The following is a 72,089-nucleotide window of genomic DNA, read 5'->3' as shown; positions in this document are numbered from 1 at the left end:
CATTTTTGGGACTGAGAATACATGCACTGATTTTATAACTGCTCTATTAAATGCTTTTGAAATATATTTTGAACTGAGAATACATGAAATGCTTTTATAAATGTTTGACACAATATGACACAAGCAAAACATTCCTCGAATGAATTATTATGCAGACAGAAGTTCTGTGGATTATTATTGAATTAGTTGGACGTTATAATTGCCACTAATTGTTGTGAATATTTCCCCTGATTATTATTGCTTGGTAACTTAAGAATTAGGTGTGACGACCCGGAAATTTTCGACCAAATTTAAACTTAATCTTTATGTGATCTCGACACGATAAGCAAAGTCTATTAAACCGAGTCTCAAAATGTTTGAACTATTTTTCATGAATGCATTTGACCTTCGATTGCTCTCGACAATTCACGAACAATTAATTGTAAATATATATGTGTGTATGTATATATAAATAATAATTCGAAATATAATTTGAAGTATTATATGTTGTTGTTATTAAAAGTTAATAAAATAAAAATAGGATATTATAATAATTATTATTTAAAATATATCTCTATATATAAATAAAGTATATTAAAAATAAATATCAAATTATTGTAATACTCGTTTGATGTTTCGATTGATATTAAGCAAGTTAAATTTAAACTTATATGATTTTAAAATAAACGGTGATCAAAAAATGAATTTTATAAATTTTAGGCTTATTAATAATATATTTAGAATTTGTTTGTTAAATTTTAAAACTTTTTATATTTTACTTGGGGGTTGGGAGTGAATAATTAATGTAATTTTTATTTAATAATTTATGATTGAATTTTATACCATAATGACCAAAATAAATAAATATAGTTAATTTAAAAATATGGGATTTTTCTGAACACTTTTATCCGCCACTGATTTCGCACGATACACAGTCCGTGGAAACTGTCGGTAATAAGAATCCAATATTCATGGTTGCTACTGTTTCTCATGCACGTTCTTTACAATATATTGATTACTTAATTATTATTATATTATTATTAATTTGTTTTTGCTGACTTTCTAATACAACACACATGCATAATATATTGTACATATAATTGATGACCCACTCTTCTTTTCACATTCAGAATAACCATCGATCAACATTCTTTCTTTTTGATGTTTTCATGAATTCACCCAACCAAGCCAAACTATATTAATGATATTTTTTTTATCCGTTAGTTCATATAACACAAACACACCTAGATCATCAAACTACTTCTACTTCTTTTATGCTTCATGTTACTGTTTTTATGTTGTTAAATTAACCACCACTTTTCACGATTATAAAACATCATTTTAAAACCCAATAAAAAATGCTCGATCAACCCACCCTCCACCACTATACTCGACAATCACCACCAACCGATACCTTCTCCACGCCACCATCTTGTCACCTTTACAAACCACCATGATCAACCACTACTTCATCTTGAATCATCATTTGAATCATTAGTTCTTGTTTGTTACAGTAAATCGAAAACTCACTTGCAGTTACTATTTATCATCATCATCATTCGAGAATTTCTATTTACATGCTCACTATATTCGATTCCTATTTTCATTCAAACCAAGACCTCCGTTAAACCACATCTCCGGTCACCATCTCCAATCACCACTACCACCATCTACGGTGCATCATCACCAACTTTGTACCATCATCACCAACGTAACCTATCACCACTGCATGTTGTTGCTAAACCGTTTATGTTACTATTTTCTTTACAGTTGAACAGACCCACAACCACTTTTGTTCTAGTTTTAAAGTTACAAAACCGCCATCTATTCTGTTTTATGGAGCTTCGGTCAAACACCCAAGAACACCATCTTTATCGGTTGGTTACAGCCCATATATTCCGGTTATCAACACCACAAAACCACCGTAAACATCACTGTAAAACCCTTTTATAACTACTACTGTAGCTACGCTTATGTTTCATTCTGAACTGCTGCAAACTTGCTATTTTTTTCTGTTTTGATTAAACACGCGAAGATGATGAGGCATGATGATGAAGAAGATGAATAGTGAATATTTTTCTCCTTTTCCTGTTTCCGGTTCTAGCTTTAATCGATAACATACATTATAATTTTTGGACTGCTATGTATGGATTAAATGTTGTGGGCTTTTAGGAATTGTGATGCTGCAGCCCATTTAGAATAGTGGACTCTTAATTAGGCTAGTTTTATGATTGGGCCGATGGGTATTGCTTGTTGGGTCTAAAAGATAAAGATAGAAATAGGAAAATGATAAATGAATATGAAGATCAAAATGAAATGGTGTTACAGTGAAGAGAATTGATGGTGAGATTAATGATGATTCCGGTGAGTTAGGATAATAATAAAGGTGTTGATTATGATTACATGGATTTATGATCGAATAAATAAAGAAGAGGAAGAAGATCAGTTAAAAATAGGATATGTATGTATTATTACGTGTAATATTAGAAAGAAAACGGATGGAAGAGTGGTTAAGTGTGTTGCGGGTATGCGAGAGGTCACGGGTTCGAGTCCCGTCGTGGGCAATTCTTTTTAGAAAAGCTTTTAAGGTAGTTTTAATTATTATTACTAATTATTGTTATTAATATGATAATTGTTATTATTTCCTAACATTTAGAAGTATAATTATTATTATTATTAATCTAATTAATAGTATTATCATTAAGTATTATTATTATAGTTATTATTATTATTACCAGTATTAGTATTAGTATTATTATTATTATTATTATTATTATTATTATTATTATTATTATTATTATTATTATTATTATTATTATTATTATTATTATTATTATTATTATTATTATTATTATTATTATTAGTATTATGAATAATAAGATGTTAATAATTTTGTTAAGATTATAATTGTAAAAAAATAAAAATTTTAAATATATATATTAAAATGAGAATGATTAAAATTATAATTAAGTTACTTAGTAAGTATTATTATTATTATCATTAATATTATTACTAATATTAATAAGATTATTAGTATTATCATTTAAATTATTATTAGTATTGTTTTTATTATTAAAATAATAATAATAATTATTATTATTATTATAATTATTATTATTATTATTATTATTTTTAATGTAAGTAGTATTATTATTGAAACTAAATTTTTTTATAAAAATTATCATTTTTATTATTAAAACTATCATTATTATTATTACTATTAGAATTATCATTATGTTTATCATTATTATTTTTATTATCATTTTTATTATTATTTCTACCACTAATATTATTATTTTTATCATTATTATTATTAGTATTATTAATATATCAAATAAAGATTTTCTATATAAAAATATATTGTGTACATAAAACATAACTATATTAATATGTTTGTAATAAATATTAATTATCTATTTAATGTATATAAAAATAAATATAGTTAATTTAGTTATTAATGAAACGTACAGGTTACTAAAATAACAATTAATAATAATACCTAAATTTGTTCGATTACCATTATATGTGTTAATATACATATAAATGATATAGGTTCGTGAATCGGAGGCCAACCTTGCATTGTTCAGTTTCGTCATATGTATTTTTACTACAAAATAAAGTATAATGAGTTTCATTTACTCCCTTTTTAAATGCTTTTGTAATATATATTTTTGGGACTGAGAATACATGCGCTGCTTTATAAATGTTTGATGAAATAGACACAAGTACTTAAAACTACATTCTATGGCTGGATTATTAAACCGAATATGCCCCTTTTTAGTCTGGTAATCTAAGAATTAGGGAACAGACACCCTAATTAACGTGAATCCTAAAGATAGATCTATTAGGCCCAACAAGCCCCATCCAAAGTACCGGATGCTTTAGTACTTCGAATTTATCATGTCCGAAGGGAGTCCCAGAATGATGGGGATATTCTATATGCATCTTGTTAAGGTCGGTTACTAGGTGTTCACCATATGAATGATTTTTATCTCTATGCAGTTTGCGAAATGCCTGATATGAGAATGATGTTTATGAAAATATGAAATCTTGTGGTCTATTAAAAATGATGGAAATGAATATTGATGATAAACCAATGAACTCACCAACCTTTTGGTTGACACTTTAAAGCATGTTTATTCTCTAGTATGAAAGAAATCTTCCGCTGTGCATTTGCTTATTTTAAAGATATTACTTGGAGTCATTCATGACATATTTCAAAAGACGTTGCATTCAAGTCGTTGAGTTCAATTAAGATTATTATTAAGTAAATGACAGATTAGGTCATTTATAGTTTAAATATTATGAAATGGTATGCATGCCTGTCAACTTTCGATGTAATGAAAGTTTGTCTTTTAAAAACGAATGCAATGTTTGTAAAATGTATCATATAGAGGTTAAATACCTCGTGATGTAATCATATGTTATTGTATTAGTCCTTATGGATTAGGACGAGTCGCTTCATGTGGTATCAGAGCGGTGGTCTTAGGGAACCAGATCTTACATTAGTGTGTCTAACTGATAGTTGCTTAGATGCATTAGTGAGTCTGGACTTCGACCGTGTCTGCATGTCAAAAGTTTTGCTTATCATTATTGTCGAAAATCACTTGCTTATCATTCTTAGTCTAGACACATCTTACTGCTTTGATTACATGAATAGTGTATAGACAAAAATTCATATCTTAGCGTATCTGATAATTCATATCTTATCGCATCTGTTACTGTAGACTTTGCTTGACATATTCTACAAATTCCTCTATAATCTACGAAATCTTTTAGAATATCATCTGGAGTCCGAAAATCATTTCATATCGAAAAATCCTTTACTCAATCATACGAAATGGAACTCGCTACTAGTTCAAGTTCTTCGGAATCCGACAGCTATTCCGACATGGATGTTCACCTAAGCTCCAGAAGCAGCGTCAACAGAATGAATCAACCAATCAGCCATCCCCAATTCATCTGATTGGTTCGTAATCGACTTAATCAATGGAGACGAGAAGAAGGCGATTCTTTCCACCAACCGAATTCACCTCTTGGTGATGAACCTGAAGCACTTATCGGCGAACCTATCTGAAACACCATTTTCAGCCTCATTTCCAGGGTAGCTCGACACGATTATATTCTATCCACAATTCTAGACCTTATTCATCCGCTCGTCTGAACCGACAATCATTCCAGAATAATGGAAGAAGTCAACGAACTTCGCGCTCGAGTAATCAATTTGGAGAATATGGTGCAAAACATACCCGCTTCAGCAACATCACCGGTACCAACAGTACCACCAACAACCCAAGTTTCAACATCACATGCCTCAACATCTTATTCTATACCTCAATGTAACGACCCGCACTTTTCCGATCGTTCTATACTTATGAGATTAATATTTACATAAATTAAACCTTACCAACATGATAAGCAATCCAAATTGTTGAGACTTATGTTTTTGAAAAGAGTTTTACACAACGTTTGACCGTCTAGTTTGACCGATGATATCACGAACTATACAATATATGATAATTATACATACATATTTAACATGATCTAAGGATGTTTTAATATCTCATTTTGTATTAATAACAAAAAGTCATAAGTATATTTTGAAACTACTAACTTAAGTTTTCAAAACAATAACCTACGTAACGTTATTTGACATAAATACTGATGATTTATAATGTTTATACATATATCGTATAAGTAATGTATTTAATCATTTTTAAAGGGCTTTTATACATAAAACAATATAAGTATATTTACAAAAGATAGTTATATTTGAATTCTCGTTCCGTTTCCTCAATAATCCTATACGTATATCTAGGGTACTATACACAGCTTCTAGAAGTATTTACTATTGGTATATACCAATAGAAATCTTCAATTATTGGAATAATATGTCATTCATGACATAATAAATTTTAACTTATCTTAGATATTTTCACTAAAAACCAAATTTTCAAGCCTATAAATAAGCACCATTTCTAACTCATTTTTACACATTCATTTTCCAAATTTTACTTCCAATTTTCACACACACTTGCAAGAACTCTCTCAACTTTTATTTTACTACTTCTTTCCAGCAACTTTACATTTTAAACTTGAGGTAAAAACTCTACTTCAACTCTTTTTCAATTCATATATTTAAAGCTATATATATAAGAGTTTATAAACTAGAACATAGTTTGAATGATTTCAAACTTGTTCGCAAACTAAATAGATCCTTCTAACTTAACTTTTAAAATACTTCAAGACCTGTAACATATCTTAATTATATGCTAACTTAACAAGGTATAACTTGGTTTTTCAAAGAACACCTTAAAAACTGAATTTACGACGTCGGAGTGCAACCGGGGGCTGTTTTGGGTTGGATAATTAAAAACCATCTTAAACTTTGAATTGGAGGTTTATTTTCTGGAAAAATGATTTTTACTATGAATATGATAACACATAAAAATTTCATGATTTAACTCAAAGTATAAGTATTTTTAGAAAAATAATCATTTGAGGTTGTTTACATGATGGAAAATGATTAACTTCATAAGTTTCACTAAAGTTTGACCTATGCCGTGTGATTTTGAATACAAACTAAGGTATTTACAGTTCATAGTCTTAAAGAGGGACTCGATCCAAGGAGATGGCAAGTTGAATCAACGAAAACGGAGTTGTAACGAAGAAACTATGACCGAAACAAAATCGGATATCCAAGACTAAGTTTAGCCACGAAAATAATTGGGAAAAAATTAAATAAATCACATCTTTTTAAGTTAACATGACATTTTATATATATGTACTTATAATTCAATTTTATATGGTTCAGGATCACCCGTAAACAACACGAGAAGATTAATCATAAGATCCCATGATTGTACGCAACACGTCATTTGACAACACCGGTACTTTATGTACGCAACACGTCATTTGACAACACCGGTACCATGGGTCAAGATTAATCTCGACCAATACATATACGATGGGGTTTTATTTATTTCGTTGGGGGTTTTATTTATTTCATTGCGGGTATATTAAACATCTAAAAATGAACCATTAAAATTGAATTACTAACAACGAACTGCTAACTACGGACTAAGGAATTATTCAAAGTATTAAAAGTATAACAAGTATATATATGTGACGTTTGTTTAAAAAGAAAAGGTATTGATATATTATATATGGATAGGTTCGTGATATCAACCAGAGACCAAGTCAAATTATATATATATCTTCAAGACGAAAGTGAGTATATAGTCCCACTTTTAAACTCTAAATATTTCGGGATGAGAATACATGTATTTTATGTTTTACGTTATGGACACAAGTAACTGAAAAATATATTCTACGTTGAGTTGTACCACTGGCATACTTCCCTGTAGCTTGGTAACTGTTATTTACAGCAGTATTGTAAACGCGAATCCTGTTGATAGATCTATCGGGCCTGACAACCCCAACCGGACTGGACGACCAGTATTCAACGGTTGCACAGTACTTCGTTTCGTGACTACACTTGGTACGGTGTAGTAAGATTTCATAATAAAGGGAATATGCGACGTGATTAAATGTTAAGTATGGTTACCAAGTGCTCAACCACTTAGAATATTTTTATTAAACTGTTTATATACGAAATCTTGTGGTCTATATATATATATTGCTGCCGGCATTAAACCTATATCTCACCAACTTTATGTTGACCTTTTAAAACATGTCTATTCTCAGGTGATTACTAAAGCTTCCGCTGCATTATGTTGAATTTGAGCAGGATCTTGCGTACGCATATTTGTGTCAAAAATAAAACTGCATACCCAAGGATTTGTGTTGTAAAATATGCTCGAAATCGTGTTGTTATCATTATATGTAAAGTTTGTAAGTCGAAGATTATCGCTAAACGATAATCATCTTTTTATTGTCTAAAGCTTGTAACAAAAATAATGGTTATGGTTTGTAATGTATAATATATGCAGTTTCTCTTTTAAAAATGTCGCATATAGAGGTCAATACCTCGCAATGAAATCATACGTTATCTAACACGTTCTTATGGTTAAGGACGGGTTATGACATGTGGTATCAGAGCGGTGGTCTTAGCGAACCAGGTTTGCATTAGTGTGTCTAACCGATAAGTCGTTAGGATACATTAGTAAGTCTGGACTTTGACCGGGTCTGATTTAAAAACCATTGCTTATCATTGTTGGTTAAAATTTATATGTAAATATTATGTAGTACTAATGGGATTGTTGTTGTATGATAGATGTCGGGCTCAAAACTTGTTATCATATTCAGCGACTCCGAACCAGAATCTTCAGATGGTGTTCCAGTCATTAACCTATCCGATGACGAAAATAATATCTTTGGGGAAGACTCACAAATTCCGGATGAACCGACTATAGAGAACCCGGAAAGTGAACCCGAGGAGGAAAGTGAACCCGAGGAGGAAAGTGAACCCGAGGAGGAAAGTGAACCCGAGGAAGAAATACAGGAAATTACAAAAGACGAGTTCGAACTAGGAAAGAAACGAAAGGCTAATGAATTAGAAAATTCAAATCCCGAGTTTAGTAAGGATGATGTGGCACCAACTCCACTAGACACTACCACCCCTATTCCCGCTATTCCTATTCGTGCTGTCCCGGCATCCAGTTCTTCAGCCCCACAGCCAAAATATAGGCAGACAGCTAGGATAAGCGTTAGGCCATTCCTTGAACCTAAACGTCCTAGAAAATAGACCAAACGATGCGCTGCCGTATTAAACCATGGGATCATATAATGTTTTGTATAATATTATTAGTGTGGTTTGCTTAATGTTCGATGTAAGATAAGCATATGTAAAATAGTGAAGTGTGAAATGCAATAATTTTCCATGGTTAAGTATTATTTAGATGGTAGTAATTGATTCTGTACTAAGCTATTAAGTATGGACATTAACGGGTAGGTACTACCCTAGATATAATTATAAAACGCTAATAAGAAGAAAAGGCTTTTATAATAATACCTGGTTCATATTATTAACAAGCTATAATGTACTATAAATACACACTACATCTATAATAATCCATGTGAATAATTATTTTCTTTCATTAGGAAATGGCGCGATTGAATCGAATGACGGAACAAGAAATCCAGGAACTCATCAATCAGCGAGTGAACGACAGAATGTTATGGGTCGAGGCTGCAAGAGGTGCTGCAGTTAACCCAAATCCTCGTGTGGGGTGCACTTACAAAACTTTTCAAGCTTGCAAGCCCTCATCATTCAGTGGAACAGAAGGACCAATCGGTTTAACCCGGTGGATAGAAAAGATGGAGACTGTGTTTAAAATCAGTGGTTGTGTTGAAAAGGACATGACCAAGTATGCATCGTGCACTTTACAAGATAGTGCACTCACGTGGTGGAAAAATTATGTGAAGGCTGTAGGAGGAGATGTAGCTTATGATACTCCGTGGGAAGAATTCAAAACAATGTTAATCAACGAATATTATCCAAGGAACGAGGTTAGGAAGTTGGAAGATGAGTTACGAAGTCTGAAGGTTATTGGTACTGAAATCACCAACTACAATCAGCGATTCATGGAATTAGTTTTGCTATGTCCTGAATTGGTTCCAACCGAAGAACGGAAGATTGAAATGTACAAAGATGGTTTGCCCAAAAAGGTCAAGGCAAACGTTACAGCATCGAAACCTAAGACAATTCATGAAGCTATAACCATGGCAAACGAGCTAATGGATCAGGTCATCATGGATAAGAAAGCATCCAATACTGATGTGAAGGTATCAGGTAACAAAAGAAAGTGGAATGGAAATTATGATCGAGGTAACCAACAACAATCTTTTAAGAAACAAGAAACCATACAAGGTGCAGGTGGTGGTTCAAGCTTTGGTTACAAAGGACAAAATCCTTTATGCGACCGATGCCACAAACATCACTCTGGTTACTGTAATGTGGTATGCAACAAATGTAATCGAAAGGGTCATCTTGCTGAAGATTGTAGGGCTCTCGTTACAAATACAAATGGTACCAAGACTCCTGCCACCAATGCAAATAGAACTGCTTTGGCTACCATTACTTGTTTTGGGTGTGGAAAACAAGGTCACTATAAGAGCCAGTGCCCGAATCCAGAGAAGAATATCGGACCTGCACGTGGGAGAGCATTTGTTATTAATGCTAGAGAGGCATGTGAAGACCCGGAGCTTGTTACGGGTACGTTTACCATTAATAACTTATCCGCATCTATTATATTTGATACTGGTGCCGATAGAAGTTACGTGAGTAGAGGCTTTTACGCTAAATTGAATTGTTCATCATTACCTCTAGATGCTAAGTACATGATTGAGTTAGCTAATGGTAAACTAATTAAAGCCGATAAAATTTGCCGTGATTGTAAAATAAATTTAGCCGGAGAAACATTTAAAATTGACTTAATACCCGTAGAATTAGGAAGTTTTGATGTAATAGTCGGCATGGACTGGATGTCCAAAGTAGGAGCTGAAGTTGTGTGTGCCAAGAAGGCAATTCGCATTCCTTGTAAGGATAAAATGCCGGTGATGATTTATGGAGAGAAGGGTAACTCAAAGTTAAAACTCATTAGCTATTTGAAAGCCAAGAAGTGTTTAGAAAAGGGATGTTATGCTATTCTAGCACATGTTAATAAAGTCGAAAAGAAAGAAAAAGAGAAGTGCATCAATGACGTGCCTGTGGCAAGAGATTATCCTGAAGTTTTTCCGGAAGAGTTGCCAGGATTACCTCCATTTAGATCTGTAGAATTTCAAATAGATTTAGTACCAGGAGCTGCACCAGTGGCTCGTGCGCCATATAGACTTGCACCGTCCGAATTAAAAGAACTTCAAAGTCAGTTAAAAGAATTACTAGACCGTGGATTCATACGACCAAGTACTTCACCGTGGGGAGCTCCAATTTTGTTCGTCAAGAAGAAAGACGGATCTTTCCGAATGTGTATAGATTATCGTGAATTAAATAAGTTAACTATCAAGAATCGGTATCCACTACCGAGAATTGACGACTTATTTGATCAACTCCAAGGATCATGTGTGTACTCGAAAATTGACCTAAGATCGGGCTATCATCAATTACGTGTCAAAGAAGAAGATATACCGAAAACTGCTTTTCGGACACGCTACGGTCATTACGAATTTTTGGTCATGCCGTTTGGATTGACGAATGCGCCAGCTGTATTCATGGACCTCATGAATCGAGTTTGTAGTCCATATTTAGATAAGTTTGTTATCGTTTTCATTGATGATATTCTTATCTATTCCAAGAGTGAGCAAGAGCATGAGCAGCATTTAAGGTTGATATTAGAGTTGTTGAGAAAAGAACAGCTATATGCTAAATTTTCTAAATGTGCTTTCTGGTTGAAAGAAGTGCAATTTCTTGGCCACGTTGTTAGTAGCAAAGGAATTCAGGTTGATCCAGCAAAAATTGAAGCCATTGAAAAATGGGAGACTCCTAAGACACCAATGCAGATACGCCAATTTTTGGGTTTAGCCGGTTATTATAGAAGGTTTATTCAAGATTTTTCCCGAATAGCTAAGCCGTTGACAGCGTTAACGCAAAAAGGGAAGAAATATGAATGGACTTCTGAGCAGGAGAGTGCATTTCAATTACTGAAAAAGAAGTTGACTACGGCGCCTATTTTATCGTTACCAGAAGGGAACGATGATTTTGAAATATATTGTGACGCTTCGCGACAAGGTTTTGGTTGCGTTCTTATGCAACGGAAGAAAGTTATTGCATACGCATCCCGACAATTAAAGATTCACGAGCGGAATTATACGACGCATGATCTAGAACTGGGAGCAGTCATGTTTGCATTGAAGATATGGAGACACTACTTGTATGGGGTTAAATGCACTGTGTTTACTGATCATAAAAGCCTTCAACATATTTTCGATCAAAAACAGCTGAACATGAGGCAACGTAGGTGGGTTGAGTTAATAAATGACTATGATTGTGAAATTCGTTATCATCCCGGGAAAGCGAACGTGGTGGCCGACGCTCTAAGCAGAAAGGAACGAGAACCAATTCGAGTACGAGCGATGAACATAAAAATTCGCATGAATCTCAACTCACAAATCAAAGAAGTTCAACGAGAAGCACTTACTAAAGAAAATATAGGAAATGAAATAATGAAGAAGTATGAGAAGCAACTCGTTATGCGGGAAGATGGAATTCGATATTTTGCAAATCGTATTTGGGTACCGAAGTTGGGTGGATTAAGGAAGTTGATATTGAACGAGGCACATAAGACAAGATACTCGATACATCCTGGAGTTGGAAAGATGTATCAAGATCTTAAGACGCATTATTGGTGGCCTAATTTGAAGACAGACGTTGCAACATATGTTGGGGAATGTTTAACTTGTTCCAAGGTCAAGGCAGAACACCAGAAACCATCAGGGTTACTTCAACAACCAGAAATCCCAGAATGGAAATGGGATGGTATTACCATGGATTTCATCACGAAGTTACCAAAGACTGCCTGGGGATACGACACCATTTGGGTGATTGTTGATCGTCTTACCAAATCTGCCCATTTCTTGCCTATAAAGGAAACGGATAGAATGGAGAAACTATTACGATTGTATATAAAGGAAATTGTTTCAAGGCATGGAATACCTATTTCCATTATATCCGATCGTGATAGTAGATTTACCTCAAAGTTCTGGCAATCACTGCAGGAGGCACTAGGAACTCGTTTAGATATGAGTACCGCATATCATCCGCAAACCGACGGGCAGAGTGAAAGAACGATTCAGACTCTTGAAGACATGCTCAGGGCATGTGTGATCGATTTTGGAAACGGATGGGATAAGTATCTACCGTTAGCAGAATTTTCGTATAATAATAGTTATCATGCAAGCATTAAAGCTGCACCATTCGAAGCATTGTATGGAAGGAAGTGTAGATCTCCTATCTGTTGGAATGAAGTAGGAGATCGACAATTAACTGGTCCCGAGATCATACACGAAACGACTGAGAAGATAGTACAAATCAAGGAGAGATTGAAAACAGCCCGAAGTCGCCAAAAGAGCTACGCCGATGTCCGAAGGAAACCATTAGAGTTTCAGATTGGGGACATGGTTATGCTAAAGGTGTCACCTTGGAAAGGTGTAATACGTTTCGGTAAAAGAGGTAAACTGAACCCAAGATATGTAGGCCCGTTCAAGATCATCGAACGCATTGGACCGGTAGCTTATCGACTCGAGTTACCGCAACAACTCGCCGGAGTACACAATACCTTTCACGTCTCAAACCTTAAGAAGTGTCTTGCAAAGGAAGACCTCACCATTCCTCTTGAAGAAATCCATGTCGATGAGAAACTACAATTCATCGAAGAACCAATCGAAATCATGGATCGTGAAGTTAAACAGCTCAAGCAGAGCAACATACCAATCGTTAAGGTTCGTTGGAATGCTCGAAGAGGTCCTGAGTTTACTTGGGAACGAGAGGATCAGATGAAACAAAAGTATCCACACTTGTTTCTCGATGACGCAAAATAGGTACAATTTTAAAATTTCGGGACGAAATTTATTTAACGGGTAGGTACTGTAACGACCCGCACTTTTCCGATCGTTCTATACTTATGAGATTAATATTTACATAAATTAAACCTTACCAACATGATAAGCAATCCAAATTGTTGAGACTTATGTTTTTGAAAAGAGTTTTACACAACGTTTGACCGTCTAGTTTGACCGATGATATCACGAACTATACAATATATGATAATTATACATACATATTTAACATGATCTAAGGATGTTTTAATATCTCATTTTGTATTAATAACAAAAAGTCATAAGTATATTTTGAAACTACTAACTTAAGTTTTCAAAACAATAACCTACGTAACGTTATTTGACATAAATACTGATGATTTATAATGTTTATACATATATCGTATAAGTAATGTATTTAATCATTTTTAAAGGGCTTTTATACATAAAACAATATAAGTATATTTACAAAAGATAGTTATATTTGAATTCTCGTTCCGTTTCCTCAATAATCCTATACGTATATCTAGGGTACTATACACAGCTTCTAGAAGTATTTACTATTGGTATATACCAATAGAAATCTTCAATTATTGGAATAATATGTCATTCATGACATAATAAATTTTAACTTATCTTAGATATTTTCACTAAAAACCAAATTTTCAAGCCTATAAATAAGCACCATTTCTAACTCATTTTTACACATTCATTTTCCAAATTTTACTTCCAATTTTCACACACACTTGCAAGAACTCTCTCAACTTTTATTTTACTACTTCTTTCCAGCAACTTTACATTTTAAACTTGAGGTAAAAACTCTACTTCAACTCTTTTTCAATTCATATATTTAAAGCTATATATATAAGAGTTTATAAACTAGAACATAGTTTGAATGATTTCAAACTTGTTCGCAAACTAAATAGATCCTTCTAACTTAACTTTTAAAATACTTCAAGACCTGTAACATATCTTAATTATATGCTAACTTAACAAGGTATAACTTGGTTTTTCAAAGAACACCTTAAAAACTGAATTTACGACGTCGGAGTGCAACCGGGGGCTGTTTTGGGTTGGATAATTAAAAACCATCTTAAACTTTGAATTGGAGGTTTATTTTCTGGAAAAATGATTTTTACTATGAATATGATAACACATAAAAATTTCATGATTTAACTCAAAGTATAAGTATTTTTAGAAAAATAATCATTTGAGGTTGTTTACATGATGGAAAATGATTAACTTCATAAGTTTCACTAAAGTTTGACCTATGCCGTGTGATTTTGAATACAAACTAAGGTATTTACAGTTCATAGTCTTAAAGAGGGACTCGATCCAAGGAGATGGCAAGTTGAATCAACGAAAACGGAGTTGTAACGAAGAAACTATGACCGAAACAAAATCGGATATCCAAGACTAAGTTTAGCCACGAAAATAATTGGGAAAAAATTAAATAAATCACATCTTTTTAAGTTAACATGACATTTTATATATATGTACTTATAATTCAATTTTATATGGTTCAGGATCACCCGTAAACAACACGAGAAGATTAATCATAAGATCCCATGATTGTACGCAACACGTCATTTGACAACACCGGTACTTTATGTACGCAACACGTCATTTGACAACACCGGTACCATGGGTCAAGATTAATCTCGACCAATACATATACGATGGGGTTTTATTTATTTCGTTGGGGGTTTTATTTATTTCATTGCGGGTATATTAAACATCTAAAAATGAACCATTAAAATTGAATTACTAACAACGAACTGCTAACTACGGACTAAGGAATTATTCAAAGTATTAAAAGTATAACAAGTATATATATGTGACGTTTGTTTAAAAAGAAAAGGTATTGATATATTATATATGGATAGGTTCGTGATATCAACCAGAGACCAAGTCAAATTATATATATATCTTCAAGACGAAAGTGAGTATATAGTCCCACTTTTAAACTCTAAATATTTCGGGATGAGAATACATGTATTTTATGTTTTACGTTATGGACACAAGTAACTGAAAAATATATTCTACGTTGAGTTGTACCACTGGCATACTTCCCTGTAGCTTGGTAACTGTTATTTACAGCAGTATTGTAAACGCGAATCCTGTTGATAGATCTATCGGGCCTGACAACCCCAACCGGACTGGACGACCAGTATTCAACGGTTGCACAGTACTTCGTTTCGTGACTACACTTGGTACGGTGTAGTAAGATTTCATAATAAAGGGAATATGCGACGTGATTAAATGTTAAGTATGGTTACCAAGTGCTCAACCACTTAGAATATTTTTATTAAACTGTTTATATACGAAATCTTGTGGTCTATATATATATATTGCTGCCGGCATTAAACCTATATCTCACCAACTTTATGTTGACCTTTTAAAACATGTCTATTCTCAGGTGATTACTAAAGCTTCCGCTGCATTATGTTGAATTTGAGCAGGATCTTGCGTACGCATATTTGTGTCAAAAATAAAACTGCATACCCAAGGATTTGTGTTGTAAAATATGCTCGAAATCGTGTTGTTATCATTATATGTAAAGTTTGTAAGTCGAAGATTATCGCTAAACGATAATCATCTTTTTATTGTCTAAAGCTTGTAACAAAAATAATGGTTATGGTTTGTAATGTATAATATATGCAGTTTCTCTTTTAAAAATGTCGCATATAGAGGTCAATACCTCGCAATGAAATCATACGTTATCTAACACGTTCTTATGGTTAAGGACGGGTTATGACACTCAAGTATAATCATTGTTCTACATAATCATTCTATATCATTTATCTTCAGTGAACATGGCAATTATTTAATCTCTAAAGTCGTAGAGACTATTTATTCTTGCTCAAACCAAAAAGCAAATGAGATTAATATCACATTAACTCATTAAATCCATGATTACCTCTGAAGAAAATATATATGTTTATATGTTTTCATAAAGATTGTAATTAAAAATTCTTTTGTACAAACTGTTAATGGTGAAAATATTTTAACGGGTAGGTAATATTTTAGGAATATTTATATTTCTCATTAATAAGTTACACTGTACATTATTCGAATCTGATTCAACGGACATTTACTATCCTACTTACATCCACAGATATACGAATCCGATCGCCGCAGAATAACCATTTTCATTCAATTTCATATTTGGAGTTTAACTTATCAGAATCCAACAAGTGGCATAATGAAGAAAACATTGGACAAAAAATAAAATTTGTTAGAAACAAACAAATTAACTATGAGAAATTTTGTTAAGAATCCACGCTAACAAAAACCTACCTAACTGTTCCTAGCTAACTGTTAATTCCTTATTGCAATTTAATTATCGCAATTTAATTATCGCAATTTATTTGTCGCAATTTTAATTTTCATAATTTTATTTATCGTCATTTAATTTCTGTTATTTATTTTACGCACTTTATTTATCGACATTTAATTACTGTTATTTATGCATTTTAAATATTGGGACACGTATACAATGTTTTGACATATCATATCGACGCATCTATATATATTATTTGGAATAACCATAGACACTCTATATGCAGTAATACTTGAGTTAGCTATACAGGGTTGAGGTTGATTCTCAAATAATATATATACTTTGAGTTGTGATCGAGTCTGAGACATGTATATAATGGGTCACGACACGTATTAATTAATTCGAATATTAATTTATTAAACTATATATGAATTGTTGAACTCCTAATTGTGGACTGCTAACTGCGGACTAATAACATTGGACAATTAAAATGAATTAAAATATTGATCATAACATATGAAACTAAACATTTCTTCAAGTTGCCACTTGATTTCATCCTAAACCTCATTTGTATCTTGACGATTATAATCTGCGTTCAAACCTTTCATGATTCTTAAAAACATCTCGATCGAGAGGATGAAGCAACTGTACTTTATCTACGAAAGAAAAGATTGATGCATATAGTTATGCATCTGAAAACACTCGGAACCTGAGTAAACGTTTAAAACGTATATGTGCTAGCTCCTTTGGTGTTGTTATTATCGAAAATAACTTTGCAATCCCTTTCCAAAGTAGCCAATTTTGTCACAGCTCCAGCAAGTCAACTTCGACTTTTTATTCGGATTAGCCTTATTATAACCTTGATATATAAGTTTGCTTTTCGTCATCATTAACAGGGAACCGTTTATATTCCACCACATTAGCAGTAAACTTACCAGCAACTTCATTACTCATCGATTTAAGTCTCTCCGAAGAACCATTGTATTTGTTCATTTAAAACCCTATCATATACTCATCCGAATCTTGTAATGAGAATTGCCATACCAATTACCGGGAATTAGCAATCAGTATTTTGAAATCTCGCAGCATGTCTACATCAACTGTTATATGTATACATATAACATTTATCTCTTAAAATTATGATCTTCCATTCTGAATTTCTGAACAGCACCCAATCTACGAATCAATACTCCAAATTTTGAAAATTTCTGATGAAGCAGCAAAAACTGTAAACGACCTTAACAGCAAAAAATTTGATGATAAAGAATTGTATGTTGGCAAAACTCAGAAATGTTGGGAACTGAAGCATGCGTTAGTATAATATAATGACACTTGATCAACGTGATTGAAATTTCCTGTTCATATTGATTATAAATGTTCCATACTAATTGATTTCGTTGCGAGGTTTTGACCTCTATATGAGATGTTTTTCAAAGACTACATTCATTTTTAAAACAACCATAACCTTTATTTTATCAATAAAGGTTTTAAAACATTACGTAGATTATCAAATAATGATAATCTAAAATATACTGTTTACACACGACCATTACATAATGGTTTACAATAGAAATATATTACATCGACATATATTTCTTGAATGCAGTTTTTACACAATATCATACAAACATGGACTCCAAATCTTGTCCTTATTTTAGTATACAACAGCGGAAGCTCTTAGTATTCACCTGAGAATAAACATACTTTAAACGTCAACAAAAATGTTAGTGAGTTATAGGTTTAACCTATATATATCAAATCGTAACAATAGACCACAAGATTTCATATTTCAATACACATCCCATACATAGAGATAAAAATCATTCATATGGTGAACACCTGGTAACCGACATTAACAAGATGCATATATAAGAATATCCCCATCATTCCGGGATACCCTTCGGATATGATATAAATTTCGAAGTACTAAAGCATCCGGTACTTTGGATGGGGTTTGTTAGGCCCAATAGATCTATCTTTAGGATTCGCGTCAATTAGGGTGTCTGTTCCCTAATTGTTAGATTACCAGACTTAATAAAAGGGGCATATTCAATTTCGATAATTCAACCATAGAATGTAGTTTCACGTACTTGTGTCTATTTTGTAAATCATTTATAAAACCTGCATGTATTCTCATCCCAAAAATATTAGATTTTAAAAGTGGGACTATAACTCACTTTCACAGATATTTCCTTCCTCGGAAATAAGACTTGGCCACGGATCGATTAACGAACCTATACAAATATGTACATATATATATCAAAGTATGATCAAAATATAATTACAACCATTTTTATTATGTTTTAAAGATTTGAGTGTATTAAGTCAGCTGTCCTCGTTAATAACCTACAACTAGTTGTCCACAGTTAGATGTACAGAAATAAATTGATATATATATATATATATATATATATATATATATATATATATATATATATATATATATATATATATATATATATATATATATATATATATATATATATATATATATATATATTATCTTGAATCAATCCACGACCCAGTGTATACACGTCTCAGGCTAGATCACAACTCAAAGTATATATATTTTTGGAATCAACCTCAACCCTGTATAGCTAACTCCAACATTACTGCATATAGAGTGTCTATGGTTGTTCCAAATAATATATATACATGGGTCGATATGATATGTCAAAACATTTGCATACGTGTCTATGGTATCCCAAGATTACATAATATATTAGAATACATGTATAATACAATATAAGTTAGCTAAGATATGATTTGTATAGATTTGTTAAACATTACCTGTAGCTAAAAAGATCAAAAATATCCAATCTTGTTTTACCCATAACTTCTTCATTTTAAATCCATTTTGAGTGAATCAAATTGCTATGGTTTCATATTGAACTCTATTTTATGAATCTAAACAGAAAAAGTATAGGTTTATAGTCAGAAATATAAGTTACAAATCGTTTTTGTAAAGGTAGTCATTTCAGTCGAAAGAACGACGTCTAGATGACCATTTTAGAAAACATACTTCCACTTTGAGTTTAACCTTCATTTTTGGATATAGTTTCATGTTCATATGAAAAATTATTTTCCCAGAAGAACAACTTTTAAATCATAGTTTATCATAGTTTTTAATTATCCAAACCAAAACATCCTCCGTTTTCACTAGGACGGCGTATATCCGATTTTATGGTGTTCATCGTGTTTCCAGGTTTTAAATCATTAAGTTAGCATATCATATAGATATAGAAAATGTGTTTAGTTGATTTTAAAAGTTAAGTTAGAAGGATTAACTTTTGTTAGCGAACAAGTTTAGAATTAACTAAACTATGTTCTAGTGATTACAAGTTTAAACCTTTGAATAAGATAGCTTTATATGTATGAATCGAATGATGTTATGAACATCATTACTACCTCAAGTTTTCTGAATAAAACTACTAGAAATGAGAAAAATGGATCTAGCTTCAAAGGATGCTTGGATGGCTTGAAAGTTCTTGAAGCAGAATCATGACACGAAAACAGTTCAAGTAAGATTTTCACTCGAAATAAGATTGTTATAGTTGTAGAAATTGAATCAAAGTTTGAATATGAATATTACCTTGAATTAGAAAGATAACCTACTGTAAATAACAAAGGTTCCTTGATCTTAGATGATTACTTGGAATGGATTAGAAAGCTTGGAAGTAGATTTGCAAACTTGGAAGTATTCTTGATTTTTATGAAACTATACTTATGGAATTTATGAAGAACACTTAGAACTTGAAGATAGATCTTGAGAGAGATCATTTAGATGAAGAAAATTGAAGAATGAAAGTGTTTGTAGGTATTTTTGGTCGTTGGTATATGGATTAGATATAAAGGATATGTAATTTTGTTTTCATGTAAATAAGTCATGAATGATTACTCATATTTTTGTAATTTTATGAGATATTTCATCCTAGTTGCCAAATGATGGTTCCCACATGTGTTAGGTGACTCACATGGGCTGCTAAGAGCTAATTATTGGAGTGTATATACCAATAGTACATACATCTAAAAGCTGTATATTGTACGAGTACGAATACGAGTGCATACGAGTAGAATTGTTGATGAAACTGAACGAGGATGTAATTGTAAGAATTTTTGTTAAGTAGAAGTACTTTGATATGTGTCTTGAAGTCTTTCAAAAGTGTAAGAATACATATCAAAACACAACATGTATATACATTTTAACTGAGTCGTTAAGTAATCGTTAGTCGTTACATGTAAATGTTGTTTTGAAACCTTTAGGTTAACGATCTTGTTAAATGTTGTTAACCCAATGTTTATTATATCTATTGAGATGTTAAATTATTATATTATCATGATATTTTGATATATTAATATATCTTAATATGATATATATACATTTAAATGTCGTTACAATGATAATCGTTACATATATGTCTCGTTTCGAAATCCTTAGGTTAGTAGTCTTGTTTTACATATGTAGTTTATTGTTAATATACATAATGACATGTTTACTTATCATTTATCATGATTAAACATAGTGTAACAATATCTTAATATGATTCATATGTAATTAGTAAGACGTTGTTATAACGATAATCGTTATATATATCGTTTCGAGTTTCTTAATTCAATAAACACAATTTTATTATATATAAATCATTGTTAAAATACCTAATGAGATACTTACTTATTATAATATCATGTTAACTATATATATAATCATATATATGTCATCATATAGTTTTTACAAGTTTTAACGTTATTGAATCACCGGTCAACTTGGGTGGTCAATTGTCTATATGAAACCTATTTCAATTAATCAAGTCTTAACAAGTTTGATTGCTTAACACATTGGAAATATTTAGTCATGTAAATATCAATCTCAATTAATATATATAAACATGAAAAAGTTCGGGTCACTACAGTACCTACCCGTTAAATAAATTTCGTCCCGAAATTTTAAGCTGTTGAAGGTGTTGACGAATCTTCTGGAAATAGATGCGGGTATTTCTTCTTCATCTGATCTTCACGCTCCCAGGTGAACTCGGGTCCTCTACGAGCATTCCATCGAACCTTAACAATCGGTATCTTGTTTTGCTTAAGTCTCTTAACCTCACGATCCATTATTTCGACGGGTTCTTCAATGAATTGAAGTTTTTCATTGATTTGGATTTTGTCCAACGGAATAGTGTGATCTTCTTTAGTAAAACATTTCTTCAAATTCGAGACGTGGAAAGTGTTATGTACAGCCTCGAGTTGTTGAGGTAGCTCCAGTTGGTAAGCTACTGGTCCGACACGATCTATAATCTTGAATGGTCCAATGTACCTTGGATTTAGTTTCCCCCATTTACCAAATCGAACAACGCCTTTCCAAGGTGAAACCTTAAGCATGACCATTTCTCCAATTTCAAACTCTATATCTTTTCTTTTACTGTCCGCGTAGCTCTTTTGTCGACTCTGGGCAGTTTTCAATCGTTGTTGAATTTGGATAATTTTCTCGGTAGTTTCTTATATTATCTCCGGACCCGTAATCTGTCTATCCCCCACTTCATTCCAATAAATCGGAGACCTGCACTTTCTACAATAAAGTGCCTCAAAAAGCGTCATCTCAATACTAGAATGATAACTGTTGTTGTAGGAAAATTCTGCTAACGGTAGGTGTCGATCCCAACTGTTTCCGAAATCAATAGCACATTCTCGTAGCATGTCTTCAAGCGTTTGTATCGTTCTTTTGCTCTGCCCATCAGTTTGTGGATGATAGGCAGTACTCATGTCTAGACGAGTCCCCAATGCTTGTTGCAATGTCTGCCAGAACCTTGAAACAAATCTACCATCCCTATCAGAGATAATAGAGATGGGTATTCCATGTCTGGAGAAAACCTCCTTCAAATACAATCGCGCCAACTTCTCCATTTTGTCATCTTCTCTCATTGGCAGGAAGTGTGCTGACTTGGTGAGACGATCAACTATTACCCAAATAGTATCATAACCACTTGCAGTCCTTGGCAATTTAGTAATGAAATCCATGGTAATGTTTTCCCATTTCCATTCCGGGATTTCAGGTTGTTGTAGTAGACCTGATAGTTTCTGATGTTTAGCTTTGACCTTAGAACACGTCAAACATTCTCTTACATATTTAGCAATATCGGCTTTCATACCCGGCCACCAAAAGTGTTTCTTGAGATCTTTATACATCTTCCCCGCTCCGGGTTGTATTGAATATCTGGTTTTATGTGCTTCTTTAAGTACCATTTCTCTCACATCTCCAAACCTTGGTACCCAAATTCTATAAGCCCTATATCGGGTTCCGTCTTCCCGAATATTAAGATGTTTCTCTGATCCTTTGGGTATCTCATTCTTCAACTTTCCTTCTTTTATAACCCCCTGTTGCGCCTCCTTTATTTAGGTAGTAAGGTTAGTACGAATAATTATATTCATAACTTTTACCCGTATAGGTTCTCCGTCCTTTCTACTCAAAGCGTCGGCTACCACATTCGCCTTCCCCAAGTGGTATTAAATCTTAAAATCATAATCATTCAACAGTTCAATCCACCTGCGTTGTCTCATATTCAGTTGCTTCTGATTAAATATGTGTTGGAGACTTTTGTGGTCGGTATATATAATACTTTTGACCCCATATAAATAATGCCTCCAAGTCTTTAATTCAAAAACAACAGCACCCAATTCCAAATCATGAGTTGTATAATTTTGCTCGTGAATCTTCAATTGTCTAGACGCATAAGCAATCACCTTCATTCGTTGCATTAATACACAACCGAGACCTTGCTTTGAGGCGTCACAATAAATCACAAAATCATCATTCCCTTCAGGCAATGACAATATAGGTGCCGTAGTTAGCTTTTTCTTCAATAACTGAAATGCCTTCTCTTGTTCATCCTTCCATTCAAATTTCTTCCCTTTATGTGTTAATGCAGTCATGGGTTTTTCTATATTGGAGAAATCTTGGATGAATCTTCTGTAGTAACCAGCCAATCCTAAAAATTGACGTATATGCTTCGGAGTTTTTAGGGTTTCCCACTTTTCAACGATTTCGATCTTTGCCGGATCCACCTGGATACCTTCTTTGTTTACTATGTGACCGAGGAATTAAACTTCTTCCAACCAAAATGCACACTTTGAAAACTTAGCATACAGTTTTTCTTTCCTCAATACTTCTAGCACTTTTCTCAAATGTTCTTCGTGCTCTTGATCATTCTTTGAGTAAATAAGTATGTCATCGATGAAAACAATGAAAAACTTGTCAAGATATAGCCCACACACTCGGTTCATAAGGTCCATGAACACAGCTGGTGCGTTAGTCAATCCAAACGGCATAACCATAAACTCGTAATGACCATAACGCGTCCTAAAAGCACTTTTTGGAATATCATCCTCCTTTACTTGCATTTGATGATATCCAGAACGTAAATCGATTTTCGAATAAACAGACGAGCCTTGTAGTTGATCAAATAAGTCGTCAATTCTCGTCCGTGGATATCAGTTTTTGATGGTAAGTTTATTCAACTCTCTGTAGTCAATACACAACCTAAATGTACCATCCTTCTTCTTGACAAACAAAACAGGAGCTCCCCATGGTGATATGCTTGGTCGAATGAAACCACGTTCTAATAGTTCTTGCAGTTGGCTTTGCAGTTCTTTCATCTCGCTGGGTGCGAGTCTGTAAGGAGCACGAGCTATTGGTGCAGCTCTTGGTACAAGATCTATTTGAAATTGAACAGATCAATGTGGAGGTAGTCCCGGTAATTCTTTCGGAAATACATCGGGAAATTCTTTTGCGACGGGAACATCATTGATGCTCTTTTCTTCAGTTTGTACTTTCTTGACGTGTGCTAGAATAGCATAGCAACCTTTTCTTATTAGTTTTTATACCTTCAAATTACTAATAAGATGTAGCTTCGTGTTGCCCTTTTCTCCGTACACCATTAAGGGTTCTCCTTCTTCTCGTACAATGCGAATTGCATTTTTGTAATATACGATCTCTGCTTTCATCTCCTTCAGCCAGTCCATGCCAACTATTACATCAAAACTCCCTAACTCTACTGGTATCAAATCAATCTTAAATATTTCGCTACCCAGTTTAATTTCTCAATTTCGGCATATATAATCTGCTGAAATTAATTTACCGTTTGCTAATTCGAGTAAAAATTTACTATCCAACGGCGTCAATGGACAACTTAATTTAGCACAAAAATCTCTATTCATATAGCTTCTTTCCACACCCGAATCAAATAAAACGTAAGCAGATTTATTGTCAATAAGAAACGTACCCGTAACAAGCTCCAGGTCTTCCTGTGCCTCTGCCGCATTAATATTGAAAACTCTTCCGCGGCCTTGTCCATTCGTGTTCTCCTGATTCGGTCAATTTATAATAATGTGGCCCGGTTTTCCACATTTATAACAAACTACATTGGCATAACTTGCCTTGAAACTACTTGCTCCGCCATTACTCGTTTCGACACCATTTGTTCCTTTCGTTCTGTTAACCCCTGGTCCGTAGACCTCACACTTCGCCGCGCTATTACCATTTCTTTTACACTTGTTGAAAAATTTGGTGCAGAACCCCGAGTGATACTTTTCACACCTTTGGCATAGCTGCTTCTGATTGTTGTTGTTGTTGCGGTTGTTATTGTTTTTGGGATGATTGTTGTAGTTGTTGTTGTTGTTGTGCCGTTTGTTGTAGTTGCGATTGATGTTGCGATTGTTGGGATAGTTGTTGTTATTTTGGTGACTCTTATCACCATTTTCCTCCCACTTTCTTTTGACTAACTTCACGTTGGCCTCTTCGGCCGCCTGTTCTTTAATTCTTCCCTCAATCTGGTTCACTAGTTTGTGAGCCATTCTACATGCCTTTTGTATGGAGGCAAGTTCGTGTGAACTTATATCTTCTTGGATTCTCTCCCGTAACCCTTTCACAAATGCGTCGATCTTCTCTTCCTCATCTTCAAACGCTCTCGGACACAATAGGCACAATTCTGTGAATCGTCTTTCGTACGAAGTAATATCGAATCCCTGTGTTCGTAACCCTCTAAGTTCTGACTTGAGCTTATTGACCTCGGTTCTGGGACGGTACTTCTCGTTCATCAAGTACTTGAATGCTGACCACGGTAGCGCGTAAGCAGCATCTTGTCCCACTTGCTCTAGATAGGTATTCCACCATGTTAACGCAATACCTGTGAAGGTATGCGTAGCGTACTTCACTTTGTCTCCTTCAGTACACTTACTTATGGTAAACACCGATTCAACTTTCTTGGTCCACTGTTTCAATCCGATTGGTCCTTCGGTCCCATCAAATTCTGAAGGTTTGCAGGCAGTGAATTCCTTGTAGGAGCATCCTACACGATTTCTTGCGCCGTTAGCTGTATTGCTAGATTCAGAGTTATTGTTGGTATGTAGCGCGACCTGTACTGCGGCTATGTTTGAAGCAAGAAATGCATGAAATTCCTCTTCGCTCATATTCAAGGTGTATCGAGTAGTCGGTGCCATTTCCTTCAAAATAGTCAAATGAAATAATTTAATCATACAGAATATTAAGAGTAGTCAATAGTATCTCGTAGGATAATATGAACTCATTTATAAAAGCTTTTTCTTCATATTAGCATTTTATAAGTTTAAATTCGGGTACTACCTACCCGTTAAGTTCATACTTAGTAGCTAATATATAATTCAACTACTACAATTCCATATGAAAAACTGATTATAATAATATATCACATACAAATATTCTTCAAACTTACAACTTCGCTATATTATATATAACATTAAATATAGTACACTATGATACAGGACAGTTTTGAAGATAAATCTAGTTAATACGCAAGTTGTTCAGCAAAGGAAATAAAGACACGTAATTCATAAGTCCAGAAACAAGTCATGCATTCTGGTTTTACTAAGACGACTTCCCATCCTTGGTCTTGTGGAAAATAACCGTTATGACCATTAGCTAGGTAGCATGTTGTAATGTCGTCAAAAGGACGAGGGTTTCGTAATGTCCAACAGCCCCGTAATAATCTAAAAACCTTGTTTCTCACCCCAACTACTGAATCCGTCACTTGTGGGTAATTTTTATTTAAAAGCTGTAATCCGATGTTCTTTTTCTCACTTTGGTAAGAAGCGAACATCACTAACCCGTAAGCATAACATGCTTCTTTATGTTGCATGTTAGAAGCTCTTTCTAATTCACGAAATCCTATGTTGGGATATGTTGAGTCAAAATAGGTTCTTAACCCGTAGCGTAAAATTGCATTTGGGTTCCCCGCATTTAACGCTTTAAAGAAAACACGGTGTAACTTAAAGTCTCCCCAATGTGATATACCCCACCTATCAAAGGAAAGCCTTTTATAAACTAAGGCATTTCTGGAAAGTCTTTCAAATGTTTGACAAGTTAATTTCGCCATAACTAAATGTGCTGATGAATTCTGACCGACTCTAGACAAGATTTCCTCAATCATATCCTCTGGTAAGTCTTCTAAAATATTCGGTTGTCTACCCTTAACGTCCATTTTTTTTTATACTGTAAAATAGACAAGGATTAGATTCGTAATAACAAACAATACAAGAAATTTTTACATATAACATAAAAGTACAAGCACACTACAATACATTTATTACACAACATGCTCACACCCCTCTAATCTAAATCACTGGCTTCTTCTTCTTCGGACTTGGTTCTGTTTCCTAATCTTCTAGGGATATATGATGTTCCTCTAATACGAGTCGTCGTTTTCAACATTGGTTTAGAAAAACCTGGTGGTTTAGAGGTTCCCGGGTTATTGTCACGATATTGAAAATACGGGTGTTGACGGTACATATAAAGTTCATCAGGGTCGGAATCAGATTTCTCTATTTTGATGCCTTTTCTATTATTATTTTCTTTTGCCTCATTAAATTGGGTCGGGGTAATTTCTATAACATCATCGGAATCCTCATCAGGATCCGATTCATCAGAAAATTGGTAATTTTCCCAATATTTTGCTTCCTTAGCGGAAACACCATTGACCATTATTAACTTTGGTCCATTGGTTGAGGATTTTCTTTTATTTGACCGGTTTTCTGTCATTCCTACTATTCCCCCCTCGGGAACCTCATCTTCTTCCGGTTCCTCTTCTTCTGGTTCCTCTTCTTCCAGTTCCTCTTCTTCCGGTTCCGTTTCCTCTTCTTCCGGTTCTTCGGGAACTTGTGAATCTTGCCAATATATATTCGACTCTTCGTTATTATTAGGTGAGTCAATGGGATTTGTGCTAGAGGTAGATATCTATCACACAATATCAAACATATTAAGAGATTAATATATCACATAATATTTACATGTTAATCATATATAGTTTCCAACAAAAATATTAAGCAATCATTTTTAAAGAAAACACGGTCGAAAACCAGACTCATTAATGCATCCTAACAAACTCGATAAGACACACTAATGCAAATTTTCTGGTTCTCTAAGACCAACGCTCGGATACCAACTGAAATGTCCCGTTCATATTGATTATAAACGTTCCATATTAATTGATTTCGTTGCGAGGTTTTGACCTCTATATGAGACGTTTTTCAAAGACTGCATTCATTTTTAAAACAACCATAACCTTTATTTTATCAATAAAGGTTTTAAAACATTACGTAGATTATCAAATAATGATAATCTAAAATATACTATTTACACACGACCAATACATAATGGTTTACAATAGAAATATATTACATCGACATATGTTTCTTGAATGCAGTTTTTACACAATATCATATAAACATGGACTCCAAATCTTGTCCTTATTTTAGTATGCAACAGCGGAAGCTCTTAGTATTCACCTGAGAATAAACATGCTTTAAACGTCAACAAAAATGTTGGTGAGTTATAGGTTTAACCTATATATATCAAATCGTAACAATAGACCACAAGATTTCATATTTCAATACACATCCCAAACATAGAGATAAAAATCATTCATATGGTGAACACCTGGTAACCGACATTAACAAGATGCATATATAAGAATATCCCCATCATTCCGGGATACCCTTCGGATATGATATAAATTTCGAAGTACTAAAGCATCCGGTACTTTGGATGGGGTTTGTTAGGCCCAATAGATCTATCTTTAGGATTCGCGTCAATTAGGGTGTCTGTTCCCTAATTGTTAGATTACCAGACTTAATAAAAAGGGGCATATTCAATTTTGATAATTCAACCATAGAATGTAGTTTCACGTACTTGTGTCTATTTTGTAAATCATTTATAAAACCTGCATGTATTCTCATCCCAAAAATATTAGATTTTAAAAGTGGGACTATAACTCACTTTCACAGATATTTCCTTCCTCGAAAATAAGACTTGGCCACGGATCAATTCACGAACCTATACAAATATGTACATATATATATATATCAAAGTATGATCAAAATATAATTACAACCATTTTTATTATGTTTTAAAGATTTGAGTGTATTAAGTCAGCTGTCCTCGTTAATAACCTACAACTAGTTGTCCACAGTTAGATGTACAGAAATAAATTGATATATATATTATCTTGAATCAATCCACGACCCAGTGTATACACGTCTCAGGCTAGATCACAACTCAAAGTATATATAGTTTTGGAATCAACCTCAACCCTGTATAGCTAACTCCAACATTACTGCATATAGAGTGTCTATGGTTGTTCCAAATAATATATATACATGGGTCGATATGATATGTCAAAACATTTGAATATGTGTCTATGGTATCGCAAGATTATATAATATATTAGAATACATGTATAATACAATATAAGTTAGCTAAGATATGATTTGTGTAGATTTGTTAAACATTTTCCGTAGCTAAAAAGATCAAAAATATCCAATCTTGTTTTACCCATAACTTCTTCATTTTAAATCCGTTTTGAGTGAATCAAATTGCTATGGTTTCATATTGAACTCTATTTTATGAATCTAAACAGAAAAAGTATAGGTTTATAGTCGGAAATATAAGTTACAAGTCATTTTTGTAAAGGTAGTCATTTCAGTCGAAAGAATGACGTTTAGATGACCATTTTAGAAAACATACTTCCACTTTGAGTTTAACCTTGATTTTTGGATATAGTTTCATGTTCATATGTAAAATCATTTTCCCAGAAGAAAAACTTTTAAATCAAAGTTTATCATAGTTTTTAATTATCCAAACCAAAACAGCCCCCGGTTTCACTATGACGGCGTATATCCGATTTTATGGTGTTCATCGTGTTTCCAGGATTTAAATCATTAAGTTAGCATATCATATAGATATAGAACATGTGTTTAGTTGATTTTAAAAGTAAAGTTAGAAGGATTAACTTTTGTTTGCGAACAAGTTTAGAATTAACTAAACTATGTTCTAGTGATTACAAGTTTAAACCTTCGAATAAGATAGCTTTATATGTATGAATCGAATGATGTTATGAGCATCATTACTACCTCAAGTTTTCTGGATAAAACTACTGGAAATGAGAAAAATGGATCTAGCTTCAAAGGATCCTTGGATGGCTTGAAAGTTCTTGAAGCAGAATCATGACACGAAAACAGTTCAAGTAAGATTTTCACTCGAAATAAGATTTTTATAGTTGTAGAAATTGAATCAAAGTTTGAATATGAATCTTACCTTGAATTAGAAAGATAACCTACTATAAATAACAAAGATTCCTTGATCTTAGATGATTACTTGGAATGGATTAGAAAGCTTGGAAGTAGATTTGCAAACTTGGAAGTATTCTTGATTTTTATGAAACTATACTTATGGAATTTATGAAGAACACTTAGAACTTCAAGATAGAACTTGAGAGAGATCATTTAGATGAAAAAAGTTGAAGAATGAAAGTGTTTTTAGGTGTTTTTGGTCGTTGGTATATGGATTAGATATAAAGGATATGTAATTTTATTTTCATGTAAATAAGTCATGAATGATTACTCATATTTTTGTAATTTTATGAGATATTTCATGCTAGTTGCCAAATGATGGTTCCCACATGTGTTAGGTGACTCACATGTTCTGCTAAGAGCTGATTATTGGAGTGTATATACCAATAGTACATACATCTAAAAGCTATGTATTGTACGAGTACGAATACGGGTGCATACGAGTAGAATTGTTGATGAAACTGAACGAGGATGTAATTGTAAGCATTTTTGTTAAGTAGAAGTAATTTGATATGTGTCTTGAAGTCTTTCAAAAGTGTAAGAATACATATCAAAACACAACATGTATATACAATTTAACTGGGTCGTTAAGTCATTGTTAGTCGTTACATGTAAATGTTGTTTTGAAACCTTTAGGTTAACGATCTTGTTAAATGTTGTTAACCCAATGTTTATTATATCTAATGAGATGTTAAATTATTATATTATCATGATATTATGATATATTAATATATCTTAATATGATATATATACATTTAAATGTCGTTACAACGATAATCGTTACATATATGTCTCGTTTCGAAATTCTTAAGTTAGTAGTCTTGTTTTTACATATGTAGTTCATTGTTAATATACATAATGACATGTTTACTTATAATTTATCATGATTAAACATAGTGTAACAATATCTTAATATGATTCATATGTAATTAGTAATACGTTGTTATAACGATAATCATTATATATATCGTTTCGAGTTTCTTAATTCAATAAACACAATTTTATGTATATAAATCATTGTTAAAATACCTAATGAGATACTTACTTATCATAATATCATGTTAACTATATATATAATCATATATATGTCATCAAATAGTTTTTACAAGTTTTAACGTTCGTGAATCACCGGTCAACTTGGGTGGTCAATTGTCTATATGAAACCTATTTCAATTAATCAAGTCATAACAAGTTTGATTGCTTAACACGTTAGAAACATTTAGTCATGTAAATATCAATCTCAATTAATATATATAAACATGGAAAAGTTCGGGTCACTACCGTGATTATATTACAGTAAATCATGCTGAGTTTCTAATGAAATGTGATGATTCACAGACCATACCGTCATCATGTGCCATGTTACATGACTCTTACATTCTACCTAATCTCCAAACATATCTCTCTGATAGTTCTATCTTTTCTCTTGAATTTTGGTAACTTAACCAATCAAGATCGTGCTATTACAATCCCTCTTTTAGAATATTAGTCATGTTCATTTGAAACTTCATACCTACGAATTCTGGACCATTATTCGCTTGACTTAAAGTCGGGAAGAGAAAACAAAAGTATGGAACTCCACGCATTTAACCAAAGAAGATCCTATTTCCTTAATTACCGAAGAATCAAATCTTATTACGAAGATTTTCTCTAAATCCCTTGAATTCCGAAAATCAACCATATCTACGTCAAAAGATTTGACGAAACACTATTTACTCATCTCACTCTTTTGTGATAGCTTCATTCGTACTCTTCGAATAATGGAATTAATTTATCCTTATTACTCAATGGTAATAAAACTCTATTTATCAGTTCATATGATTCATGAAAACATACTTATTGTCAATTATGATGATTCCACTTAAATTTCGGGACGAAATTTCTTTAACGGGTAGGTACTGTGACGACCCGGAAAATTTTGACCAAATTTAAACTTAATCTTTATGTGATCTCGACACGATAAGGAAATGTCTATTAAGCCGAGTCCCAAAATGTTTGAACTATTTTTCATGAATGCATTTGACCCTTCGACTGCTCTCGACGATTCACGAACAATTAACTGTAAATAGATATGTGTGTATGTATATATAAATAATAATTCGAAATATAATTTGAAGTATTATATGTTGTTGTTTTTAAAAGTTAATAAAATAAAAATAGGATATTATAATAATTATTATTTAAAATATATCTCTATGTATAAATAAAGTATATTAAAAATAAATATTAAATGATTGTAATACTCGTTAGATATTTCGATTGATATTAAGTAAGTTAAATTTAAAATTATATGATTTTAAAATAAACGGTGATCAAAAAATGAATTTTATAAATTTTAGGCTTATTAATAATATATTTAGAAGTTGTTTGTTAAATTTTAAAACTTTTTACATTTTACTTGGGGGTTGGGAGTGAATAATTAATGTAATTTTAATTTAATAATTTATGATTGAATTTTACACCATAATGACCAAAATAAATAAATATAGTTAATTTAAAAATATGAGATTTTTCTGAACACTTTTATCCGTCACTGATTTCGCACGATACACACTCCGTGGAAACTGTCGGTAGTAAGAATCCAATATTCATGGCTGCTACTGTTTCTCATGCACGTTCTTTACAATATATTGATTACTTAATTATTATTATATTATTATTAATTTGTTTTTGCTAACTTTCTAATACAACACACATGCATAATATATCTATATACATATAAAACTTGACTCCCACTTCCATAAATGAGGTATTTGTGTTTAAGTTTTGCCTCTTAATAATCAATGTAAAAAATAACCCTTTCCCCCATAATACACATTAATTAAATAATATAAGAATAATATAAGAATTTAATAATATAAGAATAATATAAGAAAATTTGCTACCCGTATTATTTTTATTTACAAAAGGTTGTATTTAAAATTTTTATTTATTGTACGGCCCAAAAATTCAAAGGCCTCCTTCCCCTCCAACCCTGTAAGACTTCCATTAACACCAACATCTCTCAAATTCTTCTGCATGTGTACTTAACCGGAGAAGCCCCATCGAATAGCTCGGCACCCGAAGGGGTTGGGTGTATCATCACCCGCCCAAGTCACCCCTTTGTTCACCCCTTTGATTGGGCCCCCGATTGGTTACCTCGTTGATTCCAAATTGGTTCATAGCCATCGATCATTCCTCCATACCCGGTGTCAATTTTGTCAGGTAACAGCTTGATTTCATGGATGTCTTCATTTTTAATTAATTGTTGTGTTTAATTTACAGTTAATAGAGATAATACCCATTAATTTGTTCTATACCAGTTACTACAATTACTATGGAATTCGATTGGTCACCCCTTTCATCTTCTCTCATAATGGTTGTATGGTAAACCCCTATAAATTGCTGCTCTCACCCATTGTATAATGCATTACTACTAAAAACACATATAACAATTACAATGGCACTTGCAATTCAAGACCACCCAGTCCAACCTAACGAAAGAAGTTATTCATACCTTAATGAATTGCAGGTGGGTCAGGAGGCATAGGTTAGAATCATGATATGCTGCATTTGGGATACCCACAACAAATATGGGGAATACCTTAGTACTGAGTTCATAGCAAGTGATGAGCAGGTTTGATATTTATATATGTGATATTTATTATATATGTAATATCTGCCATGTTTGTTGTTTTCAAACAAGAAACCATGTATAAAGATGTCAAGTTAATTTCTGTACATGTTGTTTATATACATTCCTCATTGTATCCATTTATGTTGTTTAGAATTCAATATATATATATATATATATATATATATGTTTATGTATGTGTCTATAAATGTATCCTTATATTTTAATATATAATGTATGTCATGTTTGCTGTTTTCAAACAAGAAATCATGTTTAAATTGTGTCAACTTTAGGTTTTGAATTTATAATATATAATCCTTTTATGAGTGGTCATGTCACACATGATTGTTGTCTTATTGATTAGGAATTTAGTAACAATACGGTAGCCATACTTACCTTTCCATGCCTGTGTTTTGAATTTATAATATATAATCCTTTTATGAGTGGTCATGTAACACATGAATGTTGTCTTATTGATTAGGGATTTAGTAACAATACGGTACCTATACTTAGCTTTCCATGCCTGTATGTACAGATACCTTACATTGTATGCTTATATATACATAGGGGTTCGGGTGTTTTAGTATATCTTTGTATTCATGAAGGTTTAGCCTGATTAATGTTTTTTCAAAGCGAGTTTGTGAATTCATTCAAGATTTTTTCAAACAAGAAACCATGTTTAAATTGTGTCAATTCTAGGTTTTGACTATATAATATATAATCCTTTTGCTGAGTTATCCTTAAATGCAAACTAAGTGTGTGATGAAAGGCTTGCATGAAAACTGAATTCTGTCAAGAACGTGTTTCATAACGCTGCCTTCTTTAATTGTTGTAGATTGTGCTAAAATCACAATAAACTATGTCTTTGCTTCAAAAACTAATGGTTCAACTCATGAATTGGAATGTGTTAAGTATATGCACACAAACCATGTACAATGATAACATGTTTCTATTCTTTTTCAGGGTAACGTGATTCAGTTGACTGCCAGGAGCACGGTAGCTCAACAAATTCGAGGTTATCCCCAATAAGGACGACTACCGCCTCCTCAGGGATAACAAGGTCCTAATTCAGTTGCAAGGTTCCACCTTCCTCAGGAGAATATCAAGTGATGCGCATGAAGGGTTTGTACGTCATCCGTTTGCATGTATACCTTTTGAAGAGTTGCAGCCAAATGGTGGCCAATTCTTAATAGGTACCGCTGTTTCCAACTACAACTGTAGATTCTTTTTTCCTACGTATTTTGCTTCTGTCCACTGTCTAACGCGTTGAATATATATGTTTTAGATGTTGTGGGGTGTGTTCTGAATGTCGGCTCAGGGACTCCCCAAAAAAGCTGGTCCACAACCCTTGAATTCGAGCTGGTCAATGAGAGGTTGGTTGTTGGGTTTAATTAGTAATACACTCATGTAATGCTTTGGCTCACTGTTTCCTCTAACCCACCCTTTTTTTGGTTTTTGTCTAAGCCGTCGGAGAGTCCGGGTCACATTGTGGGGGAAATTAGGTGACTCTTTCCTTGCTATGAAACCCGCTGCACCTGCACAATACAGCATCATTTTATCCTCAGTCGCTGCTAGAAAGGACTACTATGGTATGGCTTTTTACTCTCCCCTTATGCATTCCCGCTACCACATACCACCCCCTCTAACCGTTGTCCCCCTGCATCTGTAGGCGGCACATCTCTTTCGAGCATGTCAACCACTTTGATAATTGATGACATTGAGATCCAACCTCTGGCTGAATTTATCAAGAAAATCAGGTGCGTACAGGCTTTCAAACCGGGTATATAAAATTTACTTCACACCTTAGTCCCTCCTCACATGTCATGATTTGTTTCATTGCAGCGGCATGCAGTTTCCCGATGACACGGGAGATTTGGCTCTCCAAGGGCAATTCCCGGCCCCAATAGAAAGTTCCATCGCCAACCTCCTGGGACTGGCCCGCAGAGGGAAAAACAATGTGGTGAGTGCATGTACATTGCTTGCGTCATATGTTTTTGCTGCTCCTAATTATGTATAATTAATGAAAACCCTATTTAATGTGCAAACTATTAGGCCGATGTTTTTAAATGCAAAGTGGAACTCACCAACATACGGATAAAAACAGCTGGTATTACAACAGCTGTAGTATTTGCGAGGCCAAGAAGAGCATTTCGAGACAGTATGGCGGATTTTGGTGTGAATCGTGTGACAAAAATGATCCCGAGCCAATTGCGAGGTTCCTTTTTGTCCATTTTCCTATTTGAGTTATTATAGCATGCCAATAAACACTATCTTTGTTAACATATTAGACTGCCAAAAACATGGTCACACAGGTTTCGCATTCAATTTGATGTCCGGGATTCCCGTTGTGGTACTTTTTGATGAAACAGCTAAACCGCTGACTGGGACAACCGCTAAAGCCCTGTTGGCTGGACAAGATGTGGTAAATTTTTTGGATCATAACTTTCAACTGTAACTTAATGATATATCAGCATGTGCACATAACATGCCAGCGGTAATTACTAACATATTTGCATTTACACGCACCTCCAGGCGACCTGCACAACCGTCTTACCAAATGCACTCGCTAATCTGCTTACTACTACCCAAGTTTTGCTGTAAAAGATCAACTCCTACTATGAGCATGGAACATATGAAAGTTTTAATTGCATAAAAGTTTACTTGGATGAAAAGCAGGCTGCATCTGTCCTGTCCGAAAGTTTGGAACCGAATACCTTTTGTACAGCTGCTAAGGGAGGGGCTCCATCAACCATCCCGTCATCCACAACTCCAAAAGGGGTGAAGAGATCAATTGAAATCCATACTCCAGCAAAGGCATTGGAACGACCTAGCCGTCACAAGTAAGAACTAAGTTTGTTCATCATTTGATACATACACTTACGCTTCTTCATTTACATATACTACCATGCTTCCCCTATAGACTACCATTCTGACATCAATTTTTAACGTACACTGTAGGTTTATTGTCACATCGTCTGACTCAGAAGACGACCCACCTGCTGGTGCAGTTAAGGAGATGGATAAGGCTGGGATGAGCAAGGCATGAAACGGGTCTGCGTATTGCAATAAATAACTCCATGTTCTGAGTTATGGTTATGTTATTTATCGTTTTAAACACACGCATTATATTTCGGTTTAAATGCACATTTTCTTTTTTTGGTTTCCCTGTTTGGCCTTATGCTATGGCCTGAAAAATAAGAAACTCATTGTTTTGGTTTTTGAATAAAGTTATGGTGTTTATTATATCTCATTGTTTGAACCCAATTTAATTACATCTCATTATATGCTGGTTGTTAATCTGTGTTATAGAAGTCACCAGGTTCATTAACTAACCAACAAATTTACGCCCCTTTCGTTTGTAATTTTACCCTGCTCCTCACACCCTGTACCCAGGTGCAGGTATCATGTATTGGTTTGCACTCGACTTAATATTTTGGGTCCGAGCGGTTTAAGACGGCAACACTACCCTTTCCATGTTATTGTTGTACCCACCACTTCTCCCCCCTTTCAGCTTAGAAGCAGGCAACCTTTACTTTTTCCCTCATCAACATTTTGGGTCAACAAAAATCATGTTCCAGGTATCATCACTCACCCTTATTTACAATATCTCCATCACATTGCAATAAGTAAGAAATAAATTCCCACCAGCAATGTCTTATGCCACGCAATACGTCTTGGCCGGTGGACTGTTTTATATGTATATAGTTATTAATAGTTATTATTATTAATATTAATATTAATAATATTAATATTAATTAATATTAATATTTTTAATAATATAATAAATTATTTCAACATTTTACAGACCATTCACTTTCTGCATAGTAATTATTATATACTTAATATTAATATTATTAATTATTAATAGTATAATAAATTATTTCGACATATCACAGACCACTCACCTTCTGCATAGTAATTATTATTATTATTATCAATTTATGACTAACCCAATTTCTACTCAATGTTTCCAGGATACTGAAAGGCCTTGGTAAAGGGAAAGGCCTCTACATACATTCATTAACATCTCTATATTAACGTAATTAACGTATTCTCTGCCTCATCATATGCACACATCTCACATGGCATCAAATGCAAATACATCCACCTCGACGGCTGATTTACTAGGTATGTCATGCACCACTCTGATGTTGAACTAAATTTTCTTTTTAAATAAACATACAACTGACCCTCCCTCCCGTCTGATCCGCAGGCCCATTACCAACCCTGGAAAAATTGGACATCGCATCTAATGGTCTTTCAATTTGCTCCTCAAAAAGAACTACCCCGCTTGGGAAAACACAAACGTTATGTGCTCTCAAGTTAACTGACAAATGGGATTTGGAAGCAGGTAATCCAGAGTTACTCACAATGTAACTTATGGCAGATCAGGTTTGGTATTAATACCGACACCTTTCTAACGATACCCGTTTATTTCATAGCAGAGGTCAGTGCAAAGGAAGATTTTGGCCCCTTTCCAGAAATGATGCTCCAATCATTCCACATAGCTTCAATCAACACCACGATCCATGGTCAGCTCCAACGGTTTACTGGGCTGCAATTTGCCGGGCCTGTTATGGGTTCAAATTTCAGTAAGTGCATAGCATTTTAGTTTGCAAATTCAAAAAACACATTGCACCTATAATAATCACAAATAATCATATAAATTATAATATTAAGGATCATCATAATTATAATCAAAAAAATAAACATAATCTCGCTTATTGATCATATAAATTATTAGAAAGATTTAATAAAATTAATAAATTAATAATATTAATAATAATAATTATTAACGACATAATAACAGTAGCAGTTGTGTTTTATCATATAAGTAAAGTGATGGTAATGGTAACTACTGAATTCATTTCAGGAGCCCCAACCACCACATCCAGCGGTCAAATGCAACCGAATGACACAACAGGTCTATCATCCCCACCCACCACATCCAGCGGTCAGATGCAACCGAGCGACCCTACAGGTTTGTCACACCCTACGTGTTATGTCTACGTCACGGTTCAGTCCTAGTTTTCCTAAGATAATTTTTATCCACTCAGGTACGGGTCGGCCACTCTCTCAGCAGCCTAAAAGGTCCGTAACCAAAAAGGCGGCAAATTCCTCAGGTAGTTTACTTGCCTTTTGCAGAGGCTGTAAACCACTGATATTATGAATGTTCCACGTACATCTAGACATAGACATATACTAACAATATGCCCTACTTTTTAGGTGTACCCGTATCTTACCACAGCTACGGATCCCCTTCCTACACGTGTATGTTTTGTCACTCAACAATGTGGTATGAGGAAAGGAGTAACAAACCCAAAAAAACTGCCAGGCCAACATTCTCCCTCTGTTGCCAAAATGGAAAAGTTCTTCTCCCAAAGCTTAAAGAGCCTCCTCTGGTGTTAAAAAGATTGCTCAACTATAGTGACCACTCGACGACCAAATTCAGAGAGCAAATTAGGATCTACAACAGTATGTTTTCATTCACATCTTTTGGGGCCAAGATTGACCACTCGATTAACCGTGGCCGCGATCCTTACACATTTCAGATTAGTGGCCAAACGTACCATAGGATTGGGTCGCTTTTACCGTAGGAAGGGGGACCTCCACGGTATGCACATCTATACTTTTACGACACACAGAATGAAGCACGAAACCGTATGTCTGCTTTTGTGGAGACCGAATCAAGTCAGTCCTTAGAAGAAAACATCACCAACAATCTAATTATTATGTTAAATGAATTCAGTGCGGTTGCGCAGGCCTTTTGCATGGCTCGAGATTGGGCTACTAACAACACGACTTCAAACTTTGAGCTCCACTTGATTGCTAAGGCTATAAATACGCGTCAGTATAATGCCCCTAACGTGGCTGAGGTTGCAGCGTTGATAATAAGTGACTTTGGCCAGTGCACAACTGCTCGGGATATTATTGTCCAAAAAAGAAAAAATTCCCCACCAAAGCGAATATCAAAACTTCACCAACTATACACGGCATTGCAGTATCCTTTGCTATTTCCCTACGGAGAAACAGGGTACCACGAAGAAATAGCATACCATACTAATAGTGGCAGGCGGAAAACTCACCGAGGTTATGTGACAATGCGAGAATTCTATTGTTATCGGATTCAACAACTGGAAAATGAAGGGACAACTATCCTTAGAGGTGGAGGGCTATTCCAACAATATTTAGTAGACGATTACACAGCCATAGAAGAACAGCGACTTAAGTGGCTTAGGAATCACCAAAATGAGCTACGCATCGATCTATACAATAACGTCTGCGACGCTATTACCCAGGGCGACAACCGAGCGACCGCAATTGGAAAGCGGATATTTCTCCCGTCCATGCATACAGGTAGCCCACGATATATGGTTCAGAGCTACCAGGATGCAATGGCGCTATGTCGAGAATTTGATAACCCTGATTTGTTCATCACCTTCACGTCAAACCCCAAATGGCCCGAAATTAAAGGGATGCTTTCTTATATTGAAGGTCAGCGGGCACCGGATAGGCCATAAATTGTTGCAAGAGTGTTCAAGCAAAAGCTCGACGCCATGATGGCTGATATCATGAAAGCTCACATCTTTGGCACATGCGAAGCAGGTATATCATTCTATCCTCCTTTTCTCAATTATTTATCCTTTAAAAGTTCCCTACCCACCATAACTTAAATCATCACTTTGTAATCACTCCAACACTTTCCTGAATGGTTTGGTGGGCTGTTAAAAAAAGGTTGAATGTATATAAGAATCTAATTTCTGAGGCTAAGGGTTGAATTAATATAACAAGAATAAGATTGCCACATGTATAAGTAATAGATCCTAATTCATATATATGTAGTATACAATATTTGACTTCTTTGCACTCTTGGTTTCTTTTCGTGTCATGGACCAGACCAAGTCTGTCAAATGATAAACATTTATCTGACATCAAATTAACTCAATAACCTATCATTAATATACTACCAGTCCAGGTTCTGCACCCATCACCATTTTTTATATCCATCTGTCACGTGAGTAGTCACCCGTTTGAAACCCGTTACAACACAGTAGTTGCATTTCAAAGGATGAAAGTAACCATTTTTCGCATTATTTTGCAGGCATCTATATAATTGAATTTCAAAAGCGCGGTTTGCCTCATGTACATATGTTAATTTGGCCTACAGCTGACTTTAAATGTAAGACCCCAGAAGACATCGATGATATCATCTCCGCTGAAATCCCATCCAAAACACAAGATCCAAATGCCTATAAAGCTGTTACAGAATACATGCTACATGGTGCATGTGGTGGGAATATCCTGGACGCACCTTGCATTATCGATAAAAAGTGCTCTAAACATTTCCCGAAACCCTATAACGCAGAAACAACCATAGATGAAGATGGATACGCACACTATCGACGACGAAATACTGGAATAAAAGTCAGTAAAGGAAAGGGCACACTTAACAACGGTTTTGTTGTACCTTATAATAGATATCTCCTTCCCAAATACAGTGCACATATCAATGTAGAATGGTGTAATCGATCTCGGGCCATAAAGTAGTTATTTAAATACTTAAACAAAGGTCCCGATCGAGCAATTATAGTAATTCAAGAAAACCTCAGCCCGGTCAACGGATCCGCGCCAGAATTGGTTACAGAAGTCGATGAAATCAAGAATTATTTGGACTGCCAGTATCTATCGCCGTGTGAGGCTGTTTGGAGAATGTTTTCATTCGACATTCACTTCTCCAAGCCATCGGTCATAAAGCTGTCGTATCATCTACCGAATCACCATACAATCACGTTACGTGATTCAGAGAACCTCCCTACACTGTTGCATAGGGAGAGTATCAAAGAAACCATGTTTACCAAGTGGTGTGAGCTTAACAAACGAGACCCCTCTGCCCGAAACCTTACTTATGAAAAAATACCTAAAAATTATGTTTGGAATCAAGACGCGAGAACATGGACGCGTCGAAAATAGCGAAGCTGCATTGGACGCATCGTCTACTCACACCCATCATCGGGCGAACGTTATTATCTCAGGTTGTTGTTAAACAAAGTAAAGGGTCCCCAAACGTATGAAGAAATACATACCGTCGATGGAACTTTGCATCCCACATTTAAAGATGCGTGTTTCGCGTATGGGTTGATCAATGATGATAGAGAGTGGACAACAGCTATAAATGAGGCAAGATTATGGGCATCTGGTGCACAGCTCCGGGATTTGTTTGTCACGATTTTACTTTTTTGCAATGTGACTAAACCACTGACCCTGTAGGACTGAATTGGGAGGCTTTGGCCGAAGATATCCTCTACAAAAAATGAAAACTCTACAACTTCCCTGATTTGATTCTAAGTGAGTCGCAGCTTAGAAACTATTGTGTGTTGGAAATTCAAGACATCTTGAACAAACATGGTAAATCATTAAGCGATTTCCCGAACCTACCCCAACCTGACCCGGGCCTCCTGACACAGCTCGACAACCGTCTTATTCGCGAAGAGTTAAACTACAGTCTTGCAGAATTGAGGAATGAACATCAGAACTTGTACGTCTGCCTCAACCGGGAACAACTTAAGATTTATAATCAAGTCATTTTAGCTGTAACTCAATAAACAGGTGGCCTTTTTTCCTATATGGTCCCGGAGGTACCGGGAAAACTTTTGTATACAAGATCATTCTTACAAAATTAAGGTTCGAGAAACTGATAGCACTTGCCATTGCATCTTCAGGTAATTTCCTTTTAAACTCAAACACATTATATTATAAATTACAAATACGATTTATCACTTCTCTTCATTTCTACCAATTTATTAGATAAACCTCCTTATATGACTAACATAATGAGGTTATATTGCTATCTTACCTTTACCTCGCATTTTGTTGCGTTAGTAAAAAAAAAAACCAATATAAGTATCGTTTACCCTCTAATGTTCATTATTATTAGTTTACTACATCATACCTCTTCACACTTCAAAATTCATTATACATGGAAAACTAAAAAACGTATTACTTATATATTAAAAAAAACTTTTAATACATTAAACACTTCACCATCATTAACGGTATATACGCTGACTGCATCTTTTAACGCAATGGAAAAAATTAACAATCTGTATATGCAGGCGTCGCTTCACTACTTTTACGGGAGGCCGGACTGCCCACAGTAGATTTGTCATCCGTTTTGAACTTATGGAAAACAGCACGTGCAGAATAAAACAAAAAACACATCTTGGAGAACTGATGCAGGAAGTCAGGTTAATCATATGGGATGAAGTTCCCATGACTCAGAGGTTTGCATTTGAGGCTTTAGACAAAACGTTAAAAGATATTTTAGTTGCTAAAAATGAGGCGAACCGAAGCAAATTATTTGGCGGAGTCCCTATTTTATTTGGTGGTGATTTTCTACAAATATTGCCCGTTATACCAAAAGGAAAGAGACAGGAAATTATACAAGCCTGCATAAATCGATCTGAGTTATGGCAAAGCTGTCAGTTACACACCCTCTCCCGCATTATGCGGGTCAACGAATTTACCGCAGATGGTCAAGTTGACCCTCGAAAACAGCAGTTCAATAAATGGGTACTAGATATTAGAGACGGTAAGGTCCCTACTGTTTGTAAAGATAGAGAAGAGGAACCAACATGGATCGAGATCCCAGTTGAATTCATAGTTAAATCAGATAAACCTCCAATTGATGCGATCGTAGATACCATTTTCCCTGATTTTCTTGAAATACATAAAAATGAAGACTACTTGAGTGAGAGAGCAATTTTAACGCCCCGGAACGATGACGCAGACCAGATAAACAAACATATGTTTAAGAAGCTGTAGGGACAAACTATGATATACAAAAGCTCGGATGAAATATGCAAGGGCTCAACCGATGCAATCGATCAACACCAATCGTACCCAGTCAAATATTTAAATAAACTAAATTTTCCCCGGGTACCTCCTCACAAGCTAAAACTCAACATAGGTCAACCAATAATGCTACTACAAAATTTATACCCCAGTGCTGGCATGTGTAATGGGACCAGCCTCATCATAACAGCCTTCCAAAAATTCGTTATTCAAGCTCAGATCATTACCGGTTCACATGTAGGTAACATGGTCATCATACACAAAATTGTACTAACTTCCGCCCAAACAAAATGGCCTTTTGTTATGCAGCGGATTCAATTTCCAGTTAGGCCATGCTACGCCATGACAATTAACAAGAGCCAGGGGCAATCGCTAGACTACGTCGGCCTCTACTTGCCGAAAACAGTTTTCAGCCACGGACAGCTATACGTCGCACTATCAAGAGTCACTAACCCTAAAGGTCTAAAAATAGTCATGGTTGGTGATACTCAAGGACGGCTTCATAACTACACAAGAAACGTCATTTACAAGGAAACCTTCCACACCCTTAACCAAAATATTTAGAGGTATCGCCTGACTCCATTTTCCCCTTTATGTTAACTGCTTCTGTTAACTCTTTATTTCAAAAACATAATCCCCGGCTGCCCTAACATACATACAATTTCTCAGGTGGGTGTGTTATTCAACCATAACACTGTACAGGCATGTGTCAGTCCTGGCGTTCTAAACTGTGATGACCTGGGAATTTCTGACCAAATTTAAACTTAACCTTTATATGATTTAGATAAGTTAAGGAAAGTCTGTAATGCTGAAGTCTCAAAAATGTTGAACTGCGTTCATATATACATTTAACATCTGAGTATTACCGACGATTCACGAACCATTGTGTAAATTTATATGTAACATATATATGTATATATATATACATATAAATTGAAAGATAAGTATATATATAATAATAGGAAAAAATAAAATACAAAGATAATCATTAGAATTAAAAATGTAAAATAATATATAGAATAGTTAGATTGCTATCAGAATGAATATATATATATATATATATATATATATATATATATATATATATATATATATATATATATATATATATATATCAGAATGAATATATATATATATATATATATACATATAAATTGAAAGATAAGTATATATATAATAATAGGAAAAAATAAAATACAAAGATAATCATTAGAATTAAAAATGTAAAATAATATATAGAATAGTTAGATTGCTATCAGAATGAATATATATATATATATATATATATATATATATATATATATATATATATATATATATATATATATATATATATATATATAGATTAGTAAATATTGAATAATATATAATATTAATACATTAAATGAAATTACAAGTTAAAAACATAGTTATTATACTAAAGTTATTATTATTACTTCATTAATATTATTAATATTAATATCAGTATTATTAATATTATTCTATAGTATAGATGTGAACAGTTGATACATTTAAATTATCATAATAACTATTATTATTAATATTATTATTATCATCATTAGAATCGTTATTATTATACTTAGTAATATTAAGATTTTTGTCATTATTATTATTATTATAATCATTATTATTATTATAGTTATCATAAAAATAAATACAAATTATTATCAGTAAAAATATTATTATTAATTTTAGTTAATATCATTCAATGTTATTATAAGTATTATTAATATAACTATTAATAGTAATATTATTATTAGAATTATTGATATTATTATCATTTTTATTAATTGTATTATTATTATTATTTATATATCTAATATTAGTATTAATATATAAGGAGTACTTATTTATTAATACATTTTATATATAATCGTATACATATTTATAATTCGTTTTACATCATAATCAAACCATAACAGATTTTGTTTCTATCTCTGAAAAAACGATAAACACTCAAATCGATCGTACAAACTATTGAAGATTCACAATCTAACTTTAATTATTTTTTTGTTATTTTCGTACTGACTCAATAATTTTTTGTTTTTGTCGAATTGTTATAAATCAAGCACTTTAATAATGGATATAGACACTTAATCAATTTCAAATTCTCATTATCAACTAATTTTAACAAAGAAATTTTATAAAGCAGCTCGTCACTCTGTTTTTTGAACTCCATAGATCAAAAGCACGAATTTACATTGTTTTGCAAAATCTATAAAAACAACTTTGTTAGGAATAATCCAGTGATTCTATCTGCAAACTCTCAAATTCCAATTCCTTGTTTGTAGTCCAAATGTCTAAGTCAAAGTTAAGTTTCCAAAAAGTCAACACTTTTGTTCATGAGGAAATTGGAGTTCGTTTTGATGATTCCAGTTAAATTAATGAATCAGAAAGTTTCTGAGAACCTTTTACTACCTAATTCATATTATAAGTTTTGTTCAAAACAGTTTTAAATTCGAATTCAATGATTGAGTTCATATTCATGAACTATGAAAATGCAATTGATCAAATTAGAATACGATTTCAAAATTCATGAATGCAGTTGGGTTTGGAATCATTTACTTAAACTATTTGCAAAATCTCATATTTCAATTCATCATATTGATGGTTAATTTTGAAGTCAAAATTTTAAATTCATATATCCTACATGTATTTATACATGTCTTGTTCCCGAACTTATGGAAATACAATTTATAATAGTCGTGATTAAGCTCTACGATAATATATTATAGTCTTAATAAAGATCGTAAGGCACCATATATATATATGACTTGATCACCGTGGATCCGTATACAGCGTTTTGACATATCATTTTGATTTCTTCTATATATATTATTGGAACGAACTATAAGACACCATTGGCAGTAATTTCTAGTTAGCTGTGGGTCGAAGTGTATTCAAAAATATTATATACTTTGAGTTATGATCGAGCCTGAGACATGTATACAATGGGTCGCGGGTTGCTTCAAACAATATACATATTATGTGTCTTATTATATTAAGACAATATATTATAGTGTTAGTGAATTCTAACACAATATACGCATTTATATTTATATATATATTTATACTGTTGGACTATCGGACTACGAACGTTGGACTACTAACAATGGACAATTAAAATTATCACAAGTATCATAAGTATGGAATATTAATTCTATATATATCTTGACACAAGAATATTATTATTAGGTTCGTGAATTTGTCAAAGACCAAGTCTTACCACCATCTATTCGAAAATCATCACAAGTGAGTTATAGTCCCATTTTTACTATCTAAATTATTTTGGGATGAGAATACATGCAAAATTTATAAATGTTTTACAAAATAAGCACATGTTCATGGAACTACATTCTACGATTGTTTTGTTATACCGGATATCTGTACTTATTATTATTATGCTTGGTAACCTAAGAATTAGTGAAAAACACTAATTGACGCGAATCCTAAAGGTAGATCTACGGGCACCAACCACCCCCATTTTCGAATAGTGGAAATGCTTTAGTACTTCGAAGGGTTCTTGTCATACATTTGAATAGTGGAATGTATGATGCCAGATATCTTAAGCGCTCTATGTTAAGGTCGGTTACCAGGCGACTCATCGTATGAATGTTTTTTTGCAGTTGTAATGATCCTGCGCATTTAATTAAATGAAATCTTGTGGCTTATTAAATGTTATGATTTAATGATACCGCAACCCGCAGGCGCACCACATATGTATGCAGGCAATCACTATTATGCATATGCGTGTTCTTGTGTGCGTTATGCAGCGTATGAATGCCTTTGTTCCCAGTACGGCGGTTGCTTAGCTGTCAAGTAAATATCTTTTCCGTAATTATATCTGTGATTCAGGGGAGTCAGTTATGGATGAGGTTATCATGATCTGGGATGGTTCTAGAATTAGGGTTTGCCTATAAATACAAACCCTAATCATCATTCACCGGACACAGCATATTACGTAACCATCACCTACGATACACATTACGTAAAAAGCATCATTCAGCATCTTTTCAAGGTTAACAGGTTAGTCTTTCGTAAGCTAGTACCTACGACCTTATTTGGGGCCTCTTGATTGACGACCGTTATCGGAGGTGGACTTAATCATTTGGCCACCCCACCGACATCATAATGTCAGCCAGGGTTATTCACGGTAACCGGACCAGAGAGCCACGTTCTAAGATCCTTAAACCCCTCTACGTATTGAGCAGGAATATTAAACCCTATGGTAAAAATATGCATGATCAAGTGGTGCTTTCATTGAGAGTCGAATTAATTCAAGACTGTTTAATTGCGTTTTCTTTTAAGGTTTTGAATTGTATGACTCGTTATTTACAAAATTTTTGAATTTTTTCTTTAACAGTGTCATGACTTCCGAGGAATCATCGAAACATACCCAAACAGATATTCAAAACGCACCGTCTGGTAGTCAACAGACACTGGTTATGACTACGGAAGCGGCTATTCAGGCGGGGTACACGATGTACCCTCCACCTATATCCGGCGAACCCTTTCAGAGGTACAAGCCGATATATTCAGACGGGATTACACCGCCAAGAGCAAACTCACCAGTCACAACCACGCGGCTGGACTTTTCGTCAGTGGATCCAAGGGTCATCTAGGCAGGCACTAGCGGTGGAACAACGGGGTTGCATATGGTTTGCTGCGGCCAGGTACCTATTTACAGTACTACTGTTTCAATACCTCTGCATACACAAAACATTCAGCAGAATTCTTCATTTACACCGTTGCAACCTTGGCAACCACCGCGCCCAGTTTCACAATTTTTAACTCCTGCGGATGCGCAGGCGTTACTTAATAGTTGGGGGTTTGGTGACATCCCAGATGCAAACTCTCATTGGGCGCCGATAACAGCACAGCAGCAAAGCACAGCGCATACAATTGGGCTTTTAAGTGTGTATCCTCAAGTTTCACAGATATCTGCGCCACAGGTTTCGCTTCCTTTACAACCACCTGTGTACTCTGCATCTTCAAGCCATCCCTCTTTTCCAATGCAGCAGCCTTGGTTATATCCGCAGATGCAGGGTCAACCTTGGCAAAATGTTCAAGGGCAGGTAAATCTTGCAAGTCAATTCATGCAGGCCGCACCTCCTGATATGGTTCACTTATTTTCACAACCTGACTTTGTTCAGGACATGATGAAGCGTTTCTTTGCAGGCTTGAAAGGGGATCCTGTTAAACCACCTTTCGAGCTACCGACTACCTTTGACAAGTTTCCTCCGCATATAACCGCATACCCGTTTCCATCAGCACCAAAGATACCTAGCATGTTGGGTACTTACAATGGCCTGACCGATCCAGATGATTTTTTATAGCGTTTTGAAGGCGCAATGCGCACTCAAGGCTGGGTGGATCCGGTTGCGTGTCAGATATTTCCTATGACACTATAGGGTATTGCTCGTGAGTGATTTAATAAGTTGCCGGCGGGTAGTATTGCCTGGTTTATGGATCTGCGGACAAAGTTTTTACTGCAATATCAGAATCAGAGACCACGCAAGCGCACTCACATTGAATGCCATGACATCGTGCAGAAGTCTAAGGAATCTTTGGGCGAATTTCTCACAATGTATACTAATGAGTGCCTGCGCATACCAGATCTTAAGCCAGAGCAGCAGATTTCAGGGCTCATACAAGGTATAAATTTAGAGCGTCACCCGACGCTGGTTAAGTGTTTACGCCATACGGTGCCAGTAACTTATGCTGAAGCACTTAAAGAATGCCATGATTATATGCGAAGTGGCGAAGATAACGATATTCCCACCGCTAGCTCGTGAAACGAAAGAAAAGATGATGATGATCGATCGCGTGATCAATGTCGCGAAAGTAACTCTCGCGGACGATATCACAGCGGCGGTCCTATCAGGAGTGACAAGGGGAAGTCCAGTGGCAATTATCGAAACAATAATCAGCGCGGCATCAATAATCAGAACTATGCGCTGCTCAAAAGTTTGTCCAAAACGCCCAAGGAAATTTTGGCAACGGAGCCAATATGCGCGACCTTCGCGGTTCCAACTCCGCTTATAGAATTTGGCAAGCGGGACAAAACAAAGTATTGTGAATTTCATGACGATTATGGTCACGACACCAATCGGTGTAAAAACTTGATGGAACCGGTTCTGGAAGCGCTTCGCGCGGGCAAATTGGATCATCTAAAACCACCTAAAAGGATAAGGGAAATGCCGCAGAAGAGGCTTCGAAGTCTAAGACTTTCGCGTGGCAGAAAGTTGACAAAGCGAAAAATTCCGACTTAACCATTAACATGGTTGACGCAGAGAAAATCAGCCAGCGAAGAAAGTACAATGATCACCAGGATTGGGAGCTTTTCCCAATCACTTTCCCTCCGGTAATGTCAATTGATACAATTAATGAGCCCATTATCATTAAGTGTCGCATCCCTAATTGCGGAATCCAGATTAAGCGCATGCATGTTGACACTGGCAGCGGTGTTGATATTATGTATGAGCATTGTTATCGTTTCCTTCCGGCAGAAGTCAAAGCGCAGTTACGCCAGCCTGATATTACACTATCAGGGTTTTCCAGAGAAAACTCGTGGCCGCTAGGCCAGATAGAATTAATGATAGAGCTTGCGGATGACAGGAACCCCGCAGATGATCAGGCATGAATTGGTCGATTTTTATGTGGTTCGTTCAACTTCATGATATAACGCACTGCTAGGGAGAAACTTCATACAACGTTTCAACATCATACCATCGGTAGTGCATGGTTTGATTAAGTTTCCCACAGTAGGAGGCATTGCCACAATTGCGTCACATCAAGCAACCGAGTTGTGTGGCTCTGTCGCGTCTGTAAGCGCTCCTAGCGTAGGAGAGCAACTTGCAAACTGTGCAGTAATAACAAATCGCTTGCATCCGGATAAGCGAATTAAAATTGGCGCAGGCTTGTCAGCCGAAATGAAGGCCAAGTTGCATGGAATATTGTCAGCTAACGCAGATATTTTTGCATGGCGGGAGTCAGACATGACCGGGGTTTCGCGGGATATTGCAAAACATAAGTTAAATGTTAATCCATCATTGACACCCGTTAGGCAAAAGAAGCGGCATATGGCTCTAGACTGCAGTGATTGGTTGTGTGCAGAGGTGGACAACCTTGTCAAAGCAAACATTCTGCGGGAAGTGCGTTATCAGACATGGGTTGCAAATCCTGTGTTGGTAAAAAAGGCTGACGGTAACTAGCGAATGTGCGTTGATTTCAAGGACATTAATAAGGCATGTCCTAAGGAGAACTACCCTCTCCCGGAGATAGACTGGAAGGTAGAATCACTATCGGGATTTAGGTACAAGTGTTTTCTGGACGCATACAAGGGTTATCACCAAATCTTAATGGCTGCGGAAGATGAGGACAAGACTGCTTTTCATACGCCGCAGGGTATTTATTGTTACACGAAGATGCCTTTCGGTTTAAAGAATGCTGGAGCGACCTATCAGCGTGTAATTGACGCAGCATTCAAGCACTAAATCTATAGAAATCTTGAAGCGTACGTCGACGACTAGGTAATTAAAAGTAACACCGAAGAAGACATGCTCGCGGACATCCTGGAAACGTTTGCATCTCTGTGCAGGATCAACATGAAGCTAAACCCGCTTAAATGTAGTTTTGGGGAAGAGGAAGGCAAGTTTTTAGGTCACGTGGTGACAGCGCGGGGTATCAAGGCCTATCCCAAAAAGATTGAAGCCATTGATAATTTTCCATCTCCGAAGACAAAGAAAGATGTGCAGAGTCTAACTGGGAAGCTTGCGGCTATCATACGGTTTTTGTTGAAAGCCGCAAAACGACAGTTACTTCTTCAATACTTTGAAAAATTGTTTGAAGAAAAAAGACTTCGTATGGACTCAGGAAGCAGAATCAGCCTTTCAGGAGATGAAAAAGGTGCTTGCGGAATTACCAACACTTACTGCGCCAGTATCAGGAGAAACGCTAACGCTGTACCTCGCGACATCGAAGGAAGCTGTCAGTTCAGTTCTCATCGCGGGTCGCGAAAAGGTAATCCATTAATTTACATGCTTTATTTATTTCGCAGAAACTTAACGACTAAGGTTTTTCTCAGACGCAAATGCCGGTCTACTTTGTAAGCAAGACGCTGACATCAAGCGAAGTAAACTACTCACCGATAGAAAAGCTCGTATATGCGCTGGTCCATACGGCGCGGCGTTTGTGCCGATATTTTCAAGCACATCCAATCGTGGTCCTAACTGATCAACCAATCAAACAGGTTGGTAAACGCCTACTTTGCGGCAATGACCGGGGTTACCGCATTGACTAACGCAATCATTTTTCTTTCAGGTGTTATACAAGCCTGAGATTTCTGGCCGAATGGCTAAGTGGGCAGTTGAATTAGGAGAACATGAAATAAATTTTTCTTCGCGCAGTGCGGTTAAGGGTCAAATACTTGCTGATTACCTAGCAGAATTACCTGCGGATGTCGAGGCATCAGCAGAACATCAGGATCCACCTGCACCAACTTTGTCACCATGGGAATTGTACACCGATGGTGCGTGCAGCGCATCTGGTGCAGGTGCGGGTGTAATTTTAATAGGCCCGGATGGCGAAGAGCATACATACGCACTGCGGTTTAATTTTTCTATTACGAACAACGAAGCAGAGTATGAGGCTCTGTTAGCAGGTATGCGTATTGCGCATAAGTTAAATGTTAAAATTTTGCACGCTTATGTGGATTCAAAGCTAGTATGCAGTCAAGTCAGCGGAGATTTCGAAGCGCATGACATAGCCATGCAGCAATATTTATCGCTTGTTCACAACCTCGCTGACCAGTTTGAAGCTTTTCAAATCTCCCACGTAATGCGGGGGCAAAATAAGAAAGCGGATACGCTAAGCAAACCGGCTGCCTTGGCTTTTGATCATATGGGGAAGAAAGTTCTAATAGAAGAACTCAATGCGAAATCCATTGTTATGATGCCTTTAGTGGCACCAGTTGAGGAATCAACCTCAACATGGATGACGCCCATCGTGGCTTTTCTGCGGGATGGCACTTCTCCTGCGGATTCCGCTGATGCAAAGAAAGTGCGCTTAAGGCACCGCTGTATGCCCTTGAGGGTGACGTCCTATATAGAAAGAATTATTTGGGACCGCACTTAAGGTGCATTGGCCCGAAAGAGGCAGAGGAAGTTGTACGCGAGGTGCATGAGGGTGCATGCGCACTCCATTCGGGGCATAGGTCCATTGTGTCAAAAATAATGCAGCTAGGATATTATTGGCCCACCATGTACGCGGATACTGCGCGCATAGTTAAGCAATGCGAATCATGCCAAATACATGCACCTATTAGCAGAGCACCTGCACATCCAATGATACCAGTCTCCTCACCATGGCCATTCTGCAAATGGGCAATCGACATAGTCGGACCATTCCCAAAAGGCCGAGGTAATTTTATCATTTATTTTCTAAACATGCTACTCACATCAGTACCTTACGCACATTCTGCACACGCAGGAAACATCAAATTCTTGATTGTTGCAATCGACTATTTCACAAAGTGGGTCGAAGCGAGACCGCTGGCAGCAATCTCAGGAAAAAGGGTGCGAAATTTTGTATGGGAAGACATCGTCTGTCGATTTGGTATACCAAACAAAATTGTTAGTGATAACGGTACGCAGTTCACGGGTGACCCTTTTCGCAGCTGGTGCGCGGAGCTTAATATTAAGCAAACTTTTACATCTGTTGCGCATCTGCAGGCGAATGGCCAGTGCGAAGTCACCAACCGGGATATAGTAGCTGGAATCAAAGCTAGGTTGGGTCATGGTCGCTTTGGTTGGGTGGATGAACAACCGAAGGTTTTATGGGCGCATAGAACAACACCCAAAGCAAGCACTGGTAAGACCCCGTTCAGTTTGGTCTATGGATCAGAAGCTGTTGTACCCGCAGAAATTGGGCTACCAACGTTCCGCATACAAAATTTTGATGAGAAAAATAACTCTGAAGCTTTGCGGGAAAATCTTAATTTGCTGGAAGCGCGCAGACTCTCTGCGACTGTCAACGAAGCAAATAACAAGCAAAAAATTGCAAAGTACTATAATCAGCGTGTGCGTTCGCGCTCTTACAAGTGCGGTGACTTAGTTTGGCGTCTGAATGACGCAAGTCATGCGGAGGATACTGGGAAACTGGGCCCCCGTTGGGAAGGTCCATACAGGGTAGCGAAGGCAAACAATACCGGGGCGTACCATTTCGAGACATTAGATGGAAAATCTGTGAAACGCACTTGGCATGCGACGTTATTGAAAAAATGTTATATGTAGCTAGGTGGACCTGATCACTCCAGTTTATTGTAGCACATTATTTTTTCTATGTAATTTCTGTCCGTTTGGATGTGTCGTGGTTGTAATTGTGATTAATGTCAATTAAATATTTACTCGCGCATACTTTTGTTGTTTAAATATCTTTTTTGTATGCGGTTCCTGCCTACTTAAGGGGTGTCCTCTAGCCCCCGTGCGGCAGAAGCCTGTTTAGTTACAAGGCTAGACGCTAACGGCAGGCAAAGGGAATTGGTTTTCCCCTAGCCAAGCGCCACGCAGACTAGATGGCTGCAAAGTCGACTTAAAAAATTACAAGCATTGGTTTGCTTGTACGTAATTACTCTCGCATTGGTTTGCTTGAGGAACTCTTAAGCATAAAGACATTGGCTTGTTTTTAGTTGTGTTGCTTACCATACAGCTACCGTGCACCTCTAGTACATGACAAAGCAAAAACGCAGTAGCTTCTGAGTCTAAATTGTTAAAGGTAAATTGTTAAAGTATTGGTTTATTTTACGCAGTACCATCCGCATACGCATAAGTTTTGGTTAACTATGCGCATGGGCATGCGGTTCACCTTTTGTTTTGATTCGCGATATATAAACAAATAAACACACTACGCATGCATAACAGAAATATATATACATCAAATTAAGTTGTTACATAAGAGGTAATTGTTTGAAACGCCTGCCCAACACGGGACTTAGGGCTGCAAAAATACAAATACCTGCCTAAGCATAGGACTTACAGCGCAATCCAACACAAACTAATAATCCTCCCTCAAAAACCCATCAATCGACATGTTCGGGTCTGCAGCAAATGCGTTGATTAGGGGGATAGGGATGGACTTGATGGCTTCTTCCGCCTCCATTAACGCCGCAGCCGTTCCCTCTTTTAGCTTCTTTTGAACGATGTCGGGGAACGGCGGTGTTAGACCGCAAGCTTGGATTACCTCCTGCACAGCCTTGTTGATTTCATGGTCCCTGACCGCATCAATGTAGGCATTGAACTTGTCAGACACAGGCTCTGAGTCCATCACTTTTTGCGCAATGGTAGGGAGTGCGGTGCGCAGCTTCGCTAGATCCGCCTATGCCAATTCGCGGTTGGTTACCGCGTCATCCCTTTCCCTCGTCACTTTCTCAATCTCCGACCGCAAACGCTCTGCATCCCCCTTCGCCTACTCAACCACACCAACCAGCTCGCGGCTCTTTTTTCTTTCCTCAATCAGCGCAGTTTTGGTTTCATTCGCGGTCGACTCAACTGCCTTGCGCGCCTCCTCAGCAGCATCCCTATCCTTCTTGACCTGATCTACACCCGCCTGCAGTAGCCCTTACTCTACCTCTTTGCGCAAAGCTAGCTGGTATATGCTGGAGGAGCAGCGGGCCTGATCCTCAAACATGCCGAAAAATACCAGGCCGTTTTGAATGAAGGCATTGTGCGCCTGGTTGAACGGCAGAGCGGCCAGTTGCTCACGAAATTTAGCCAGAAAGATTTGCTGCAGGAACGCAGACTACTCTGCGGCATTTTCCGCAGAAGACTGTGTGAGTTGGCTGAGGTTGGCAAGGCGGAAGCTAACTTGCGAAGGAGTTGGTGTGGAATCGGAATCCACGTGTATCGCCTTATCCTTTGATGTGGCGGTAGCTTCGAGATCTGGGTTGACCCGCGGGGTGGACGGCTGCGTCTCCTTCACATGCTCTGCATATCAGTAAATAGTTATAACGTAAACTTTAGTATGTGGTATACGCGCAAGGAATGGACGCTTACCAGTAATGTGGGGAGGTAGTTCTGCGGAGCGCGGCTCGATTGGAACAAAGTTATCGTTCCGTATGTCCTCCCTTTGTTTGGGAGTCATCTTCTTCTTCTTCTGCTGAACTGCAGAAGTCTCAGCTGCTTTGCGTTTGTTGCCAGATGCCGTAGGCGATCGCTCCACGTTTTCGCTAGCTTTCTCCTACTCTAGCTGTACGTTCGCATCTTGCTTGCGGAAGGAGATTCCCGCAATCTCTTCTGCAGTCAGCACCTTCTTCATCCTCATTTCTGCAAAGATACACGCATGCGTTAGATAATATACATACAAAAACAGTTGTTAGTACGTGATTATACTATTCCTACCCTTTCCATCCGGTCCGACTATGGCTGGGCGCACATCCTCCCTTGGCCAATGTACGGATATCTTCCCTAGCCGCAACATCACGTTCTCATATGATCGATGCACTAGATGTGCGTTTGCACACTCCGCTAATAGTTTCCTTTCATCCTCATTCAGGGTGGGGGTCTTGTTTACATCCTTATCCACCTTCTCGAACCATATCAGCGTTTGCGAGAAGTTTGCACTCACCACAGTTTGGTCGATGAAAAAGAATGTCTCTTTCCAATTCCCCGCATTCGATTTTGGGGTCTTGGTGAAGTTTTGATGAGGGAAGAAGGTGAACCACGATTTGTGGTGGTTGGCTAGTCGGTATAAATGGCAAAACACCTTCACCAGGGGCACTTTGTTGAGTGCAACGCACCACATCTCGAACAAGACTATCTTCCCTATAGCTTAAGGGTGTAACTGACCTAATCCGACCTTAAAGTGATCTAGCACGCCCAGAAAGAAATCGGTGGGAGGAACCCTAAAGTTGCCATGCTTAAAAGCATGTTCGTAAATAGCCACCTTTTTCTCCGGTGGCTCGTGGGCTCGTTGATTGGACAAAGGGGGCACCGGATTGTACTTGGCTAAGGGGGGGTACTGTTTCACTAAGTGATCTATGTGCTTCTGCTCTATAACAGACTCTATGCTATCTACATACGTCTCGTTAGCTTTAGTCATTTTCTAGGAGTAATCGGATGAATACTAACCTTAAAATGGTGGCCGGAATGTTTGATTTTTGATCGGAATTCAAATTGGCAGCGTAACGAGGAAGCTTGAAGCAGGAAAGTGGAAATGAGCTGCAAAATGGGCTATTTATAGGGAAGATTGGGGGTCATGGGATGGAGTGGTGTGATCGTGGCTGTACACGTGTAACGCAATCGTTGGGTAGCATTTTATTTATGCGCGTGGATGCCAGTTGGGTATGATTACATATACGCGCGTGGTTGGCACGCGCCTGCCACATTGCCACTTTATGTCATGTCAGCCGAATGGGCTTCTGCGATTGTGACAGGCATTTAATGGCATCGAGACGCACACGGAATTTAAAATGCTAGCCGTTTTCTTGTTTTTTCTTTTTCGCTTAATAGTTTGATGTCATACGCCTTGCGCCATATAACATCAAACTGGGGGGACATAATGATACCGCAACCCGCAGGCGCACCACATATGTATGCAGGCAATCACTATTGTGCGTATGCGTGTTCTTGTGTGCGTTATGCGGCGTGCGAATGCGTTTGTTCCCGGTACGGCGGTTGCTTAGCTGTCAAGTAAATATCTTTTCCATAATTATATCTGTGATTCGGGGGAGTCAGTTATGGATGAGGTTATCATGTTCTGGGACGGTTCTAGAATTAGGGTTTGCCTATAAATACAAACCCTAATCATCATTCACCGGACACAGCATATTACGTAACCATCACCTACGATACACATTACGTAAAAAAGCATCATTCAGCATCTTTTCAAGGTTAACTGGTTACTCTTTCGTAAGCTAGTACCTACGACCTTATTTAGGGCCTCTTGATCAACGACCGTTATCGGAGGTGGACTTAATCACTTGGCCACCCCGCCGACATCATCATGTCAACCAGGGTTATTCACGGTAGCCGGACCGAAGAGCCACGTTCTAAGATCCTTAAACCCCTCTACGTATTGAGCAGACATATTAAACCCTATGGTAAAAATATGCATGATCATGATTATTATATAGAAATTAAACCTATGACTCACCAACATTTTTGTTGATGTTTTAAGCATGTTTATTCTCAGGTGAATATTAAAAATGCTTCCGCTGTCGTATGCCAACTCAAGGACAAGATTTGGAGTCGGCATAATTGTTTATATTGTTTAAACTTGCATCCGGAGTATTTGTTGTAATATATTTGATCATATTGTAATGGGTTGTGTAAAAACTTATTTGTTTGAGGAGATTGTCTTTGATAGACAATCTAAATTATGTCATTAAGACCTTTATTCAATAATAAAGGTTATGGTTGTTTTTTTAAAAAACGAATGCAAGATTTGAAAAATGTCTCATATAGAGGTCAAAACCTCGCAAAGAAACCAATTAATATGAAACGTTTATAATTAATATGAACGGGGCATTTCAGTTGGTATCTGAGCATTGGTCTTAGAGAATCAGAAAATTTTTCATTAGTGTGTATAACTGATTTTTGATGCATTAGTGAGTCTGAACTTCGACCGTAATTGTTTTAAAAATGATTGCTTAATATAATTGTTGGAAACATAAGATTATTAACATATAGATATTATAAGATATATCATTCTCTTAATGTGCCTGCTATTATGTGATAGATGACTTCATCCGATCATATAAGCATCTCTAGTGATTCAGATTTCATTTACTTATCAAGTGATTCGGAGGCTGAGTCAAAGCATACGACTTATGAACCAACGGAAAAGTTAACTTTTGGTGCTACCATTAAAGTGGAAAATTGTTGGGAAAATTCACAATTGCTAGAAGAGGTTCCGGAAGAGGATCCGGAAGAAGATCCAGAGGAGGAACCCGAAGAAGAGGATCCTGAAGAAGTTGTGGAAATTACTGAACCACAACGTGATTTGGGAAAATCTTTGGCTGTTATACCGGATCCCAAACCCGATGAACCTATTATGACCCAAAATGTTGGTGATCATCCACCTGAACCACCTAAGAGACCAGTTTATAAAATGACCGCTCGTATAACGACTGTTGGTTTTGCTCCCAAACAATTAGCCGAAAGAACCAATTGGGAGGAATTGGAAAAAGAACTATCCAAACGAAAATCCAAACGGCAGCTATCATGTATTCCATGCATTGTATAATATATATTATATTGTGTGTTTAAGTTTGTAAGAAAATCCGCAATGTAATTTTCCTTATGATTGTACAATAATAAAAATAAGCATGGAAGGTTTATTATTATTACAACTTATTATTACGTAGTAACGTAATAACTTACCATAGTTTTTCATATTAGAATTTTAGTAGTTAATTTGTGTGTTAGCTGCTAAGTATGAACATTATTATAGTTATAAAACGCTAATATGAAGAAAAGGCTTTTATAATAATAAGTTCATATTAAGCTACAAAATACTTTTTGGCTACTTCTAAAAATTCTATATGATTAACTCATTCGACTATTTTTGAAGGAAATGGCTCCTCCAGCTACTAGACAACAACAATTGAACACAGAAGAACTTCAAGTTTTCACTGCAAATGTGGCTGCAGTGGTGAATGCAATGAACAACAATAACCAATCGAGTTCCAGCAGTGGAGGGAACAATGGCAACTGGATAGGATGTTCCTACAAAGCATTTATGGCCTGCAAACCCAATGAGTTTGAAGGAACTGAAGGACCCGTTGGACTAAAGCGATGGACAGAGAAGGTTGAAGCTGTGTTCGCAATCAGCAACTGCGCAGAAGAGGATAAAGTTAAGTATGCCACACATACTTTCAGGGGTACTGCTTTGACATGGTGGAATACCTACATGGATTACGTAGGACAGAATACCGCCTACGCACTTCCATGGTCCGCTTTCAAGCACATGATGACAGAAGAGTACCGTCCCAGAATCGAAATCAACAAGCTCAAGACAGAGCTTAAAGCACTGACAACCCAAGGGTTAGATGTCATTACCTACGAGCGACGTTTCAATGAACTGGCTTTAATGTGTCCTGGAGCATTTGAGGACGAAGAAGCAAAAATTGAAGCATTCATAAAAGGGTTGCCGGAACGAATCCAAGAGCATGTAAGTGCTAACGACCCTGCAACAATGCAGAAAGCGAGCCGTATAGCCCACAAATTGATAGGCCAAATTGCAGGAAGGATAAAGAAAGAAGAGGCCAAGGAGGCCATAATGAAACAGGGGAAAAGAAAGTGGGAGGAAAGCGGTGATCAAGGTCACCAGTACAACAACAAGAATCAAAATAACAATTACAACAACAATCGCAACCACCCCAATAACAACAATAATCGCAACAACAACCGCAACAATAACCGCAACAACCATCCCAATAATAACAACGACAATCCCAATCACAACAATAACAACAACAACAATCCCAATCACAACAATAACAACAACAAACAACAACAAAACCCTAACAATAATAACCCTAACAACAACAACAACAACAACAACGACAACAAAAAGCAAAGGACTATATGCCCAAGGTGTGATACGTTTCATCCGAAATGGTTTTGTAGAGAATTATGTATCAAGTGCAATAGGAATGGCCATATTACGGAAAAGTGTGAAGTCTATGGACCAAATAGAAACAGAGGAGCAAATAATGCCGGAACAAATAATAACGGCGTTGTATGCTATGGATGTGGAAAACCAGGCTATACCATAAACTAGTGCTGAAATGGAAATAGGCAAGGCCGTGGGAGAGCTTTCAACATTAATGGGGAGAAAGCACAGGAAGACCCGGAACTTGTTACGGGTACGTTTCTTATCAACAATACACCTGCTTATGTTTTATTTGATTCGGGTGCCGATAGAAGTTATATGAGTAGAGAATTTTGTGCCAAATTAAATTGCCCGTTAACGCCTTTGGATAAAAAGTGTATAGTTGAAATTGCAAACGGTAAACTAATTAAGGTTGATAAAATTTGCCGAAATCGAAAAATTAGTTTAGTTAGCGAAACGTTTGCAATTGATTTAATACCGGTGGAATTGGGAAGCTTCGACGTAATTATTGGAATGGACTGGATGTCCAAGGCGAAAGCCGAAGTTGTTTGTCATTAGAAGGCGATTTGCATTCCGAGAGAAGACGGATTACCCTTAATGGTGTACGGAGAAAGGGGTAATGCCGAATTAAATCTTATTAGTAGTTTGAAGGAGCGCAAACTAATAAGAAAAGGTTACTATTCCATACTAGCACATGTCGAGAAGGTTGAAAAAGAAGAAAAGAAAATTGATGACGTTCCCGTTGCAAGAGAATTTCCTGAGGTGTTTCCGGACGAATTACCGGGACTACCTCCACACCGATCTATTGAATTCTAAATAGATCTTGTACTAGGAGCCGCACCAATAGCTCGTTCTCCATATAGACTTGCGCCCACAGAAATGAAAGAATTACAAAGTCAGCTACAAGAATTATTAGAACGTGGTTTTATCCGACCGAGTACATCACCATGGGGAGCTCCAATTTTGTTCGTTAAAAAGAAAGATGGGTCATTTCACATGTGTATCGATTACCGTGAGCTGAACAAAGTAACCATCAAAAACCGATACCCTTTACCTCCAATCGACGACCTATTTGATCAACCCCAAGGTTCGATCGTATACTCCAAAATCGACTTGAGGTCGGGTTATCATCAACTGAGGGTTAAAGAAGCCGATATACCAAAAACAGCCTTCAGAACTCGTTATGGCCATTACGAATTCATGGTTATGCCATTCGGTCTGACCAATGCACCCGTAGTTTTCATGGATCTCATGCACTGAGTATGTAGTCCATATTTAGATAAGTTTGTTATTGTATTTATTGATGAAATTCTTATCTATTCGAAGAATAACCAAGAACACGAACACCACTTGAGACTTGTGTTAGAGTTGTTAAGAAAAGAACAACTTTATGCAAAATTATCTAAGTGCGCTTTTTGGTTAAATGAAGTACAATTTCTTGGCCACGTAGTCAGTAGTAATGGAATCAAAGTTGATCCCGCCAAGATTGAAGCCATCAAAAATTGGGAGACCCCGAAAACTCCAACGCAAATACGTCAATTTTTGGGTCTAGCCAGTTATTATAGGAGATTTATTCAAGATTTCTGCCGAGTAGCCAAACCTTTAACTTCCTTGACACATAAGGGGAAGAAGTATGAATGGACTTCCGAACAAGAGGGTGCCTTCCAATTGTTGAAAAAGAAGTTGACTACGGCACCTATTTTATCGTTACCTGATGGAATGGAAGATTTTGTTATTTACTGCGACGCATCAAGAATGGATTTTGGGTGTGTTCTTATGCAACGGAAGAAGGTGATTGCATATGCTTCTCGACAACTCAAAATTCATGAACAAAACTACACCACACATGATCTGGAATTGGGCGCCGTTGTTTTTGCATTAAAGATGTGGAGACATTATCTGTATGGGGTCAAGTTTATCGTATACACCAACAACAAAAGTCTACAACATATTTTAAATCAAAATCAACTAAACATGAGGCAGCGTAGATGGGTTGAGCTGCTAAATGATTATGATTGTGAAATCCGTTACCACCCGGGGAAAGCGAATGTGGTAGCTGATGCCTTGAGTCGAAAGGAAAGAGAACCTATTCGATAAAAAGCTATGAACACGATTATTCATACTAATCTTACTACTCGAATAAAAGAGGCACAACAGGAGGTTTTGAAGGAAGGAATATTTGGAAAGGAAATACCCAAAGGATTAGAAAAACAGCTTAATATTCGGGAAGACGAAACCAGGTATTTAGCTGAAAGAATTGGGTACCAAAGAATGGGGATTTGAGGAAAGTGGTACTAGATGAAGCACATAAAACCAGATATTCAATACATCCCGGAGCGGGAAAAATGTACCAAGACCTCAAGAGAAATTTTTGGTGGCCAGGAATGAAGGCCGATATAGCCACATATGTAGGAGTATGTTTGACTTGTTCTAAAGTTAAAGATGAACATCAGAAACCATCGGGTCTACTCCAACAACCTGAAATCCCAGAATGGAAATGGAAACACATTACCATGGATTTCATTGCTAAGTTATCGAGAACCGCATGTGGTTATGATATGATTTGGGTAATAGTTGATCGTCTTACTAAGTCAGCACACTTTTTGCCAATAAAAGAAGAGGATGGTATAGAGAAATTAGCACGATTATACCTGAAAGAAGTTGTTTCTAGACATGGTATACCAATCTCTATTATCTCTGATCGTGAGAGCAGATTTACTTCCAGATTCTGGCAGGCATTACACGAAGCGTTGGGAACTCGTCTAGATTTAAGTACTGCCTATCACCCACAAACTGATGGGCAGAGTGAAAGGACGATTCAGAAACTCGAAGACATGCTATGTAGTGACCCGAACTTTTCCATGTTTATATATTAATTGAGATTGATGTTTACATGATTAAATGTTTCCAACATGTTAAGCAATCAAACTTGTTAAGACTTGATTAATTGAAATAGGTTTCATATAGACAATTGACCACCCAAGTTGACCGGTGATTCACGAACGTTAAAACTTGTAAAAAAACTATATGATGACATATATATGGTTATATATATAGTTAACATGATATTATGATAAGTAAACATATCATTAATTATATTAACAATGAACTACATATGTAAAAACAAGACTACTAACTTAATGATTTTGAAACGAGACATATATGTAACGTTTATCGTTGTAACGACATTTAATGTATATATATCATATTAAGAGATATTCGTACATCATAATATCATGATAATATAATAATTTAAAATCTCTTTTGTTATTATAAACATTGGGTTAACAACATTTAACAAGATCGTTAACCTAAAGGTTTCAAAACAACACTTACATGTAACGACTAACGATGACTTAACGACTCAGTTAAAATGTATATACATGTAGTGTTTTAATATGTATTTATACACTTTTGAAAGACTTCAATACACTTATCAAAATACTTCTACTTAACAAAAATGCTTACAATTACATTCTCGTTCAGTTTCATCAACAATTCTACTCGTATGCACCCGTATTCGTACTCGTACAATACACAGCTTTTAGATGTATGTACTATTGGTATATACACTCCAATGATCAGCTCTTAGCAGCCCATGTGAGTCACCTAACACATGTGGGAACCATCATTTGGCAACTAGCATGAAATATCTCATAAGATTACAAAAATATGAGTAATCATTCATGACTTATTTACATGAAAACAAAATTACATATCCTTTATATCTAATCCATACACCAACGACCAAAAACACCTACAAACACTTTCATTCTTCAATTTTCTTCATCTAATTGAACTCTCTCAAGTTCTATCTTCAAGTTCTAAGTGTTCTTCATAAATTCCAAAAGTTCTAGTTTCATAAAATCAAGAATACTTTCAAGTTTGCTAGCTCACTTCCAATCTTGTAAGGTGATCATCCAACCTCAAGAAATCTTTATTTCTTACAGTAGGTTATCATTCTAATACAAGGTAATAATCATATTCAAACTTTGGTTCAATTTCTATAACTATAACAATCTTATTTCAAGTGATGATCTTACTTGAACTTGTTTTCGTGTCATGATTTTGCTTCAAGAACTTTGAGCCATCCAAGGATCCATTGAAGCTAGATCCATTTTTCTCTTTTCCAGTAGGTTCATCCAAGGAACTTAAGGTAGTAATGATGTTCATAACATCATTCGATTCATACATATAAAGCTATCTTATTCGAAGGTTTAAACTTGTAATCACTAGAACATAGTTTAGTTAATTCTAAACTTGTTCGCAAACAAAAGTTAATCCTTCTAACTTGACTTTTAAAATCAACTAAACACATGTTCTATATCTATATGATATGCTAACTTAATGATTTAAAACCTGGAAACACGAAAAACACCATAAAACCGGATTTACGCCGTCGTAGTAACACCGCGGGCTGTTTTGGGTTAGTTAATTAAAAACTATGATAAACTTTGATTTAAAAGTTGTTATTCTGAGAAAATGATTTTTATTATGAACATGAAACTATATCCAAAAATTATGGTTAAACTCAAAGTGGAAGTATGTTTTCTAAAATGGTCATCTAGACGTCGTTCTTTCGACTGAAATGACTACCTTTACAAAAACGACTTGTAACTTATTTTTCCGACTAGAAACCTATACTTTTTTTGTTTAGATTCATAAAATAGAGTTCAATATGAAACCATAGCAATTTGATTCACTCAAAACGGATTTAAAATGAAGAAGTTATGGGTAAAACAAGATTGGATAATTTTTCTCATTTTAGCTACGTGAAAATTGGTAACAAATCTATTCCAACCATAACTTAATCAACTTGTATTATATATTATGTAATCTTGAGATACCATAGACACGTATACAATGTTTCGACCTATCATGTCGACACATCTATATATATTTCGGAACAACCATAGACACTCTATATGTGAATGTTGGAGTTAGCTATACAGGGTTGAGGTTGATTCCAAAATATATATAGTTTGAGTTGTGATCAATACTGAGATACGTATACACTGGGTCGTGGATTGATTCAAGATAATATTTATCGATTTATTTCTGTACATCTAACTGTGGACAACTAGTTGTAGGTTACTAACGAGGACAGCTGACTTAATAAACTTAAAACATCAAAATATATTAAAAGTGTTGTAAATATATTTTGAACATACTTTGATATATATGTATATATTGTTATAGGTTCGTGAATCAACCAGTGGCCAAGTCTTACTTCCCGACGAAGTAAAAATCTGTGAAAGTGAGTTATAGTCCCACTTTTAAAATCTAATATTTTTGGGATGAGAATACATGCAGGTTTTATAAATGATTTACAAAATAGACACAAGTACGTGAAACTACATTCTATGGTTGAATTATCAAAATCGAATATGCCCCTTTTTATTAAGTCTGGTAATCTAAGAATTAGGGAACAGACACCCTAATTGACGCGAATCCTAAAGATAGATCTATTGGGCCTAACAAACCCCATCCAAAGTACCGGATGCTTTAGTACTTCGAAATTTATATCATATCCGAAGGGTGTCCCGGAATGATGGGGATATTCTTATATATGCATCTTGTTATTGTCGGTTACCAGGTGTTCACCATATGAATGATTTTTATCTCTATGTATGGGATGTGTATTGAAATATGAAATCTTGTGGTCTATTGTTACGATTTGATATATATAGGTTAAACCTATAACTCACCAACATTTTTGTTGACGTTTAAAGCATGTTTATTCTCAGGTGAATATTAAGAGCTTCCGCTGTTGCATACTAAAATAAGGACAAGATTTGGAGTCCATGTTTGTATGATATTGTGTAAAAACTGCATTCAAGAAACTGATTTCGATGTAACATATTTGTATTGTAAACCATTATGTAATGGTCGTGTGTAAACAGGATATTTTAGATTATCATTATTTGATAATCTACGTAAAGCTTTTTAAACCTTTATTTATGAAATAAAGGTTATGGTTTGTTTTAAAAATGAATGCAGTCTTTGAAAAACGTCTCATATAGAGGTCAAAACCTCGCAACGAAATCAATTAATATGGAACGTTTTTAATCAATAAGAACGGGACATTTCAGTTGGTATCCGAGCGTTGGTCTTAGAGAACCAGAAAATTTGCATTAGTGTGTCTTATCGAGTTTGTTAGGATGCATTAGTGAGTCTGGACTTCGACCGTGTTTTCTTTAAAAATGATTGCTTAACATTTTTGTTGGAAACTATATATTTTTAACATATGAATATTATGTGATATATTAATCTCTTAACGTGTTTGATATTATGTGATAGATGTCTACCTCTAGAACAAGTCCCATTGACTCACCTAATAATAATGAAGAGTCAAATGTAAATTGGAATGATTCGTGGACTGATTCACAAGTGGAACCGGAAGAAGAGTCGGAACCGGAAGAAGAATCGGAACCGGAAGAAGAATCGGAACCGGATGAAGAAATAGAACTGGTGGGGGAAATAATAAAACGGTTAAGTAAAAGAAAATCCTCAACCAACCGACCAAAGTTAATTATGGTCAATGGTGTTTCCGCCAAGGAAGCAAAATATTGGGAGGATTACCAATTCTCCGATGAATCGGATTCCGACGAGAATTCCGATGATGTTATAGAAATTACCCCAACTGAATTTAAAAAGGTAAAAGAAAATAATAAGGGAAAGGGCATAAAAATAGAGAAATCTAATTCCAACCCCGATGAACTTTATATGTATCGTCAACCCCCGAAGTCCTTAAGTTGTAACAATGACCCGGGAACCTCTAAACCACCAGGTTTTTCTAAACCAATGTGGACAACGACGGCTCGTATTAGGGGAACATCATATATCCCTAGAAACTTGGCAAAACGAACCAAAACCGAAGAAGAAGAAACGAGCGAGTTGGAATAAGATAGTTGTATTTGTGTGGTATAATATATGTAATATAGTGTTCTTATGCTTTATGATATATGTAAAAATTGCTTGTATTAATAAGTATTTTTTTTTTTTGAATCTAACTCTTCTCTATTTTACAGTTTAAAAACACAAAATGGATAGACAACCCAATATTTTAAGAGACCTACCCGGAGACATGATTGATGAAATCTTGTCTAGAGTCGGCCAGAATTCTTCGGCACAACTATTTAAGGCGAGATCAGTTTGTAAGATATTCGAAGAACGTTCCAAGAATGTCTTGGTTTATAAGAGACTTTCGTTTGAAAGATGGGGGATATCACATTGGGAAACCCATAAGTTACGATGTGTTTACTTTGACGCATATATTGCGGGGAACCCAAATGCTATTTTACGCAACGGGTTAAGAAATTATTTTGACTCAATATATCCGAATATTGGACTTCGTGATTTAGAAAAAGCGGCTAACATGCAACATAAAGAAGCATGTTATGCTTACGGATTAGTAATGTTCGCTTCTCACCAAAGTGAGAACAAGAACATCGGGCTACAACTATTAAACAAAACGTTTCCACAAGTGACGGAGTCGGTAATTGGGGTAAGAAATGAGGTTTTTAGATTATTACGGGACTGTTGGACATTACGTAACCCTCGTCCCTTTGATGACGTTACAACACGCTGTCTTATCAACGGCCATAACGGTTATGTTGCACAAGACCAAGGATGGGAAGTAGTCCTAGTAAAACCAGAATGCATGACTTGTTTCTGGACGTATGAATTACGTGTATTTATTGCCTTTGCTGAACGACTTGTGTACTAGCTAGAATTGTCTTCACAACTATCTTGTATCAAAGTTATTGTGTGCTATATTTCATGCTTTATGTAAAATAAGCGGTATTGTAAGTTTGTAAAATATTGTATAAAAGTTTGAACGCGAAATATTATTATAATCAGTTTTTCATATAGAATTGTAGTAGTTGAATTGTATATTAGCTACTAAGTATGAACTTAACGGGTAGGTACTACCCGAATTTAAACTTATAAAACGCTAATATGAAGAAAAAGCTTTTATAAATGAGTTCATATTATGCTACGAAATACTATTAACTACTCTTAATATTCTGTATGATTAACTTGTTCCATTTAACTATTTTGAAGGAAATGGCACCGACTACTCGACACACCGTGAATATGAATGAAGAGGAATTCCGTACTTTTCTAGCTTCAAACATAGCCGCAGTACAGGCTGCGCTACATACCAACAATAACCTTGGATCTAGCAGTACAGGAAATCGTGTAGGATGCACCTACAAAGAATTCACTGCCTGCAAACCTTTGGAATTTGATGGAACCGAAGGACCGATCGGATTGAAACGGTGGACCGAGAAGGTTGAATCGGTGTTTGCCATAAGTAAGTGTACTGAAGAGGACAAAGTGAAGTACGCTACGCATACCTTCACAGGTTCTGCGTTAACATGGTGGAATACCTATCTAGAGCAAGTGGGACAAGATGATGCGTACGCACTACCGTGGTCAGCATTCAAGCACTTGATGAACGAGAAGTACCGTCCCAGAACCGAGGTCAATAAGCTCAAGACAGAACTTAGAGGGTTACGAACCCAAGGATTTGATATTACCACGTACGAAAGACGATTCACAGAATTGTGCCTATTGTGTCCGGGAGCATTCGAAGATGAGGAAGAGAAGATCGACGCGTTTGTGAAAGGATTACCGGAAAGAATCCAAGAAGATATAAGTTCACACGAGCCCGCCTCCATACAACAGGCATGTAGAATGGCTCACAAACTAGTGAACCAGATTGAAGAAAGAATTAAAGAACAGACTGCTGAAGAGGCCAATGTGAAGCAAGTCAAAAGAAAGTGGGAGGAAAATGGTGATAAGAATCACCAATACAACAACAACAGCAATCGCAACAATTATCCCAACAATCGCAACATCAATCGCAACTACAACAAACGGCCCAACAACAACAACAACAACAACAACAGCAACTACAACAATCATCCCAACAACAATAATAACCGCAACAACAACAACAATCAGAAGCAACTATGCCAAAGGTGTGAAAAGAATCACTCGGGGTTCTGCACCAAATTTTGCAACAAGTGTAAAAGAAATGGTCATAGCGCGGCGAAGTGTGAGGTCTACGGACCAGGGGTTAATAGAACGAAAGGAACAAATGGTGTCGGAACGAGTAATGGCGGAGCAAGTAGTGTCGGAGCAAGTTATGCCAATGTAGTTTGTTATAAATGTGGAAAATCAGGCCACATTATTAGAAATTGCCCGAACCAGGAGAACACGAATGGACAAGGCCGCGGAAGAGTTTTCAATATTAATGCGGCAGAGGCACAGGAAGACCCGGAGCTTGTTACGGGTACGTTTCTTATTGACAATAAATCTGCTTACGTTTTATTTGATTCGGGTGCGGATAGAAGCTATATGAGTAGAGATTTTTGTGCTAAATTAAGTTGTCCATTGACGCCTTTGGATAGTAAATTTTTACTCGAATTAGCAAATGGTAAATTAATTTCAGCAGATAATATATGTCGGAATCGAGAAATTAAACTGGTTAGCGAAACATTTAAGATTGATTTGATACCAGTAGAGTTAGGGAGTTTTGATGTGATAATCGGTATGGACTGGTTGAAAGAAGTGAAAGCGGAGATCGTTTGTTACAAAAATGCAATTCGCATTATACGAGAAAAAGGAAAACCCTTAATGGTGTACGGAGAAAAGGGCAACACGAAGCTACATCTTATTAGTAATTTGAAGGCACAAAAACTAATAAGAAAAGGTTGCTATGCTGTTCTAGCACACGTCGAGAAAGTACAAACTGAAGAAAAGAGCATCAATGATGTTCCCATTGCAAAAGAATTTCCCGATGTATTTCCGAAAGAATTACCGGGATTACCCCCACATCGATCCGTTGAATTTCAAATAGATCTTGTACCAGGAGCTGCACCAATAGCTCGTGCTCCTTACAGACTCGCACCCAGCGAGATGAAAGAACTGCAAAGCCAATTACAAGAACTTTTAGAGCGTGGTTTCATTCGACCAAGCACATCACCGTGGGGAGCTCCTGTTTTGTTTGTCAAGAAGAAAGATGGTACATTCAGGTTGTGTATCGACTACCGAGAGTTGAACAAACTTACCATCAAGAACCGCTACCCACTACCGAGAATCGACGACTTATTTGATCAACTACAAGGCTCGTCTGTTTATTCAAAGATTGACTTACGTTCCGGGTATCATCAAATGCGGGTGAAAGAAGATGATATTCCAAAGACTGCTTTCAGAACACGTTACGGTCATTACGAGTTTATGGTCATGCCGTTTGGTTTAACTAATGCACCAGCTGTGTTCATGGACCTTATGAACCGAGTGTGTGGACCATACCTTGACAAGTTTGTCATTGTTTTCATTGATGACATACTTATTTACTCAAAGAATAACCAAGAACACGGTGAACATTTGAGAAAAGTGTTAGAAGTATTGAGGAAGGAAGAATTGTACGCTAAGTTTTCAAAGTGTGCATTTTGGTTGGAAGAAGTTCAATTCCTCGGTCACATAGTGAACAAAGAAGGTATTAAGGTGGATCCGGCAAAGATAGAAACTGTTGAAAAGTGGGAAACCCCGAAAACTCCGAAACACATACGCCAGTTTTTAGGACTAGCTGGTTACTACAGAAGGTTCATCCAAGACTTTTCCAGAATAGCAAAACCCTTGACTGCATTAACGCATAAAGGGAAGAAATTTGAATGGAATGATGAACAAGAGAAAGCGTTTCAGTTATTGAAGAAAAAGCTAACTACGGCACCTATATTGTCATTGCCTGAAGGGAATGATGATTTTGTGATTTATTGTGACGCATCAAAGCAAGGTCTCGGTTGTGTATTAATGCAACGAACGAAGGTGATTGCTTATGCGTCTAGACAATTGAAGATTCACGAACAAAATTATACGACGCATGATTTGGAATTAGGCGCGGTTGTTTTTGCATTAAAGACTTGGAGGCACTACTTATATGGGGTCAAAAGTATTATATATACCGACCACAAAAGTCTTCAACACATATTTAATCAGAAACAACTGAATATGAGGCAGCGTAGGTGGATTGAATTATTGAATGATTACGATTTTGAGATTCGTTACCACCCGGGGAAGGCAAATGTGGTAGCCGATGCCTTGAGCAGGAAGGATAGAGAACCCATTCGAGTAAAATCTATGAATATAATGATTCATAATAACATTACTACTCAAATAAAGGAGGCGCAACAAGGAGTTTTAAAAGAGGGAAATTTAAAGGATGAAATACCCAAAGGATCGGAGAAACATCTTAATATTCGGGAAGACGGAACCCGGTATAGGGCTGAAAGGATTTGGGTACCAAAATTTGGAGATATGAGAGAAATGGTACTTAGAGAAGCTCATAAAACCAGATACTCAATACATCCTGGAACGGGGAAGATGTACAAGGATCTCAAGAAACATTTTTGGTGGCCGGGTATGAAAGCCGATGTTGCTAAATACGTAGGAGAATGTTTGACGTGTTCTAAGGTCAAAGCTGAGCATCAGAAACCATCAGGTCTACTTCAACAACCCGAAATCCCGGAATGGAAATGGGAAAACATTACCATGGATTTCATCACTAAATTGCCAAGGACTGCAAGTGGTTTT

At 36.0% G+C, this 72,089-nt stretch overlaps 2 protein-coding genes across 2 annotated transcripts; both read left to right on the top strand.

The window, feature by feature from the left end:
- The first annotated feature begins 40,579 nt into the window (after positions 1 to 40,579).
- Positions 40,580 to 43,841, top strand: LOC139863988 (uncharacterized). The gene is made up of 7 exons (XM_071852582.1): positions 40,580 to 40,625; positions 41,122 to 41,563; positions 42,053 to 42,263; positions 42,377 to 42,555; positions 42,627 to 42,739; positions 42,825 to 42,855; positions 43,133 to 43,841. Exons 1-7 carry the CDS (start codon positions 40,580 to 40,582, stop codon positions 43,839 to 43,841), a joined length of 1,731 nt encoding a protein of 576 aa, XP_071708683.1.
- Positions 43,842 to 43,850: 9 nt separating this feature from the next.
- Positions 43,851 to 49,666, top strand: LOC139863987 (uncharacterized). Its single transcript, XM_071852581.1, has 2 exons — positions 43,851 to 44,331; positions 49,488 to 49,666. Exons 1-2 carry the CDS (start codon positions 43,851 to 43,853, stop codon positions 49,664 to 49,666), a joined length of 660 nt encoding a protein of 219 aa, XP_071708682.1.
- The last annotated feature ends 22,423 nt before the right edge of the window (positions 49,667 to 72,089 follow it).

The sequence above is a fragment of the Rutidosis leptorrhynchoides genome, chromosome 8, assembly GCF_046630445.1.
Source record: "Rutidosis leptorrhynchoides isolate AG116_Rl617_1_P2 chromosome 8, CSIRO_AGI_Rlap_v1, whole genome shotgun sequence".
Classification (NCBI taxonomy): Eukaryota; Viridiplantae; Streptophyta; class Magnoliopsida; order Asterales; family Asteraceae; genus Rutidosis; species Rutidosis leptorrhynchoides.
Note: the sequence above shows the minus strand (reverse complement) of the source record. Positions and strands in the feature narration are given on the sequence as shown.

Bases quoted from the DNA above. Each gene is read 5' to 3' on its own strand.
- LOC139863988 (XM_071852582.1), top strand. From the start codon at position 40,580: ATGGCTGATATCATGAAAGCTCACATCTTTGGCACATGCGAAGCAG. The intron at 41,564-42,052 runs GTAGTTATTTAA...TTATTATCTCAG, and splicing joins AATCGATCTCGGGCCATAAA to GTTGTTGTTAAACAAAGTAA. The intron at 42,856-43,132 runs GTTATATTGCTA...CTGTATATGCAG, and splicing joins TATATGACTAACATAATGAG to GCGTCGCTTCACTACTTTTA.
- LOC139863987 (XM_071852581.1), top strand. From the start codon at position 43,851: ATGATATACAAAAGCTCGGATGAAATATGCAAGGGCTCAACCGATGCA. The intron at 44,332-49,487 runs GTCTAAAAATAG...TGCGCATACCAG, and splicing joins AAGAGTCACTAACCCTAAAG to ATCTTAAGCCAGAGCAGCAG.